Here is a 72,089-nt window from a genome sequence, read left to right as displayed (position 1 = left end):
GTGTGTGTGTGTGTGTGTGTGTGATGGAAAGTCAATATCTCATTAAAATTGATTTCTCAAATGACGTCATATTTCAGCTGTGACTTGATTTGAGGCGATCAGTCGCAAAGAAAAGGCCTCTAGAATTAAAATAAGAGGCCGGGCTTTGATGCCTTCCTGGACTTGTCATTATACTTGCTAGTATACACTAAACGCCTGTGGGCAGGTGCACTACAATGCTGTCATTGATGACTTTGCATCAGGCAAAGTGAAGCAGACAAAGGCAGCCGTGCGGCTGTCTGATGCTGGCTGGTGTTGAATGGCTGCAGGGATGCAGCTGCTGGTGGTTTCGAATATTCCTCATGTGGCAGTCTCCAAAGAAAATGTATTCTTACTGTCGAGAAAATATGTATTTGCATTACCAATAAAATATGAGAATAAATGACACATTCATAGTATTTTCAAATCGATTTGGTGGTTGTAAATCTTTGAAATACTTCTGATTTACGCTGTATGCTGGATAGAGCATGAGACAATAAAGGGCCCAATTCTGTACCACACCATTTTATGCATGTTATGCCCCCTCTCTAACTCCACACCTTAGCTATCAAGCAGCTGGGGTGACGAAATCGTAGATATATGTGGGGTAAAGAGTATGTCTGTGTGGGGTATGCTATTAACAAACACAGTATCACGGCACGCTTTGCCTCTCCTAAGTGTGAAATGGACACACATGCAGAAGTCGCAGGGGGAGAAAACTTTAAAGCCACCAAGTCACAAGTGACCAAAGAAGGTACGAAGTACATTTCAGGCTCCTTCTACGTCAGGTAAAATTAAGCTAGGTGGCTGAGATGTATTTACAGATAAATGTGTTAGTAACGTCTCTTTAAACGTTTGTTTTCTTGTTGGTTTGGAATAAAATATTGCCCGCTGGTGGTGTTAAAACTCACTGCAACTTACCGCAACCTACTACAGCTTCTCCATTTCACGCTAAACAGATATCCACACAGTGGACCAGCGTGTTTATTACACACTTTGCCATGACATCAGGTTGTATTAACACAAAGAAACAAAGAATAAATCCAATTTAAGTAGAAAACATGAAAAACTATGTAGTTTTTCATAAACACAGTGTTCTTACGTTGAATTCAGTTTTCAGTTCACTTCTATAAGCATAACAAAGCTGTGGTCTGCTCAATATTGGCTGTAGTTCTGTCTAATAATTAATTTCTGTGTTTCAGTTCAGTTCAATTCAATTCAATTCAATTCAATTGCAGCTATGGCACTTTTTGAGGTGTATTTCATGGGACATGTTTCCTTTTAAAACAGAGAGCCAATCAAAATGTGCCACAATCGAGGAAAGATGAATAAGGGTTCCAAATGCTGTGCAGTCCCAAGTGAAGTAGAATACCAGGTCACCCTGCAAGTCGTGGGCACCAAAAAAGCTATTACACAAGCCTTACACAAAAACCTATATGCATCAAGTAATCTTGTATTCACATCCTGGTGTGGTCCTATTTCCTGATTTTGTTGAGAGTTTAAGTCATAATATGGAGAAAATGTGGAAGTTACACATATATTGCTGATTTGTATAAAAATGACATCTAAAGCAGAATTTTCTAACTAATGTCAGTCAGTCGTGATATGCAGCATGTAAACTGGCTCCAGTAATCAAAAGTTTTTGGAAATCAGCCAGAGTTTCACTTTCATTCATCATGTTGTTGTTCTGACTCGAGGGGGCGTTCGTATAAATTTTCCCAGTGGGGAACTAATTATTTTGAATTAATCAGACACCACATTGTTGCACTATTATTTTTTAATCAAAAAGAGGTGAAGTGCAAATGCTTGAGCTGACTGACAATAACAAAAGTGGGTCTGTCACTCAATCGCTTTTTAGAAGAAAAAAAGAAAGAACTAATGTTACAAACTGCATTTGTACTCCTCTTACGACCTTAAACATATCACTAGCTTAGAGGTATCTGAGGTATGTAATGTGCTCAGATGTTTTCAACCTTCCACGTCTTTGTTTACAGCAGATTCTGGTGACGTTACTATGAGCTATTTACTGTGGTATGTAGTCCAGCAGCCGGTATGTCATTGTTATTGTTTGTGTTTTGAAATAAACATTTATCATGCAACTTACGTAATGAGCCACACAAGGCATCTACTTAACTGGTTCTTTCCAATGCCGAGGTGTACTGGCTCCACCCTGAGCCTCTTCTGAATGTCAAAGCTTCTCACTCTTGATTATTCTTTCCACCTGTGCAAGTGTGCAAGGGTCTACTTTGGTCTGAGGGAGCATGAGGGTGCTTGTCAGTTTTTGTTTAACCATGCAGACTCATCCAGTGAGAATATAGATTACCAACTACTCACGCGCCCCAGATGGTGAATTTCTAGCGAACTTCAAATAAGTATAACAGGAATGACTATTTGGTTTCTTGGTATCACCAGCTGTCTGTGTTTGTGTCCTCAACAGATTATTATCGAGGCTTAAGAGCGAGCCTATACTCTTTTCAGGAAGCTCATTTCTGCCACATATATGTTATCTAATCTTATTTTTGTAGCTACCCATAGCTCTTGGCCACAGGTGAAGTAAAGAACAAAGTTGGAGCAGTGCTCAGCTAGCTCTTCTCCACTACGGACCAGACTCAGATATGTCTGCAGATGCTATACCACTCTCTGTCTTTCAGTGTCCCACTCCATAATCCCCCTAATCATGAACAAAATCTCGAGATGCTCTAAGTCCCCCACTCTAAGAAGCAACTTATCCCCAAACTGGAGTAGGCTCTTCCCATTTCAGGCTGACAAACATGGCTAATTCACATTCCAGCCACTTCGCATTCTGCTGCATAAAACCCCGGTGCACGCTGGTAGTCACGACTCAATGAAACAAACAGAACCAAATCATCAAAAGCAAAGACAACATCCAAAGACCACAAACCCAGAAACCATATGATAATACAACACTAATAATATAATTAAGATGATAATATGTGAATATATTCCAGTATAAGCACTGTGCTAACTAGCTTTCTGATCACAGCAAAGTATCTTTTGAAACTTTTGTGCACATTTTGGCTCGTGTATTTTCAAACAGGGCTTTCCCTTTTCATCACTAAAAGTATATTTAAGTATATTTTAAATGATCATACTTTTAAAAGGCACAGAGGATCCTTTTAAACCCAGCAGCGCCTGTGTCTGATGTGTGTCGCTCACTTCATATACCAGCAGCGAGGCAGGGATCACACCCACGTGTTTGAACGCACAGTTTCTCCCCTTTGCCACTCTCACGCTCTATATTACACATACTCATATACGTGACTGCAGAGTGGTTTGAACCACAGGTAAAGCAGAGAATATGTTTAGTGGTATGTGATTCACCCTGCAATGAAAAGGAGAATGCGTATGTGTCTCTGATTAAAGCCTCTCCTCCTTCTCTTTGTCCAACTCACACCACCAACTTAACGCTGCTTTTACACCTCTATACGCAAGAAGGAGCTCAAAATAACACCCCACCCTTTATCTTCCACTCCTTAAAGGCCGCCCAACGCCTCGTGGGAGGTTGCAAAGCAGTGGTGGTGATGACTGTGACCTTAAGTGAGCTTCTCCAAGGAGAGGCTGAGATAACAAAATCATCTACCCAGCTGGAGGCAACTACATCTAGGTTTGAGTCATGAAAAGTTCCCGAGGGAGCGGGCTGGTCCCTTGGGATGGCAGGCCAGATAGTCAGTGTTGCCAAAGACAGCACTGAACAGCAATGGCATCAGAATCTGAGGGCGTGCGATATACACACAGTGACTATACATAGAGTCATGGTTATGATGTTCATAGTTCTCACAACATCTGTGGTGTTGTTTTGAATCTCACCCAGCTTTGGTCATCCAGAACTGGAAACAGAAAGCGGTTTCTCTGAAACGTTTATCTGCCATCCTACATCCCTTCATTCAAGTTTGTCCCTGTATGCTTCTCCCAGACACATTAAAGCTCTATGAAAGTATGATGAAAATGAAATCGGTAGCCACTCACCGAGGAAGTAAAAAGATCAAATCAATAAAGATCTAAATTCAATTTAAACTCTGTGGTATAATGTAAAAGTTTTGACACATACGGAAAAAAAAAACTTCACACTTTTTAAAAGAATTTTTTTCATCTATACAAAAGCAAAAGAACACAAAAACATACAAAACATGGCGCACAAAGTATTTAAAAGGGTCACGGGATCTTAATGTGACACAAAGAGAGGTTAGCAAAAAAACACAAACACAGGTGACTCACAGAGAAGCCATGTGTGTACACAACCAACACTGTATGAACAGGTATTTGATGGACACTCCTCTATCTTTGCTTCCGAATGCTGACAAACTTGATTCAGTGCAAGCGGCACGCCATTCCTGTCTTTTCCACTCTATTTGTATTAATGGTGTTTACTCACACCAGTCTGGAAAACAACTCATGACATCAGAGACAAAATATTCAGGTGTGAATATTTTCTATTAATCTACACCTGACATTACATAAAAAAATAACAGTCTTTGGAATGTTTTTATTGCAATAGAGTGTATAATGTAACAAACTTGAAAAAGAAAATGAAAAAGGCATCAGTAAATTGATGACCTACTCATTCTAGTAGGTCATTGGAGGACTCAGGGGAAAGTAAGGTATTTTCTAGAATCACTGTTAATGGCACAAGGCTGTCACGCTGAGTCATGGATCTCAGCCTCGCCTCTACGCAGCACTCCCATAGCTTGTTATTGAAAGTGTCATCGTTTCTGCCTGCTGGGCATGAAAATAAATACCTCGTGTGAAACTGAATTACTTCAGTGTTTATTTAACAGGAGATGTTGGCAGAGTATCTGTCCTCTTTCCAGATGACAGTCTCACAAAGTTTGGAGAGATGAAAAATATGGAATTAAATTTGGGGAAATGCGTATTTGCTTTTGTGCCAGCTGAATGATGAGATTATTACCTTGTGGACCTTTGCATGCTAAATGTAAAGCTGGAGCTCAGAGTCATTTAGAGTAGCACAAAGATTTTGTGTAAAAAGGTCGCTTTAATCTTTGTAAAGGTAACACTCAACCAGAACTTCAAAAGCTCACCTAACAACAAAGAAAAATTTACCTGTGATAAAAGAGGCCACTGTTGAAGTGCCTTAAACATGAATTGTTTCTAACGCTCTGCAGGGGATATACCATTAGGGGGAAAGAGAGGTCAGATTGTACTGAAATCTGTGAGAAAACAACCCTTGGCTCCCTTACTCTATGACCTCTATAAACACCTTCCTGCCCTTTACTGCTCTTTATCTCCAGTTTCAAATATTACTGGACAATATAATGTTATTTTTTTTAAATACTGCTAATAAAATAGAAAATAGAAAACTATTCCTAAGTTTTCCAGGCGAAGATATTTCAAAGTTCTGGATGTCTTTTGTTACATTATCTGTCAAGATAATCCCATACTGCTTCAATAACGTTAATTTCTAGGCTCCGAGGAGGCCAATCCATGACTGATAGTTTTCCATTGTGTGTTTTTCTGTCCAGGTATGGTATCTGCCATCATTGTCATACTGAATGCGAAGCAAACGGGTGTCATTGCATTTTTATTATTACAGAAGAGTTGGCAAAAACCACAAAATAGAGTACACGCAGGCCTAATCTATGCATCATAGACTGGCAGCTAATGGTCGATCTGGGATTACTGGAAACGGACTTGGAGAGTACAATAATATTCGGTGGAGGTAGGCATCAGAGGTTATACTGTTGGCTCAACAGAGTCTTCACCTATAAAAACCTGCTGCCACTGATTTCCAGTCATATTCTTGTGTAATTTGGCATATCGCAGCCAAATTTATGCTGAAATAATAGTAGGTCTGTTTTAAGTGGCATAAAAAACAAACAACCTTTGTCTGGAAATGGTTAGGTATAAGAACTTGAGTGAAAATGAGTGAAAAGCCAAACTTTGTGAAAAGTCTGGCTCTCAAATAAAATATAAGGAAATGCGGGATTGCTTAAGACTTTTGCACAGTAGTACTTTTACCTATGCTAAGCTAACTGAACTGTTAAATGTTGACAAATTAAGATTCTACCATTGTCAGGCATTTGGCTGAGTTGTATCAGAAGTGGTTTTCCTTGCTTTCTGTTGCCACTGACGAGCTCCCCAAAGAGAATTTCCCTTGGCAGGCAGGATGTCGAGAGACGTGACCTAACCAGCACAATCTGCTCTTCCATCAATCTCTTGGCAAGAAAGTAACAAAGCTATTTCCCAAAAAGCAGAACCATTGCTTTAAGGCCATGGTTATGGCTAAGTAAGAAAAATAGAGCTCACAGAAACCTCAATGACAAATGTTCATTTCATGATTTCAACCTGCCAGACTTGAAACTGGAAACTTGCTACATCACACCAAACCCAGAGCACTGTGATTATAATTGGAAGGATGACATTTTCCAGGTGCTTTCCAGTGACTCCTTCACTTTCATGCTGCTATTTCCTTTAGCTTAACCTCTGTATATAGTTCTCCCACTTCCCAGAGAGAGCACATGTTTTATATTTTAAGATATCAGACTTGCAGAAAATTACTTTCTTAATCGCACTTGTTAGCTGCTGCCGCATAACCACATCCTGTGTTATTCTCGGCCAGTATTGTTGTTGGGTACATATTCATTATCCCGCTGCAATCACGAACCCAGCATAAACAGTTCAATTGTCAGGATAAATTACATAAAAAGCTTTTTCCTGTAAAGCTAAAGCCTCACTGGAACACCAGCCAGCACTTCTCCACAGAAGGTAATACATTTGTTGCTGTATACCAGCTTTGTCACCATCATCCTCACTGACACTAGTCCCTGTTAACATCATCCTCGCAGATCGCACTTAGTTAAACAGCCAGGTGGGCTGCATGCGCACACGCCACACCACCCTCCCGCCCGGCAGCTCTGCATGACGCGAGTTGAGCTCTTGGCGCTGGGTTGCGGCCTGCTGGGAGGAAGCAAAAGCCAGAGGAATGGAGGAACAGATTGGGCCAGATTACTCACTGTTGTCTGACTCTGAGGCAGGCCTGTTTGCGCAGGATGTTGGAGGGTAAACAGGGAGATTCAAGGGCTGCGAGTGTTAGGGCAAGATACCCCACACCATGTCTGCTTCCTTCCCACCAGGATCCAGACAATACGACAGGGAGCGTTCACTATGCGATATGTGAATCGAGTCAGCTGCAGAAAGAAATACACAGAAGCAAGGCTAACACCAAAAAACAGTAATACATTTTATGTCACGTCTAAAGAAGCTCCCCTCCAAATGGTAATCGTATTCGTGGCATATCAGGTCAACATTAATTCCCTCAAAATTAAAAATGTAAAGAATATTTTCATCAGAAATGTTTTTTACACTATGAAAAGTCAAAAACCTGTGAATTTTCACACTATGTAATTTTTCATAATGTGTTGAACCTGTTAGCAAAATGTTTCATAGACTTCTTTCACAACATTCCTATGAAAGGTTTGGCTCTTGAGCTCCCTGCTAATTGCAGTGACTCAGTTCAATCCACGCTTCCAATGAAACAACTGCTTCAAATATAATTGTGCAATTAAGCAGTGGCATTATGGCAAATAAATAAATAAATAAATAAATACATAAATAAATAATGATGATAAAGTAAGTTTCCCTAAAAGTCTAGTTTGACTGACAGTTTCAGTGAAACAGTCTGTTTGTTTTACAGATGGAAAACTATCCTGACTGATCCTTACACAAACAAAGACGTGTTTGTCTGTCACTATTTAATACCTACTAATTCTAAAGAAACTCAACGACACAAACATTAGGAGCATAAGGCTACAAGCCGACATATTTCTGACTAATTTACTAATCACACTGGTTTTTTCTACGCCCACAGAAACCTCATGCACACTCGTGTGAGCTCTAATAGAGGTTCTGTTGTAACAGTCACCACAGCTTTAGTCACGTTATAAATGGGGCTTTCATATTTAACAACACCTTTTTATGTTGGGAGGCCCTGAGCTTTACATGATTACATAAATATACCCAGCAACCTCCAACAACCTCGTGGTGCTAGATTAGCCAGAGAGCATTGCAACTGTTGTGACTGATATTTAGATTTGTTTCTGTATCTTGTCAACTGTGCGGCAGTGGAGGTAGGATGCGAAGGACTAGGAGCAAAATAGAAGCGTATAAATGGCCTACAAACAGACTTGCTTTTATTTAACTAAAATTCTTATTTATTTTTATTGCATTTTTATGCATTTTTTCAGCTTATGAAACTAACCAACTATCACATGAAGATCTCAAAAACAAAAGAAAAATCATTTAGTGCTTAATGTGTCTCTCAGTTTTTAATAATGCAATGACTAATAACATTGTATTAATAAATCTCTTGAGTGTGCATATTGAAATTCCTACTCCCTACCTTGGCAACCCAATATTAGTGTTAAAAGAATTATCTGCTTGCATCACAAGAATGGGAAACATTGTTTATGTGTATGAATGTGTAACTTTTTAATATCAAATGTAACAAATTATTGCATCTCAGAATATAAATTCATATACATTTAAATAAATTTAGGTGGAAACAGACTGGGGATCAATTAAATTAAAATACTTTTTAAATGTGGTGATATTATCCATCTAATGTATTTATACTGCTTTTAATTTGGATCAAAGTGAGTCATATCCTGCTACAAACTGCAGTCGTTTAGAGTCAGTAGTTTCTCTTTTCTTTCTCCCCACACACAGGTGCGCAGCTGACAGGAGACAGCTGAAGTGAACATAACAGTTAATCCTGCTGACAACGAAACCTCATTTTACTCTGGATAAATAGCTTGGGTCTGGGAAATGAAGTTCAGGTCTATTTACTTTCAGTGCAAAGAGACATCCCCTGAAATGTCGTGCGGATTTTTAATCTGTCCCCCATAACCAAAGGGAGCATCGAATTGATTTCACCTGAGGTGTCAACACAGCGATGAAATATGGGGTTTCATTAAAATCACAAGCAAATTTTCCCAAACTACAAGCCATCAGCCCAGCGAGGCTTAGCGTATGTTGATATTTGCATTATCAAAGATCCTCCAGCAGCCACCAGGCCCAGGCTCTTCCAGCAGCCACCAGGCCCAGGATCCTGCAGCAGCCACCAGGCCCAGGCTCTTCCAGCAGCCACCAGGCCCAGGCTCTTCCAGCAGCCACCAGGCCCAGGATCCTCCAGCAGCCACAGGCCCAGGCTCTTCCAGCAGCCACCAGGCCCAGGATCCTCCAGCAGCCACAGGCCCAGGCTCTTCCAGCAGCCACCAGGCCCAGGATCCTCCAGCAGCCACCAGGCCCAGGATCCTGCAGCAGCCACCAGGCCCAGGATCCTCCAGCAGCCACCAGGCCCAGGATCCTGCAGCAGCCACCAGGCCCAGGATCTTCCAGCAGCCACCAGGCCCAGGCTCCTCTAGCAAGGCACCAACAAATAAATCAACAGTGACTTCAACGGGCCATCACAAGGAAATACCAATCTCATCATTTTCAAAATGCCACCTAAAAAAGCAAACCCAGGAGTTGAAGAGGAGTTGGAGGAGATTAGGAAATCGCTTAATTTCATGTCTGATGAACTGAGCAAAGTGGCTAAACAACAAGGTATGCTACATGACCTAATGGATGAAATAAAACAACTAAAAAACCTCATAAAGGACAAGGACAAGAAAATAGACGACTTGGAACGGCGAATCGAGGACCTTGAACAATACACAAGAATGGATGATTTAATCATAAGTGGTCTGGAGACGCAACACCGAACCTACACCAGAGTAACAGCTGGCGGAGGTAAAGACGGTGAAGATGCCCCGGTAGAGGAGCAGCAAACGCTTGAACAGCAAGTGATAAAATTCCTTCAAACGAAGAATGTAAGTATTCAGAGCCATCATATTGCAGCATGCCACACGCTCCCCAGAAAAGACAGTAAAACAAAGCCAGCAATCATTCTTCGGTTTGTGAGTCGCAAAACAAAGATTGAGTTACTGAAACAGGGTAAGAAGCTAAAAGGGACTGGTGTGTATTTAAATGAACATTTAACGAAAAAGACTGCTGAAATTGCAAGACAGGCACGCATCCTGAGAAAACAAAATAAGATACAAGCGACATGGACGAGGAACTGCAAAGTAATGATAAGACTAAATGGCAATCCCGAAGAAGCGAAAGTTGTGATGATAAGAGAACTCAAAGACTTAGAGCAATATAAATAATCAGGAATCTGCTATGGAATCTATTGGAAAAGTGACGATTGGATAATGAACAATGGGTATGGAAAGTATTTCTGGCCTTATGGCTCAAAAACAATGGAAACAACAACAACAAAAACACATAAATGACAAGTTTGGACACAGATTATAGGTTTCCATTCGGAGATATTGAAGAGGAAGACTTTGATTATGAAAAGGACTGTCAAGGTGGTTATTTTGCCACACACGCTGAGAAAACGAACTTCAAAACGTTTAACTATGCAGAGCACAACATGAATGACCCTGAAAGTAGCATTGACCCAGATACCCACTTCTACAATAACACCAATAATACTTGTGAGTACTATACAGATGACCAATTCAATGTGAATATTAAAATGGCAAATGCATTGTCGGTCATACATTTCAATAGTAGAAGCCTGTATAAAAAATTTTCTAAAATTACAGAATGTTTAAGTAAGTTAAAAAAGTTTAATATAATTGCAATATCAGAAACATGGCTCGATAATGAGAAAGTTAGTGAAATGGGACTGGAAGGATACGAATTATTTACAATGAACAGGGTGAATAAAAAAGGAGGTGGTGTTGCTTTATATGTAGATAAAGTTTTGAAATGTAGTCTGATTGAATGCATGTCAAGCACCATAGATAACTTATTGGAATGTGTCACTATTGAAATTCATGTTGAAAAAGCTAACAATATAATTATAAGTTGCATCTATAGGACACCAGGTTCATGCCTTGAGATATTCAATGAAAAACTTGCTGCTATGTTTAGCAACCTAAATGATAAAAAAGTGCAAATAATTTGTGGTGATTTTAATATAGATTTGCTAAACCCAAATGGACATCAGAAAACAACAGATTTCATAAATACAATGTATAGTAACTCCCTTTTCCCTGTAATTATAAAACCAAGTAGAATAACAATTGATACAGCTACATTGATAGATAATATATTCACAAATAAAATTGACCATGAAATAGTAGGTGGACTTCTTATAACTGATATAAGCGATCATCTTCCTGTTTTTGCAATTTTTCAAAATTATTTTGGGATTAAAACTAAACAAAAGAATCAAATATTTGATATGATACGACATAGAACAACAAGAGCCATTGCTGCCCTCCAGGTGGACTTAAAGGAACACAATTGGAATGAGGTTTTTGCAAATGAAGATTCAAATAGTGCATATGATGCATTCTTATCAACTGTAATTTCACTATATGAAAAACATTGTCCTTTAATGAAAATCACTAGAAAGCATCACAGATCAAATAAGCCATGGATCACAAAGGGGATAGAAGATGCATGTAAAAAGAAAAATAATCTATATAAGAGATTCATAAAACAGAGGACAAAAGATGCTGAAATAAAGTACAAGTTATATAAAAATAGATTAGTAAATATTATAAGAACAAGTAAGAAAGAATATTACCACAAATTATTGGAGCAAAGTAGAAGTAACACACAAGAAACATGGAGGATATTAAACAGTATAATCAAAAAGGGCTCAAAAAATAAGAATTATCCAGATTATTTTAAAAAAGATAAAGATATTGTGCTTGATAAAACTAAAGACATTGCAAATGAATTTAATGATTTCTTTGTAAATGTTGGCTTTAATTTAGCAAAAGAAATTCCAGAGTCAAGAAATAATAACGACCTAAATAAACATATTACTCAGAATGTGTCCTCCATGTTTATTGGTGCTGTAACTCATAGAGAAATAATTAACATTGTGAAGACATTTAAAAATAAAAAGTCCACTGACTGTTTTGGTATTGACATGATATTAGTTAAAAGTATTATAGAATATATAGTGCAACCTTTCGCATACATTTGTAATCTGTCCTTTCAAACTGGTGTGTTTCCCTCACAAATGAAAATAGCAAAAGTTATTCCAATCCATAAAAACGGAGAGAGATGTCAGTTTACCAATTATAGGCCAATATCACTACTCCCACAGTTCTCAAAAATTTTAGAAAAGTTATTTGTTAATAGACTTGATAAATATATTGAGAAGCATAATCTCCTAAGTGATAACCAATATGGCTTTAGAGTGAAAAGGTCCACTTCAATGGCAGTGATGGAACTTGTTGAAGGGATATCTAATGCAATAGATAATAAGGAATATACTGTTGGTGTTTTTATAGACTTAAAAAAGGCGTTTGATACAATTGATCATTCTATATTAATAAATAAACTAGAGAGATATGGCATAAGAGGGTTAGCATACAAGTGGATGAAAAGTTACCTGGATGAAAGATATCAATATGTCGAATTCAATAATGTAAAATCTAAGCAGTTGAAGGTAACTTGTGGTGTTCCTCAGGGCTCTGTGCTGGGCCCTAAATTATTTATATTATATATAAATGACATATGTAGTGTTTCCAAACTGTTAAAATGTGTATTGTTTGCTGATGATACGACTCTGTACTGCTCAGGTAAAAACTTAGAACAGCTTCTGACTACAGCGGAAAAGGAGTTAAATATATTAAAAAACTGGTTTGATGTAAATAAGTTATCATTAAATATAAAGAAAACAAAATTGATTATTTTTGGCACTAGACAAGTGAAAAATGTATCTAAAATAAGGGTTAATGGAATTGAAATTGAAAGAGTGTACGAAAATAAATTTCTTGGAGTGATAATTGATGATAAGCTGAGTTGGAAGTCTCATATAAACCACGTGAAAACAAAAATGTCAAAAACCATTGCTATTCTCTATAAAACAAAGCATGTCCTGAACAAAAAATCATTATACACACTTTATTGTTCTCTGTTGCTTCCATATATGACTTACTGTCTGGAGATATGGGGTAATGCATATAAAACGAACACTCTTCATATTTTCAAGTTACAAAAAAGAGCTATAAGAATTATAAACCAATCAAACTATATAGAACCAACTAACATTTTGTTTATTAATCTGAATACCCTGAAATTTTATGATTTAGTTGAATATAAAATGGCACAGATAATGTATAAAGCACAAAATAACTTGCTTTGCCCCAGTACTCAGAAGCTGTTCAAAGTCAGAGAGAGTCAATATGACTTAAGGGGAACAGATTTCTTTAAGAAAAACAAGATAAGGACAAATATAAAGCAGAGATGTGTTTCTGTTAGAGGAGTTAACCTGTGGAATAGTTATGACAGTGATTTAAAAAGGTGTAGTTCATTTTCCTTGTTTAAAAACATGTTTAAAAATAGAGTATAAGAAAAATATATATATCAAGAATGAAAAGAACAAAAAGGAGAAAAAAAACAACAACCTCTTGATTCTTTACTTTGATGTAGTTACTTATCTAAGGTGGAAAGTTTTTTTTTCTTTGTTTTGTTTGTTTGTTTGTTTGTTTGTTTGTTTGTTTGTTTGTTTGTTTTGTTTTGTTTTTGCTTTGTTTTATTATTTTCTTCAAGCCCTGTGTACAGGAGCTGCATACAAAAAGATATTTTGTGAAAAGGGTTGGCGTAATAAGCAAATGCTTCAGCCAATACCTTTTGATTAGCCTTGTCTCATGCTTTCTTTCTTTATGGTAGATTTTTGTTCTGTTTTCACTGTTTTTTGTTTTTTTTTTCTCACTGTTTTCACTGAGATTTGAATTTGAATGCTAATCAATAAAATCAAATCAAATCAATCAAATCTTATTACCGCAGGATAATAAAAAAGTTTACCAAGTAAAGGAACCAAGTATTACATGGTTCTTCTAGCTTCTCAGATAAGATCTCAGACCAAACACAATTAGAGCTGAAGTAAGCTAGCAAGAAAGAGAGACAAAGCAATGTCCTCAAATCCTTTCAGTACTGTCAGCTCAATTTGAGACACAGTTTGTAATTCATGTAATAATCTAGCAGATTATTACATGAAGGAACCTTTTAAAAAAACAAAAAACAAGCGCGTCCATGCTCACAGGTGTACACACGGGTGATCACACCCACAAACTACACCCTTTTTGGCTCCTACCTCAAAGCACACTGTGTTCTGTTGATCTTATGTGCTGCACAATAATGTTTAACATTTAGTATTTACTGTCATATTCCCATATATCATTGTGATGTTGTTTATTCTATTACTCTTGTTCTCTTCTGCTTGCTTTCTTTTTTCTTTCTCAGCAGGTGATCCAGGTGATTGATATATGCATTTTTTTTTCTCTGCCCGTTCTGTTGGTTTTTGTCTTTTGCCCTTCTCCCCCGTCCCTCTTCTCAGCTGTTTCTCTTTCCCTCTTTCTTTCTCCCCTTCTTTCCCCCAGTCAAGTCTGTCCCGTATTCAGTAAGTGAAAATAAAATAAACAATAAAAGGTGAATCAAATGGACCATTACGGCAAGGCTGGGATGGTCAGTTTGGTAAAGTAAATCCGTTGGGCATCTTTCTTTGCCTTTAGACAACAATTCTGATGGCAAAAGAGCCAAACGGGACAGGCCAAAAAAAAAAAAAAAAAATTAAGTTGGGTTTTTTAATGGAAACATAAGCTGTTGGTGTAGTGTCATAAAACATGCTGACATTTTGCTCTTAGCTTCCTCCGTGTTATGCTAGCTCTGCAGCAATTGCTGCAGTTCTCCTCTCTTCCAAATAATGGATCAGTGCATTCTCAATGCTTTACTACACTTTTCTACATTTTGGAGGTAAAAATAACGCTTTTTAATTTACTACATTTACATAAGCGCTTCAAATACCGATTACTTTCAACAGGGTGACCAGATACCATCAAACTAGCTGTGGGTAAACTGTGTTTGTGGGACACATCCATAGTGATGAAAGATAATCTAAATGTTTTACTTGAAAATATAATAACCTTTGTATGTTACTGGTCATTTAGCATGCACGGGCTAAATATATTTCCAACTGTCATGCTACATAAAGACAATAAGTATAAAGAAAGCTTAATATTGTTCTTATGGTCTCATGGTGCAGTCATCTTCATATACTTCTACATTCTTTTTTATTTGACTGCTCAGAATATACTAGCACTTCATTTTGTTTAAGGTATTTTCCCTCAAGCAAATTCTGCAAAACCTTGGTGACTTATAAGTTTCCCTGATAAATAGACAGGCTAATCTCATACTGACGATAATAAAAATCTTTCCTTAAAGCGTGCCACACAGAACCAGTCAAAATGTGTGTTAATGTCTTAAAATTTGGGACAGGGGGACAAGGAATAAAAAGGTTAAAAATGCTGTGCACTCCCACACAGGAGGGGTTAACATGTAAGCCTTACATATAAAAGATGCCTGGTTGATATCTGGCAGGAGACACAAACTCAGCCTTAGAAAGGGTATCTGGTGTTTGATTGTTGGTTGCCACTTGGACTGCATGTGCACATATCACTTTCCACCTTCCTACCCACCACATCTTGGTAAATAAAGAGATCTGCACAAACCACTCGATATTTCAATCAGTGTAACTTACTTATACTAATCATCATCAAACAAGTTTAAATAAAAACACATTAAAGAACAAACTCCATTAAAGAAGTCCACACCTGACCCAGTTAACTGCCATGAGACCTTTTCCAAAGCCCAGAGCGTCATTATTAGCCTAACAGCAACATACCAGTCATAGCTGAAGAGCGCGTCCCTCCGGGCGATCTGCTCTACCACCTGCCCTGACAAAGTGGGCCCGGTTTCCTGCTGCAGAGGAAGTTCAGTGTCACTTGCGGTGAGGACAGGAAGAGTACACTGGCTGACAGGAAACAGTCCCTTCAACAGGCTAAACAGTGTCCAAAGCAATGTTTGGACGACCTTTCTAATCTGCTCTTTGTTTGTGCTGAGTCCACAGGTTTGTTTTACAGATGGAAAGTTCTGAACTTGTTAATCCTGTCAATCAATGTTAATGTATAAAAAGATTCACAGTTTTTTTTTCCAAACAGGAACATTGAGCTGTGTTGTTGCTTTAAAGTTCTAAGCTGTCTTTAAAGCTGTGTTCAAGCTATTTAACTGTATTTTAGTTAAATAGCTTGAAGTGAAGCATATTTTCTTGGAGGGGGCAAAAGCAAATAGGTCATTTACAAAATCAGAATCAGAATCAGAATACTTTATTAATCCCGAAGGAAATTAGGGAGAAAAATTCCCAAAAATTGACGACTTAAAAAATATGAAGATTCAGCTGTTTTATCATAATTTATAGAAGTGGTTTCTGTTACCTCATTTTTAGGGAAAATTCAAATTAAATAAATAGCTGGTCTAATAATGGTTGACATACATGGCAGTACTCTATGACTATTAACATGTAATAAATGTGATTTGTTCACTTTGCTTCTTTAATGAGGTTTACGATGTGCTGGTCCTGGTTTTGTTCTATTTGAAAAACTTTACATCAGTTTTCACTTCAGAGCAATTCACCATCAAAAACTTCCACTATTTTAGTACAGAAGAGATAACTATTAATTAAAACTGAACCGTGGAAGCAGTCACATCCGAAGAAGAGCAAGAAAGACAATTAACTTATGCACTGTGATGTCGGGTGGAACTGACAGGCTCAAAAGAGGTGGAGCACACAGCAGGTGAGGACGGAGTGAAACAGGAAAGGTCCCAGGTAATAAGGGAAGGATATTCGAAATATGTGAAACAAAGTTCATTTTGGGAGGATGAATCAAGAGGAAAGGTAATTGCCATAAATGGCATAAATGGGATAAAGTAGGCTTTTAAAACCACAGCTGTCACCGAGCAAGTGTTTAGTTTGGGGGGAAGGATTCAGTCTTCTGACTCATTCACTTTGTTCATGTATAAGGTTTTCATCTGTGCCACTGTAGCACACTGTAGTTTGGGTGTATGGAATTTATTTTTTCTTCTAATCCTCTCTTTCATATATTAGTCAACCTGAAAGTCACATTAGTGTCTTGAGGTGTGTGTGTGGGGGTATTTGTGAACGATATGACTATGCTTCAACGTCATCTCCTGCAGGATACATCCACATTAGCTACTTTGTATTAGTGCTGTTATTCACTGGCAACATTTAGTACCAAAACAGGAAGCACTGTGATGTTTATATACAGTAATGGTGATGACTACTTTCCAACAAGTCCAAGCAAATGATTTGTCATTGCTTTTTAAATGGCCATGTTACCACAAAAAAGCAATATGATTCATAACAATCATAGGTTTAGACACAGAAGTACTTGGTTGGAGATCGAATGGCTGTTTCTAAACTGGTGGAAGGTTGAATGAAACCTGAAATGTTTAATTTATTTTTTTTATTTTTTTTTTTTATTCTAAGGAGCTTGGAAAGAAAAGCGTCTGGACTTCTTTAAGTTGCTTAAAGACATCTCACCTCTCCAAGCTCCTTAGACTACGATGACCTGGATGACTGAGAACGTTCACAGACGTTTTGATGTTATAATGTACTGTATTCTCAATAATTTTAAAGTTTTTTTCTCGTTCTTTATAAGGTAGAATTATTAACATTCTCAAGAAAAAACAAAACAAAAAAGGAAAACAAGGAAAATAAAAATAAAAAAATGGCTTTTAAACATTATTATAAGCAAATGTACATTTTTACAAAGTCTTCCATAAACGTTTGTCAAATGGCTTTAGCTGCTGTATCAGCAGATCAGTTTTAATTCATCATACTGTAAATCATAAAATAAAAATATTCCTTACTAATAGTTCTCAAACAGTTTCCTAGTTTATTGTAAAAAGAAAAAACTAAACAAAACTCAAAGCACATGAACTAACCAGTGTATGCTTTAAGAGGACTTTGTTGTATTACTTTTGATGAGGGTTATGTTTTACTTGCATTTGTGTAAAGCATTTTTGAGTCTGATATGCTAAGGGAGACACAGACTAAAAGGGAGTTTTTCCCTCCCACTGTCGCCAAAGTCTCATTGGAGGTCATATGATTGTTGGATTTTTATCAGTATGTATTATTGTAGGGTCTACCTTACAATATAAAGCACCTCGAAGTGGCTATTGTTGTGATTTGATGCTGTATAAATAAAATTGAATTTAATTGAATATCTATAAAAAATACCTGTATGTGGCAAACTGTGAAACTTGATGGCTGTTCGAATAGTGGCAGGTTGGTTGTGTTTGAATGCAAAGTTTCTAAAACTACAATAGCCTGCATTCAATAGGTATTCATGCTGATTTTTGATCTATATATCACTTTATAGCTGATTCAGGATTTTACTTAGAGTCTACTTCCGCTTTACTTACGTTAAAACTATAAACATAAATTGGGATACCACTGACCAGCCCCTTGCTCTTCTCTGTGAATTCCAATCTCAGGGTAAATTACCTTGCTAGCGTCTCACCACACCCGTCTCCTCTCAGCTGAGAGATGTCTGCCTCCCTCGTCCCCTTTCATCAGTGCCAGAGGTCTTTGTGATAACAGGCTTTAGCTCCGTCGCTGATTGAATTCAGGTGCACTGGCTCATTTCCAGGGCATTGATCGCTTCCTTAATGAACAGACACCAAGGAGCCTTTTGTATAAAGACTCTGAGCTTTACATTTATAGTGGTAAAACTCAGACAAACAAAGAACAACAATAACCTAGAGTAAATAGAGTAAATCTTCCTTAATTCACATTAAGAGCGGAAGAACAACAAAATGCTCTGAAGCAAAGGTAGATTATATGCCCATTATCGGGCAACTGGGGCTTGACTTTCAGGGGAAAGAAAATGACTTTCTGATCTTTCTTTTTGATTTTGTTACTATTTCTATTGATCTTTACAGCAAGAAAATGAACAGCTAATCATTAGTTTGCTGTGGTTAAGGAAGCTACTCTGAAAAAAAAGCTCAATTTTCTTTAGATTACAGTGCATAACAAATTTATTAGCATACCATTTAATGTAAGGTTTATGCTTCATTGTCCTAATTTAATTGTATTTGTAATTACCAAAATAATTCTGTAATGGTTAATCCACCAGTATGTGCAAGCTCTTTATTCAAAGTTATTCAAAGTATTTTTATCCATTAATTTTAAAAATATACTGTTTTAAAAAAAGAAGAGAAAAAATAGTAAAGCAGATTACTATGTTTTGATTAAAGTGCCAAATTACAGTTATTTATGGTTTTAATAGTTAAATCCTATGCTTAATTAATTTCTGATGTCTCAGAGAAGTTCAGTGTGACAGCTCAAATTTGGGAACAAAACATGAATTCAGTTTATTATTTGCTTATTCAATAACAATATTTTTTAGTTTTAAACTTATTTTTGACAGACATAAGTTTTTTCTCAAAAATGTGTTTTCTTGTTTTTAGATCAGGTGATTTAATAAATTTGTTAAGTACTATAAACAAACAAATGAGAAAGTTCAAAAATGTCAGCTTTAAAGGTACAGCAAATAACTTTATGAGGTTATTTAATCAGAATCAGAATCAGAATCAGAATCGTGTTTATTGGCCAAGTATATGTGCAGACACATACAGGGAATTTGGTTCCGGTAGATGGTGGCTCTCAAGCACAGCAATGTAAATCTCACACACACAAGTGTCTATATATACACATTACACATACATACACAAAGCTATGTAAACCAACTATAAATAACGAATCTAAACTTATATACATAAAATACAGAAATGAATGAGGTGGAATGAATACTACAAAATGTACATAAGGTGCAGTTGCACCTAATGGTTAATAATAAGATCGTGGATAGTGGCTCTGTATTCAAGATAGTGGGACATCCACCTAATCTTGTTTTATGCATGTGGGTTAAGACCAGCATGCTTATGTATCTCGGATATTATTGCAATTTCTTATTGCCAGCACATTAACTATGCTAGCCTCCTGTCTCTGGACAGCAGACAAGGAGGTGGCTAAACAACAACATCAGCCGGTTATAAGCTAACATTAGACAAGCTAATTTTATGTTTTTATGTATCCTAAAAATCATACTTTCCCTCTGATAAACAGTCTGATTACATTCACGCATCATATGAGATTTTATTTGTGTTTAGGTGTCCAAGTCCAACAATATTAGTTCCACTTCAAGGAAAGTTCCATGCTATCACAAGCTAACAGCAGCTAACGCTGGCAAAAGGATTAGGATATCCTCAACAACTTTCCTCAGCACTGCTGTCATTGGACAGAAATGGGGACCACTATCTCTGCAACTTGTACCAGACTCCTTACAACCAAGAGTATATAGACATGGACATGAGGTAAACTAACTGATTGCATACACTCACTACAGATAGACAGATTGGACAAATCTACTGACGTCTAGCAGTGTGATTTTACAGACTTTACCTTTAATGTTGAACCTGAATTGTATAAATTTAGAATGAAACACTAGAAACTAATGTCAGATATATTTTCTTCTTTTATGGCTCAAACTGCTTCAGTAGTGCTACATAAAAAAAAATGTAGCTTGAGGCCGAACTGCTAGCTTAATTTTACTTCACTTCATTCCATTAGTGCAGGTAAAGCGGAAATACAAAGTATCCCCAGAGACATGATCACACCTGACTAGTCACTACTGTGATGACACTAGAGCTGCATCTAGATGCTATTCTCTCATCCTGCTGCAAATAAATGACTCAGAATCATAATCATCACTGCATTTCTCATTTAAAACTTTATGTCATTGTATGTCAGAGGAAATGGGATAAGGGAAGTAAAATACATGAATTTAAAGGAGGTGAACTAAGATTACGGGATATTTCTTTGGTACAGGAAGCCATGTTCCCTGTAATAATCAAGGGATGCTCCCACACCATTAGTCACCATCATCCACACTCTACAGCTTATTTTGTAAGAAAATGTTGTAAATTAGTTTTTTATGAGTGTCTTCTTTGTGTAAACTTATCTCATTGTTTTCTTCTTCTGTCAGTGATTTTCAATCTTCTCCAGGAGGTGAATCAGACTTTTTTAGGGAACACGCCCAAACAGTTTTTGGTAGAGAGGTGAGTAAGAGATCAAAATTTAAATTAAGTCTATGTTGCAACAGATACTCTGAGAGCAAAAGTTTCTGGTGTTACCACAAAAACCTATTAGAAAAAAACTTTTGATTTCTACTGGACTGACTCAAACCCTTTCTTCGTTAACCCCAAAGCTAGGTGAGCAATCCAGAGGTGCATTGCCCAGAGTTTTTATAATGCACTTTTGCTTCTGTTTCTGAAATCTTTTAGCTACTGGTCTCTTCTAACTTCTCTCATATTAGAGGGAGTCTGTCTTCTTTGCTACTGTGAAAAATGAAATGACTGTGAGGGTATTCCCTAAAGACCATTCTTCCTCAGTCTCCACTGGTTTGTGGGGGTTGGTGAGCTTATTTTTCAACCAGCTGAGTCATCCATGTCATTTTGATCTCAGTTAACCTGTTATGAACCTGCTTAAAGAAAAGGCTGGCCTGTTTGTCACGGTCAAGGGTCATTTTAACAGCTTCCCATTAAAAGTATGTGTCTCACTTTGGAGAAAAAAATTAAAAAACAATATGCCCTGACAGAGACTATCATGACTTTTTGTCTTTTATTATATGTTTTCTGTTTTATCGCCAAACGATTAATTTGCAGCATAAAAGACACTTTATGTACAGAATATAGCAGCTTGCTTGAATTTATTACAAGACATGTCCTAATCTATTTGTTAGAGTGACTGATAACCCAAAGAGCTAACTTCACCATTTATGTAGCAGAAAAATACATAAATGGTTTGGAAAGAATTATAGTGGTGGTTACTAAAAAAAACCACCCTTGTTCTTCTAAAAATGGTTTAATAGAACTTTCCTGAAAATAAGACTACTAAAGAACAAATGGAAGCTTATACTCCTTGTTGTTTAATGTCCACTGGAACACACCTTGTTTCATTTTCTGTTGGAAAAACAGGGGTTCATTCAGAAACTATAATTTATCAACAGTTAAGTGATTTGTGTACATACACTTTTCATTAGGTTCGCCTTGCTAGTACTGGCTTAGTCCCACGTTTACCTTCAAAACAGCCTTAATCTTCAAGGCACAGAGTCTGGTCCATGTTGACATGATACGATCACACAACTGCAGATTTGTCAGCTGCACATCCGTAATACAAATCTCCTGTTCCACAGTATCCCAGAGGTTTTCTGCTGGATTGAGAAATTCTGTCTATGGAGGCTATTTGAGTACAGTGAACTCAAGAAACCACTTTGAGATGATCTGAGCTTTGTGAGCTTAGATAATCTCAAATCATTTGGTAAATTATACTGTTGGAAGCAGCAATCAGAAGATGGGCACGCTGAGGTCATAATGGGATGAACGAGGTCAGCAACAATATTCAGACAGGCTGGGGAGTTTAAACAATGCTATGCTGATATAGCTAATCCACTTTAATGTTTTGTATAAAGAAGAACATGTTTTATAGAAATGTTCTTATAACGACTAAGTTACTCTTCCCTTGGCAAGGAATCTTAACCCATCAAAAACCTACAGAAATTCTCTTAGAAACAAAACGTTAAATGGTGCATAGTAATGATGGGTGGGGCAATAAGGCCTGGGTGGGATAATAAAGGAAATGAGGGAACTACAGCAAGACTGGCATGAATGTAGGGTAATAATGAGCAACATTTTCTCTTATCATGTTATAATGAGCTCACTCTCTGCCAGCAAGGATGTAACACGATGCTTCTAGTCAGCTGGTAGCTAAGCAGCTAATGAATGAGACAGTTATTGTGGAGCATGAATTTTTGGTGCTGTTTTGTTTTACTATTATGAGCACATGACCATGAATGGAATTTAATTCCCCTGCAGCATCTGTCTTACAACAATGGATCAGCAAGGAGTAACCCTCACTGGACAGCATGAACAGATGATTTCTTTTATTATTTACCTTGGAGAACTTTTAGAGAAACATGTGCTGCCATAATCTAGCACAGATGTCAAGATGACCTCCATCTTTACGGTTTGTTTGTTAATAAAATCATGTGAAACCTTTTGTGTTTCAGCATAACTGAGAATCTTAGGTGTGATGTGGCCACTTGGCAGCTGTGATGCTTACGTTGTTTCTTCTTCTTCCTCTTGTAAATTACTACCGCTACCATTCCTGATACTTCTCTGACCCACTACCCCACCCACAGTGTTATCAAGAAGCAGCAGTTCCTCATAATCAAGGAGACGAGTTTACAAGCTAAAATTAGCCCCTCATTCTATCTGATGGCTCAGCGGGAATGATGGATGCCATGGGTGGGGGAGGACCACAGTGATATAGGATGCTATAACTTTCATGTCGTCTCCAAAAAAAATACAATTAAAAATTAAAAAAGAGGTTTTCCTTGAGTAATTTGGTCAAGGTGGCTCCCTTGGGTGTTCCAGCCAATATGAAAAGTGGAAAAAAAGAAAAATTGAGAGTCAAACATCCCACATTGCTTCCTCCCGCCGTCCTGATTGGGGGTAGTTAGATGGAGACAGACAACGTATGAGTCACCAGCCCAGCCCCCACCTCATCTCCTCTGTGAGACTGTAAAAGAATGATATAGAAAGAGGAAATATCACAACCCAGCTGCCTGTCAGCAACCCTGATAATTCCACCAACTTCAGTGTAATGCATCGCGTCAGCTTAACCACAAATGTCACACTTCTATAAAAATTAAGCAGAATGGCCACATAATAAGCATACATTATATTTTTGTGTATGCATTTGTGTGCAGAGGTATGGTCCACCTTAAGAGATTACATTGTACAGTTCTCACCCACGCACTGATAATCTGTCACTGCACATTATACAAGATGAAATATGAACCTGGACGGTGTTTTAGGCAGTAAGTTGCTGATATTTTGGGTCAGCTTCTTGTCGCACACGTAGTGATCTTTGCACCTCTGAAAATACTAAATAGCTATGGCAAGGCAAGGCAAGGCAAGGCAAGGCAAGGCAAGGCAAGGCAAGGCAAGGCAAGGCAAGGCAAGGCAAGGCAAGGCAAGGCAAGTTTATTTGTATAGCACAATTCAACAACAAGGTGATTCAAAGTGCTTTACAGAGACATTAGAAACAAGAACAAATAAAAAGCATGATTTAAAATTGATTAAAACAAGCAAATAAACTAACTAACTAATTAACAAACAAACAAACAAACAAACAACAGTATATAAAATCAAAACAGATAAAATCAGAACAGTAGATAAAATCAGTAGTTAAATGTAAGTTTTGAAATTTAAGCTTAAAGTGTGGATTTGGTGCTTTATTCAAATGCAGCTGAGAACAGGTGAGTCTTCAACCTGGATTTAAATAAACTGAGTGTTTCAGCTGATCTGAGGCTTTCTGGGAGTTTGTTCCAGATATAAGGAGCATAAAAGCTGAATGCAGCTTCTCCGTGTCTGGTTCTGACTCTGGGAACTGATAAACGACCGGATCCAGATGACCTGAGGGATCTGGATGGTTCATACTGGGTCAGGAGGTCATTGATGTATTTTGGTCCTAAACCATTCAGAGCTTTATAGGCCAGCATCAGAACTTTAAAGTCTATCCTCTGACGGACAGGCAGCCAGTGTAAGGACCTCAGAGCTGGACTGATGTGGTCCACTTTTTTGGTCTTAGTGAGGACTCGAGCAGCAGAGTTCTGAATGAGCTGTAGTTGTCTGACTGATTTTTTAGGTAGACCTGTAAAGATGCTGTTACAGTAATCAAGCCTACTAAAGATGAATGCATGGACTAGTTTTTCCAGGTCCTGTTGAGACATCAGATCTTTTATCCTTGATATATTCTTGAGGTGATAGTAAGCTGACTTTGTTATTGTCTTAATGTGTTTTTCTAAGTTTAGGTCTGCATCCATCACTACACCCAAATTTCTCGCCTGGTTTGTGGTTTTTAGATGTATAGATTGAAGTTCTCTGGTGACCTGTAATCGTTTTTCTTTGGCGCCAAAGACTATTACCTCAGTTTTGTTTTTGTTTAGCTGGAGAAAATTGTGGCACAACCAGTCATTGATTTCCTCAATGCATTTACCAAGAGCCTGTACAGGGCCTCGGTCTCCTGGTGACATTGTGATATATATTTGTGTGTCATCTGCATAGCTGTGATAGTTTATTTTGTTGTTGTTTATAATCTGTGCCAGTGGGAGCATGTAGATGTTAAACAGAAGGGGTCCCAAGATGGAACCTTGGGGAACTCCACATGTGATACTTGTCTGCTCAGATGTGAAGTTACCTATTGATACAAAGTATTTCCTGTTTTCTACGTATGTTTTGAACCAGTTTAGTACAGTTCCTGAAAGACCTGTCCAGTTCTCCAGTCGTTTGAGTAATATGTTGTGGTCAACTGTATCAAATGCTGCACTGAGATCCAGTAAAACTAGGACTGACATTTTTCCACTGTCTGTATTCAGACATATGTCATTAAACACTTTGGTCAGAGCGGTTTCAGTGCTGTGGTTCTGTCTAAAACCTGACTGGAAGGCATCGTAGCAATTATTCTGTTTTAAGAAGTAACTGAGCTGTTGAGAAACTGCTTTTTCAATGATCTTACTTAAAAACGGGAGATTTGAGATCGGCCTGTAGTTGTTCATTTGTGTCTTGTCAAGATTGTCCTTTTTCAGTATAGGTTTGATTACAGCAGTTTTTAGTGATTCTGGAAACACACCTGATAATAAAGAAAAGTTGACGATCTGTAACAGGTCTGACTCTAAAGTCTTTGAGACCTTTTTGAAAAAACTTGTTGGCAGGACATCTAAACAGCAGGAGGAGGAGTTCAGTTGACCTAAGATGTCCTCCAGGTCTTTGCTGTTAATAGGTTGAAACTGTTTCATGGTGTTTAAACAGTTTTTTGGTGGACACAGTACATATCCTGGATCTGCTGTTGATGTACCAATTGCTTGTCTAATTTTTTGGATTTTTTCAGTGAAGAATTTGGCAAAGTCATTGCAGGCCATGGTCGAATGAAGTTCAGCTGCCACTGACACAGCTGCCACTGACACAGGAGGGTTTGTTAGCCTGTCAACTGGCAACCTTAATCTTCTTAAAACATCTACCTTTAAGGAAAACAAATATTTTGGTAATAAACATATTTGCATTCTTTACAGTTTTATTTTTCTTTACTGGAAAGAAGCTAACAACCAGTCAGCGATGAGAAACCAAAATGAAGTGTGACAGAAAACATGCTTGGGGTTTGTTTGTTTTTGCATTAATGTATCAACAGCTATGTAAGCAGCCCTTTTTCTTAGAAATGCTTAATGAAGTTTGTTGTTATGCCACCATGATTAGTCCTTTTCCTCTGCCATTATCAAACTTATAATGCACAGTTCTTTTGTTATGTAGAAACTGATGCAGCAGAAATAGTGATACTGGCTTCATATTTTTTTTATTTTACTTCTCCTTTCTTATCAAAAACTGGCTTACATTTTACCCAAAATGCAACAGTATTGTGCTAGTAGTGACTCATATACCCTAGAGCCACTTAAGCCTCAAGCAGAGCGTAGGAATCCGTCTAGAAAACAGACTGTAATTTGAGGCACAGTCTAGGTGTAATAGTGTAATTTTCCTTTAAACACTGGAGGTGCAGAGCCACAGCTGTAACCAACTGGGCGCCGATGATGTGGATGTTACCGAGCTATCATCTCACCGTATTCAGAATAAAGAGAACCCTCCCTGCAAATTTTATTTTATGTTATCTTTTTTTGTATTTCTGCGATGCAATGACAGCTGCTCCCAGTGATAACAGCCTGTGTTTGTACTGATGCTTTATATACTGCACTATGTGTGTGCGCATGCATGCATGGGAGTGTGTGTGTCTGTGACGGTAATGTCCATACCTACTTCCTGTGACGTGGGCGCTCCCCAGCCATCACCCACTCCCAGCGCTCCTATCTACATCTTTCCATCCCTGCCTAGGTTTTTCCATCCGCTGAGCATGCAGGTGCGTGTATATGAGTCCATGTGTGTATTTAAAGTGCAGAAGTGCTATGTGGTCCCAGTGAGTTTAATTCCAGCTGAGTGGATTTGGCTTTGTGCCTCCCACACAGGTGATGAGAGAATAGGATGGGGAGGCAGAGCAGAGTGAGGAAGCAGGCTGGACAACAGGGGATGAGGAAAGATATTGGAAGTAAAAGACAAAAGGGGGGAGACAGATGGAGGGGAGAGTTTGGGAATGACGCCTAAGTAAATGAGAAAAAAACCCCCGTATCTCTGCACCTGTGGATGGGAAGACTTCAGATATCGTTTCCTATGAAGGTCAGGTCCTGTTTGCTTCGATGATGAGCCACAGTTCTTATGCTAACACTATTGAAAAGTAAAAAACAACATTGCAAGGTTAAAAGGTTGCTTTGTGTTCGCTAACTTGTATTTTTCCAGTGGAAAAACATTTGTATCTCTGAATACTTTCTATTTATGGTCATTGTGTGTTTATCAGTGTTGCAATTCCATTTAAAATCAACCAAAATATTGTATTAGATGTGTGCAGAACTAGTTTTGTCTTGGTGCTTTTTTGTTTGTTTTTTAGCTCAGCCTACATTTCAAGAGAACTGAACATTGTGTCGTTCTATATGACATGTTGGAAAAGGTGAACTGAAGCAGTCCTCATGGACATCTCTTTATTAAGGCTTTTCAAACCTGTCCAATACAAGAAGACCCAGGGCCAGATCCAAGCCTTATTGGATAAATTGTCTCTGAGCTGCTTGGGAATCCAGCATGTGGTGATGTACTGCTACTGAGATTCATCTAATTGTGGTCAAAACTTAATTTCTGTGCATGACTACTCAGATGCTGACCTGAATTAATGTCTGAAATATAAACAAATATTGTTATACTGTAAACGGAGTCTGTTTCATGCAAAGAGAATGCCACAACATTACTAGTAATTTCATTTTTCCACTTTCGTAATTACTGAAGTTTTACACCGATTCTACAGCTCAGTGAAAAATATTTCTTCATCTTTGGTTGTCAGTGACCCGAGGCCTCACTGCTTGCACATCTACAGCTACGTATGAAACACACAATGAGCTGCAGGTGCAGACATTTGATTTCTGGCAGGAATATGCTTACACTTGTCTGCTTGATAAGTATCCAGCAGCAGAAGGCTGTTTTGCCAACAAATCTGTTTAATTTACAGGCAAAACAGCCTTTGTTAGCTGTAACTGTACAGAAGACATGGAAGAAGGCACTGGCATGCCTAAACAACAACTTTCACTTCCTCTGCACTTCAAAGCTTCTTGAAATGAGTAAATTTAAATGAAACTTCAATAGAAAACTTTATTATCTGAAAGTGTTTGTAGCAATTATTTGTCTTCCATGTATTATATCTCTTATCAGAGTGCGAGTGAAGGGGAACTCTGACAAAAGCACAGCCTCCTGGGAAACACTCTTAAAAAACCCCTATGATATTAAAAGCTTTCTTCTGCTTTTCACACAACGCAGGTTCTTTTTCTGTATTCGCCCATTGATCCAGCTGGCTGACATAGTGCCACAGGCTTACAGTGATATTTACTGCCTCCTCAAAATAACATTAATACTGTCAGGCTAACCAGCTACTTCTCAGTACTCTGTGTGTTTATTTTTCTTCTGGCTTCCTTCCTCTTTCTCTTCTGTGACCCACTATACTGACGGGAAGGGAAGACAGATAACAATATAGTGAAATATACAGTTATTTATAGATGCTCAAATGAACTTGAACACAAAGCTGAAAAGGAAGGCTTTGCAGAGGTATTGTTTTATATGCAAGGAGGATGTGTTCAAATGATGGTGAACAGCCAAGCAGATATCTGCAGTGTACTTTGTACTATTTTCACTGATTACAGGCAGTGAGGCTGGGTTACTGTCATATTTCTGCCCAAATGTTCTACAGCACATTCACAGAAAGAGGGCATAATAACAAATTTAGAAAGAAATACATGTTTTTGGCACAACAACAGAGATCAGTTTCCTTTTGCTCTAAGAAAAGAAAGAGCCGATACAAACATAGTCCAAGATTATTTACTATTTCTGTTTAATGTGAACTGTAACCAATAATACACCGTGCAGCTCTGACTTCATTAACTTTGAACTTTTTCTATCTAAAGAAGTAATAACACTCACGTTCAAACTTTTGACATTATACATTGATAATGAAACTGCAGAGCAGCTACACCTCCACTTGCAAAAGCAAAGAACAAACATGCAGTGATTTACACAGTAGCTAAAAACAGAATGTGCTAGATATGAAAGGTGCTAAATATAAAATGTGTATGCAAGGTATGCTAATAAGGTATTGAGGTAGCATGCAGTAATTCTAGTCAGAGGAGTATTATTGAGGGTACAGATATTGCGGATATTAGCGCAAACTAAAAACAGGACCACCTTGCCTGGTGGAACAGTCTGGGAATTATTAATCTAAGAATTTTTGGTCAACAGTTACAGTTTAGGGTACTTAATACTCAACAAGCTTTGGCACAAACAACAACAGCCAACAAGAGTCCTACAACATGACAGGTTAGACGTTAGAAACGGCAGAGATCATGCTTATTTTGGCAACAATACCCAAGACCAAATTGACTTTCTATGGAGCAAAGGCAGGTCAAGTCTGCAGTCTGTTTACAGCCCCGTGAAAAAAGACTCTAGGGTCATCACTAAATAAGATAGATTTACAATTGTCCTGTTTTTATTTGTTGACAAGACAAACATAGATAATAATAATCACTTTGTGTTTTAACTCCTCTGGCTATTTACTTTAAACTTACTGAAAGAGTTTAAAGTAATTTCAGAAGTGAAATAACCTGAACTTATTGAACTGACTTGGAAAAAAGGTCAAAGAAAGTCACCCCTGCTCTTCACTGCACAAGAGAGCAGAATGCATTGATTCTGCAACCCATTTTAGGTACGAGAAGCTGGCTAGTTCACAAGCCAAAACAGGAAATGACTACACCTTTTTGTTTGGGGACATATTACTTTTTGATCACGTGTTCCTATTTCATCTTTGCTTCGAGTAACTTACTCATTTCAGTCTAGGAAGTGCAGATAAAGGTTATGGGTTTCAGCGCAGTAGTGTGCTGGGTTTCATGTGAGTCTGTGTAAGTGTGAATGTAAAGCAGGTGAAGAGCAGCTTTCTTTGATTACCATCTGTTGTGGTAGCTTTCACAGGTCTGCTGGTGGGTATTTTAAGAGATGCGAGAAGTGTGGGCTCTGCTGTAAACCTCCTCTTCAATAACCAGGTCATGCTGTGATTCACAGTACAGTACAGAATGTAATTTTGCTCTACTTGGACATCAAGTTACAGCATACTGATAATTGGACGTTTTGTCTGGACACAATGAGTAAAAAAAATAAAAATTATCAGCTGGGTTTGTTTTTCTTTATATCTCCAGCGTCACAGAGTCGCACAAGAAAACCCCAGGCACCACAATAAATTCACTAAGTTCCCTTACCTCTGAAGTATAAAAAGGGCAAGCCAAATTAGTCACCGCATGAAGCGTCAATTCAGTGGAAATTTCACAGAAGATCAGAAGCGATTGTTTTTTTCTTTTGAACAATCATAAAAGGTAAATTCGTTTCTGCTCATCATGCACAACAATCTGTCTCTCTCTCTCTCCTTCTTTTCCTCAGTATCTCTCCCTCTCCTTCCATGTCTTGCCTAAGAGTTTGGCTTGCCTCAAAAAGTCACGGCATGACGATCGGTGGTGGGTGGAAACAGTGGGTGAGTCAAGACTTTGAAGTGTTTGTGTGTGTGTGTGTGTTCAGCATGTGTCATCTGGGCCATCATATCATGACTTGAACCCATGAATACCAAACATTCCTGTTTCATACTGAATTTGGCAGACGCTGCTTTACTGGAGAACTGGATGTGATGCGATTTGACTGCATAGTTACTCACAACACTGAAATGTGTTGTTGCTGCTGACTCTGAGTATTCTCTGCATTAACAAGAGCCAGCATGTAACAACATGTCATCAGCAACCCCAGAAATATTACCAGTACCACTATTGAGAAATCCTTCATTGTCAATGCTTCTTGTAAATAAGTCTCTTAACACTTTTGAAGATTGCAGCCTAATATGGTAACACTTTGTCTGTCTTGGAAGAGGGACCCTCCTCTCGTAACTAAAATAAAGAATTTAATTGTAGAGATTGTGTAGCTTTCTGGAGCTAATATGCCACTTTGAGTAATAGAAATGGGTTATCAAACTATTATTGGACATTGGTATTCCCAGTAAAAAGAAATACAAAAAAGATAAAATATTATAAATCTAAAAGATTGAATAGGACATTAAACTGAAAGCGATTCAGGCAAATTATGAAGCCGAATAATGCATTTATAACTAATTTATAAAGCCAAATGCTATAATCAGTTACCAAGAGAACCATAAAAGTTCCAGCAAGCATAAAAAAAAAACAATATCAAAACACAGTAGTATAGAAGCTAATTCATTGTTTAAAGTTTACCCAAACCTATAGATCAAAACGTTGGTCAAATCAATTCAGAAGCCAAATAATGTTCTTTTTCTTTTTCTTCTTTGGAGGTCACCACAGGAGATCATCTGTCTCCTTCTCATCCTAGCCTCCTCTATCTCCTCTATCCTCCTCTATCTCCTCTATCCTCCTCTATCTCCTCTAGCCTCCTCTATCTCCTCTATCCTCCTCTATCTCCTCTGTCCTCCTCTATCTCCTCTAGCCTCCTCTATCTCCTCTGTCCTCCTCTATCTCCTCTAGCCTCCTCTATCTCCTCTAGCCTCCTCTATCTCCTCTGTCCTCCTCTATCTCTCCCACCCTCTTCATTTCCTCCTTCACTACATCCATTAACCTCCTCTGAGGTCTTCCTTTTTCCCTCCTCCCTGGCAGCTGCATCATCAATTTAAAAAAAAAAACCTAAATAACCTAAACTTTTAATTCAAAAAGAAAACCATAAGATCAAAGCAAAAAAATGTAATGTTAAGTATCATTCAGCAGTCAGAAATCCTCAGCAAGAAGTTCCCGCATTTTGCACCATGTTTACATTCATGAGAGACCAAGGTGAAAAATATGAAGTTAACTTAAGATGAGTAAATGTGATTTTTGGGGGGGTACAAGAAAAAAAGAGTTTGCTGATGCTAATGATGATAAACCTTTAAACTTAGTACTTTTTAATGTTAATGATTAAATGCAACAGGGGGGCATACGCTTTTTTTGGCTTCTGAATTGGAGCATACCAGAAGAAGTCTGAGAAACACTAGTTGATTAGTTCATTGTGAAGGCATTTTTTAAATATAATTCTGTGGGTGGCATTACCAGAAGTTACTCTATTAAATTTCTGATTTTAGTTTTAGACAAAAGGCCAATCTTTTAGTTATTTTGATAGAAGAGTTGAATTCCAACCTGCTTCACTCCATGGTCAGCTGAGTGGTAGGTGAGTAATGTGGGACTTATTGGGAAACTGCATCACAATCTGGAGCCTCTGTCAGCAAACCAGGAAGCACCTGTGGAGCCGAGAAAGGAGGAAGGGTGAGTGGGGGTGAGAGGGTACACGTTCCTGCGAAGGCAACCTATTGTGTAGGAGTTCTTTTTAGAAGTCACGTGTAAAAAGGGACATTCTGAACAGGAAGTGGCTTTCCATACATATGCTGTGTGGCCAACACTTATTGTCCAGGGTATATATAAAAAAAAATGAATTCTTGTTCAAGCACAAAAACACACACGGCGTAGTTCTGTCAACAAATGATGTAAAGAAGCATTTCTAGATCCCCAATTTTGGATTAGGCCTCACTAATAAAACAGTAAGAAATCATACTCAGTCACTCTTAAGGTAGAACAACTGTTTTCCCAGAGTCAGTAAATCACAAAATAGTGCGGTCAGATTACAGTAAACACATAAGGAAGTGGACAAACCTTAAGTTCAAAGTTTAGAAAAGCACTAAACACCATAGATTGCTGACATTTTAAAATGGTGGACAGAAAAGATTATCACTGTGAAGATAGACACAAAGCCTTATGCCTTAAATGTTTTGTATTTTACAACCAACAATCCAACATTCAGACAAACTAAAAAGCTAATCTCTTTAGCAAAATTCAAACTTGTGTCTTTTTAAAGTTATAGTACTTCATCCAGACGGTGAGTTAGATGAAATAATAAGTAATTTGTGAGGAGGAGATTTCTTTCTGTTTCTGTTCCCACAGTTCTTCTTAACTTTATTTCTGTATTTATATTAATTAGTTTGTGTGTGTAATCTATTTTGAATCCGATTTTGTTGACTGTAACAGAAGCACAGTAGTTGTGCATGCTTTAACAATTCAATTAAATCTTGAGCATCAAAATTAATTCCGGTTACAGGTCGCTGTGCAAGCAACACTGTGGTTTAAAAGCTGCCTGCCTGCTTCCTTAATGTATTATCTATAACACATAGCCAATTATATACTGAAGCAATCCTATTAGAGTGATATGTATGGACATAGACCATCCATGTGAGAGAGCAAGAGCAGAGAGATGGAAGGAAAGAGATGAGGAGAAAGGCCTGAGAACATGTTTCTTGTTTACCTGGCTCGCATGGGTCCACTGTTGTTATTTACAGCTACTCTAACAAAACCCATAATAAAATGAGGGCTCGGAAACGGATGGCGGGCCTCCCCACTCATCAGCAGTGATGTCACAAGCCAAGATTAGACCAGACCATATGGCACGCTGCCTGCTGTCACCTCTAATCCTCTGCTGCCATTCCAGCATCTATCTATCTATCTATCTATCTATCTATCTATCTATCTATCTATCTATCTATCTATCTATCTATCTATCTATCTATCTATCTATCTATCTATCTATCTATCTATCTATCTATCTAGGCTAGGTCCTTTTCTCTCTGTCATGGGGCGCATAGAGATAGTTTTGTTTTTGTTCTTTCACAGTGTCAGTCCATCTGTGTCTGCCACTGCGTCTGTTTCACTGTCTGCGCGTTTGTCATATTTCTGTTGTTGACTGCTGCTCTGTTTTGCTCTGTTAGTTCCCACTCATTCATGCAGCAGACACAACATGATGTAACACCTATTTGTTAGGTTCATTTACCCAAAGAGGCTGTCCGTGTCCCATCTTTACATTATGTACGGCTGGTTTGTTTCTGGATTTAAAAAGTGGTATACATAACACTTGACTAATTTCTATGCTTTTCTCATCTTTAGCAGATTCAGAAAAAACAACAAAGTCACCAATGAACGTATTCTACTTCAGGGTGTTGGTTCTTCTTTTGCATGTACTCATACACCAAGTATGACATACATTCAATCCAAAAAGGTTTCGGTTGGATTAAGGGCTGCAGACAGTCACAGCTACATATTGAAATCCAAATGTGCAAATGTAAACAAAACTCATACACAGTCCTGAGCAGTGTGTCAGGATTGTTTGCATGTCATGTGAGTGTAGGCAGTGTGACGTTTAAACTTGTTAATTCATTTGTGGGATTAGGATTTTAAGACCAGGGATGTTGGGAGGATATAACGCTGGTTCACTGGGTTTTACATGGTAAGCGGAAGTTAGAGGTTGTGTTTGTCAGCTACTTTGTCTGAGCTCTCTATGACATTCCCTACATTGCTGAATACTACATGGAAGATTATTCTCACGTAGCCTTTAGAAAAAAAGAAAAGAAAACAAAACTCTTCTTTAGGTATTTACAGTAGAGTAGGTGTGTTACTCACAAACATGCACCGTATGAACCGTTTTCTTTTGCTCTTGGTGTAAATGTTGTTACTTGTAAGCCTTGTGATGAGTTATGTGAATTTGTTTTGCATTTATTTCTTAATTGTTTGGCATATTTTTAAAACTGCATTTGAAGCTCTCAGCTCTAAAGATGTAGTTTAGACCTACTTTAGAGCTGAAGTTTACTACAGTATGACATTATTGGAATGTCTTTAGTATGTCCACAGATCTGCAAAGACCCCTGCATAATGTCGAAATTAATCAATACTTGAAAAATTACTTTGGGTACAATCAGTGTATCATTTGATTTTAAATATCTTAAAGGTACTTGTTTCTTAGAAATAGTAAATAGCAGCATAATTTTTAAATCATTTTCTTTACAACTTGTGAAAATGAAGAAATCATGCAGATATAGCGTTGTAAATAAACATAAAGTAGTAGTGTAAAAAAAAACATAGAGTAATATATAACTTAAAGATTTTATAGTAACTTGTTATCTATCTGCCTGTAAGTTACTGAGAAATTTACTGCAGTTTTACTGAATGTTGCTTCCCCATTGAACTTTACTTACTGATAATTATGTTAGGTAAAAAACTACACTCAAAATCGAGAACAATAACATGGGAAATTTCGCCACATTACGCAAAAACTTGTGGGGAGTGTTATGAAGTGCTACCTCTGTGTGATAGCATTTTGCTTTGACAACATTTGAGATATCAGTTAAAGCAACTGAGAAGAATTCTTTCTGGATATTTGATGTGATGGGTTTGGTGCGGACTTTTGTCATTCTGCTTCCACTTAATTGATACCAACATTCATTGAAATCATTTCATATTCATAAAGCACTTTTGTAGTCTTACTGACCGCTCAAAGTACTTCAGACTACATGTCACATTTAACCATGCATTCATAGAGTGGGCTACTTTGTTCACTCTGGTGAAAACATTCAAACTCCTCAAAGAAAGGCCCCAGCAAGGGTATGAACCAGGAACCTTCTAATCCAGAGCAGCAGATATAATCAGATTTCACAGCTGACTCACAATTGCGTCTCTTGTTTTTCTCGGTTTAAGGTCGCTTAATTGTGTCCTGTAGAGGAAAATCATGTTGGATAAACTGCTGCAGGCAATAAAAAAACATTAAAAACACATGAAAAGGGCATACTTTTACGGGAAAGCACAGCTCTAAATTGCAAAAACAACTACATGATGTTTTTGTTAACAAGTTTAGCTGAAAAAGAGGAAAATGAATACTTATAATGCTCATACTTAACTAAGCTTTAATTAGTCAGACAAAAGAAAGCAGTAAAAGGTTAATGAAATGATAGTTGCACCTCTATTTCAGACATTTTGTATGGTTGTCGTTTAATAGGCTGGCTTTAGTAAGGTGCACATTTGTGTTGCACTCGTATTTCTGGATGTTATGGTTGATATCCTTCCTCCAAAACACTTCATCTTTTTTTGGCCGTGTGGGACCCTTTCGTTTTATTTTGTGCAGTGAGCTGTAGGGTCATCCCTTTAAAGCGTCTGCCTCTGTGTCCTTTCAATGGTCACTGAACACGAAGTGGAACCTGAAAATAATGAAAGGACAGGTGTAGGTGCAGGCAGAGGACACTCTGTGAGTAATGGCTGAATCAAATTCACCGCAGTTGTAATCGGGGTGTCGTGTTTACAAGGGCCGCGGGAGGAGTCACACAGTCGAGTCAGAGCTGTGGGCGTGTTTTCTTGCCATCGCGCCGCGCCGGTGTCCATATATGGTTCGTGACGTCTTGCTCCGGAGGTTCCATTCACATAAAACTGATCGGCAGGAATCCCCTTGGAGGAAATGTAGGCACTGGCGCGGGCACTTCTCTCGCCCGTATTCAGGAGTAATCAGTTGAATTTTTTAGGCAATAAAAACAAGTCCAACAAATCAAAATGAAGGTCTCTAGCATAGACTGCCGGCGTCTGAGGAAAATCATCAGGAAGGAGTATGGAAGCTGCCTTATTGTGGACTGTCGACCTTATTTTTCATTCACGAACTCTAATATCAAAGGCTCAGTCAATGTTAATCTTAACTCAGTGGTAGTCCGGAGATCCCGAGGAGGACCGGTGCCCCTGCAGTTTGTCATCCCGGATGAGAGAGCTCTGTTTAGGCTTCGGGAAGGGAGCATTTCGGCTATAGTAGCGCTGGATGACCGGACGTCCCACTGGCAAAAACTGAAAAAGGACAGCGTAGCTCAAATAGTAATAAACACCCTGTCACATCTTGCGAGCGGGGCCAACATCTGTTTCTTGAAAGGTGAGAGATTTGGCGAGATGAATTATTTTAATATAGACAAAAAGAAAAGTCGGAAAGTTGTTTTTTTTTACTAAATAGACCTTTTAAAAAGCCATTAAGGAAACTCAGTTTTATATTTGTTTGTTTTTATCATTTAATCTATTTTATTTTATTTCATAAGAGTTTTGAATTCGTCCATATTTTTATTTGTGGGGATATAAATTCAGAGTCAGTTTTATATCTTTTATGGCTTTGTATGTTGTTGTGGCACAGACTTAAAGATGAAATCTTTTTTATTATTATGACAAATTGTAAATATTGTTTGTTATAATCTAAAATGTATCCTTATAATTGACTAAATGAAATATTAAGAAGTTATCGTGATTTTATTTCAAAAGGAGACGAAAGGGCAGAAAGAAACCTTTAATATTTAATCTTAGTCTATTTTTTCCCTGATAACACTGGTACTGTTCGGGGCAGTTCTTCGCCCCTTTTGCCTGTGTTAAGAGTAGCCGACATTTTCTTTTACTTCTTGGACATACTGTAGATGTCCTGCGTGCGTCAGTGGAGCGGATGAGTCAGTGCGAGAGAAACGCCAGCAAATTGGTGGTGCAATTGCTTTCGTTGATAAAACGAAGAATTTCACCCCTCCCTATCCGCACTACCTCTTTAGGCTAAACAAATCCCCCGGGGTTTGTGTTTAAACACATCCATCTCCGTCTGTCACTTGTGCGTCCTCAGAATGTTGGCCTAAATCGATTACCGGTCCTTCGCTGCGGGCTCCTGTAATTAATTACGCGTCTGTAATCAGGTTATAGAGGTTATAATCCGGTGCTAAGTCTGTTTCATAAACGCTGCCATTTCACAAGATTTGTGGTGTTGGTCGGAGGAGGCAGAATTATTGTAAGCTCATTTATTAAAAGTGTGTTTGTTTGTTTTTGGGGGTTTTTTTTGACTGCTTCTCTCAGGAGGATTCGAGAATTTCCACTCTCAATACCCTGAACTTTGCACTGAGGTGAAAACCATTGACCAGAGCGGAAGTGAAACCGAGAAAAGAGTCAGCAACCACAGCGAGAAGCTTTCACACCACAAACCAGATTATGATCAGGTATGGAAACACCCTTTTTTTTTTTTTTTTTTTTTTTTTTTTTTTTTTTTTTTTTTTGAAAGATTCTAACAGGAAGTCTTCTTGTTGTTGCGGTTGGAGAAAGCAAAGCTAGCAGTTACAACTTCTCCGGTGTTTGTTTCTCTCAGAAGACCATAACTTGTGTACTTTAGCGAACGATAGTGGCAACGGTGTCTAAACATGATCATCCCTGTACGGTGCTTCACGTGTGGCAAGATTGTTGGTAACAAATGGGAAGCATACCTTGGTCTTCTTCAAGCCGAGTACACAGAGGGTGACGCCCTGGATGCCCTGGGACTGAAGAGGTACTGCTGCAGGAGGATGCTTCTTTCTCACGTGGATCTTATTGAGAAATTGCTGAATTATGCGCCATTGGAGAAATGAAAACTAGAAGAACTGTTTGGACTTTGTGCAGGCTGAAGTTTTGAGCGTTTGTGTTATTAATGTGATGCATTTTTCTAAATAAAAGCTGTTGATGGCATTGCTACATGTGAAAAAAAAAAAAAAGAAACACCCTTTAGCGTACAATGCAGTACTTCCCACCATCTCTCCTACAGGACCACGGGGCACAAAGCCACTGCCAGTTTTTTTTTTTTAAACTTAATCTAAAAAGATACATACACACAGGCACGCTCAACGCATGCTGACATCAGAGAATTTTATTTTTGGCACATCAAAACATTTTCTCAACTTACATATGATATTATATGACCTTCGCTGCTCCCCGGTCTTTTTATAAAGACAGCATGATGCCCAGCTGATATCAGGACACCCCATAGAAAAGACAGCCTTTCATCCCTGACCTTTCTGCTATTATTTCCACTGACCAAATAGAAAACATGTGGCTAGTTTAGATTTCAAAGAACACTGTTGTGCCTGGTTGATGCATTATGGGCTCTTTCAATACTGGGGAATTCCTCTAGCATCCTGCGTCCATTTTGTCTGCAAATGACTGTAATGATCGGCTGCCAGGTGTTTGGATGTTCCTGCTTGGACAATGGTTGTGTCATAGCAGATGGATAAATCTGGCGATCGAAGCTGTGTGTCGTGAGCTTGACTCATGTCTCCGCTTTCTCCCTCTTTTCCTTCCTCAGGGTAAACCAGTAGAGATCCTGCCTTTCCTCTACCTCGGTAGTGCCTACCATGCCTCCAGACAGGATTATCTCAACGACCTTCACATCACAGCCTTGCTCAACGTGTCACGCAGGGACCTGCAGCCGGCCAAGGGCCACTATGACTACAAGTGGATCCCTGTGGAGGACAGCCACATGGCCGACATCAGCTCCCACTTCCAGGAGGCAATAGACTTTATAGGTGAGTTGAGGAGAGTAAATGCATTTAACTGTTGATTTCTGCTTCACAGGGTTTGCCTTGAGATGTTTTGCTATCTTAGAATACGGCTGACTCACTAATGCTCAAACCAGCTAGGAAAGGGAATAAATAGACCAACATTAGATGGCTGCTTTTCCGGCCACAAGATCAGCCTCGGTCTATATGTACTTATAATCCAGCTTCACCCCAAGGAGTCTCAAAAATACCCACGCTGAGTGAGCGAGATATCTATACATGGATGCATTTATTTTTGAAATGCGTCTTTGTCTTCAAATAGCCTCCCTTTATCGGTGCTGCTCACCTGCTGCCATTCACAAATAGAGGGCTATAAGAAACCCGGCTGTAATCAGTTTAAGTTAATCGCCAGCCTTCAATCCCCCACCAACATATACTGCCTGTCTGCTTTCATTCAGGATTTGCTCACTTCCCCCGTTCCCTTCCGACCTCCCCCCCTTCTTTCCTTGAAAAAGACAATCCCATGCTGGCCAAATCACATGGTGCCGGGTGTGGCCAGTCAGTGTGACAACTGGGTGAGCTGTACGTGTTTAGTAATGACCGGGTGTAGGAGGCTGGGGGCTGGCTGGCACACACACATACGTGCATGCATGCACAACAGCATTGTTTATGATGGTTGGGTGGAGGATTAATGACAGCTACACAATGAGGGAGGACATCAGTTTTTTTGTTAGCAAGAGGGACTCATTGGTGGACCTGTGGCCAGCAGGGCAGCAAATGTGTTACAGAGGAAAAGAGAGTGCGTGGGAGGGAGAGAGGTGTCGGATAATAGCAGCAACAGCAAAAGATGTACAAAATGTGCTGGCGGCTATTTATATCCAGGCATAACCAAGGACAAAGCTTACCCACAAGCAGCTTGGCTGACCTGTATTAGCTGGATAGTATTGTGCACTGTTTGGGGATGCAGCCTACATTTAGGGTGTGTTTAAATATCTTGTCCATTACATAAGGCAGTTTTAGCCTACATTCAAAGAGGGCCTCAACATTTCATCAGGCACGCTAACTGATTAGACACGGGCTGCTGGTCTCATAAAATCAATCAATAAATCGGAAACCCTTCCGACCAAGCGGGTGATGTAAACCGGAGAGGAGAAAATAAATATTATTGACCTCGTGGATGAAAACAGCGGTTGAAGCATGCCAAAGGACGGTAATTAAAACACCCACTGCTGCTGCTGCCCCGCTCTCATAGCACCCTCCTCTCCAGATGAAGGTTCATTATTCATTCATGTGGTTTTATCGGGAATCAGAGCAGTCAGAAATCAGTCATTCTCCTTCATAAACGCACAGAAGTGGCCCTTAATGTTTCTGCTTAGTGGACGAGGTGATGTGTAGGTGTCGTTACCGGCTCGTGGAACTAAGTGTCAATATGTAGATCAGACTTAGATGCGAGACAGAAAAGAAGACATGTGGGTGTTTGCTTCTAAGAATTCTTGAAACGTGTTGCGAAGGACATTTAGACAGATGTGTGAAAGTGAACTCGTGTGTAGGCCTTAAAACATACTGACGAGTATGTAGGAGCGAGGCGGCTCCAAATTAGAATACACTTCTCTCTGCCACAGCGAACACCACAGCAGCACCCAGCACCCCCACAGTGGTGCAGCAGAAAACAAATCACATGTACAGCTGCACTCTGTGACTAAGTCAAGCCTCCCACGTGCCTCTGTGTGTGCCACTTACAGTAGCAAATGACGTGTGCTCATTTCTTTCTACAAAATAAATGTGGCAAACTAGATGTTCATGAGAAAGAAAGAGAGATAAAATATTTGGGGAAAAGTGTTCCTATAATATAGTGAGAGTGATCGACTAGACAATAATAGCCCAGTTAAATTTCTTTCCTGTTCCAAACTCCTGATTTGAAATCAGTTTGATGTGTGGTTTTCTTATGCTGATGATTAAAGAAAGAGAAATATGTCACTGTCTCACCAGATTCCTCCCTTTTTCTTCCAGATCATGTGAAGCAATCAGGGGGGAAGGTCCTGGTACACTGCGAAGCAGGCATCTCTCGCTCACCTACCATCTGCATGGCCTACATCATGAGGACCCAGGAGCTGCGGCTTGATGCAGCCTTCGACATCATCAAGCAGCGCCGGGCAGTCATCTCACCAAACTTCAGTTTCATGGGTCAGCTGCTTCAGTTTGAGTCCGAGGTGCTGTCCAATGCACCGGTTCATGCTGCCACACCTGAACCGGCCACGCCCTGTGTCTCGGAGTCCGCTTCCTTTTTTGCCAATGACTTTGCCACTACCTTCAACACCAAAAACTTTGAGCCGTCTGTGTTCACCCTCCCTACCTCTTGCCTGCAGTCCCCAGTCCACCACCAGTTCAAACTGAGCCCAATAACTGCACTGCCTTAAAATAAACTGTGACTGCTTGTAGTCTTACTTGAAAATATAAAAATCAACGCTCTCTCTGTGTGCCTCCGGCAGAGCAGATAGACTGGAGATCAGCCACAGACACAAAGAAGAGTCAAAGACAACTGTATTCATAATAGGACTTGAAGCCTATGAAATCCATGGGCTACAGACACTGATGCTTTTTTCCTGTCTTCTGAACTGCAGCGATGAAACAACACAGCACAGTGATAAACTGCAATATACATGCCTTAGGTTGATATTGTGATTCATTTGCCTACTCACAAACATGGTCAGGCATTTAAACCTAATTTATTTGAAAATGATGGTCCGTTTTTTCAATAATGTGGATACAAATATGTGTTTAATAAATGTTTTCACTGCAAAAAACATTGTTGCCGTGTAATCTTTTATTGTGCATGTGGCAAATGCCCTTTTTCATTCAAGCCAACATAAACATGTTCATAAAAACAAGACAAAGGAATGACCAATATTTATGGGTTTAGATAATAAATCCTGTCTAGACAGGCATAAATGCAGCAGTAGAGGCAATAGTGACACCTACAGTGGCTTAGAGCTGGCCCTTGTGACTAGAGGTATATTTAGATCAGAAGCCTTGCATGTATTTCGTACCTATAGTCGCCTTCCACACAGCCGTATTTTTTATGCATAATCTATGAAAGCGATGAAACTTGTCGCTTTCATAGAAAACTTAAACCAATTTTAATCAGAATTTTGAGACATCAACTACTAGAAAATAATTACAGTCAAAATTCCTGGTAGAAAACTGTCTGCACTGTTATTTAAAGACACTATAAATAATTTTGATAATCATTAATACAACAATGTTGATCATTATTACCACAGTCATTATGATGATTTTTTATTTATTTATTTTTTTACCGCTTTTAGTCTTATATTTCCCAATGCTGCTCATCAAAACAATTTTGGCGCCCAGAGCGCAGACTGCTAGACTGTACCAACTAAACAAAAAGAAAGGCGAATAAACAGCAATAATAAAAGACCTAATGTTATGTCACAAACGTAACCCAACCGTAGATACACATTATATTATTGTTATATTTGAATTTTTACCTTTCATATGAATTATTTAGCTTCCCCACATGTAGGAATATAGTGCAAGTATATCCCTACAACCCAGTTTCACAAAATGGTATCATCCATTCTATCCCGCCCCCGCCGCCATTTTCCATGTTATTCTTTCCTGCCTTACAGTATTTTATGATTTTTAATGCAACAGTTTGATTGTTAAGTTTGGATTATTATAGTTGTGGTTTCTCCAGCTTGGCGCAGGGAGTGTTTCATCTCCAAATTTGCAGAGGGGACGCCCTGGATAAGCAGCCATGTATATTAAACAGGTAAGCTAACGAGACCAGACTGATGCGTGTTGCCGACTGTTACTGGTCTAATAACAAGATTTAGGCCAGCTTAACGTTTTTCCACTGAATGATAAATATATAGCTATCGAGGCTTCACTCAAAGTATAACGTTGATTGGATTGCAAAACTGTGCACAGGCACTCCATAAACGGCAAACGTTGTGTAGCTATCTAGCTAACGTTAGCTAGCGCTATTTGAATTAGTGTAGAAGTGAATTGCCTGTCCCCTCTCGAGATGCTAAGCTAACGCAACTAGGCCAGGCTCTGGTTTTCCGATTTATATGCTTCTTTTCATTGTTGTTATAACGTTTAATGTTGCATATGATGCAGAATACGAGAGTTTATTGTATAGTTGTCGGCTAACTCGGCATTGTTGATTTCAAACCTTCAAAAATGTCCTGAATGAAAGTAGCGGTAGACCATCAGAGTGACCATCAGCCAAGGCCCTGTTGCCTCGTTTTATCTGTGATGGTGCTATTCAGCATAAACAGTTTACACACCTTATGTTTACAAATATTCATAGACCCAGGAGCTCTTTGACCATGTTTAACTGTAGCATGTGGTTAAAATATTGCACTGAAACAGCTGATGTTGTTGTCGGTGTGTTCACGGTGGTCTCTGATTCCCTGTGCAGGTGATCATTCAGGGGTTCCGAAGTTACAGGGACCAAACTGTGGTAGACCCTTTTAGCCCAAAGCACAATGTCATCGGTATGTGTTCATCCACATCTTTCCATAATTATTTTGTATTGCACCTGAGTTGCTAATCAGGTTTTTCGGATACTTTATGTACTGTATGTCACCATATCCTCATTTTGTGTTTATTTTTCCCTTCGTCTTACAGTTGGGAGGAATGGATCAGGAAAAAGTAACTTTTTCTATGGTATGAAGCCTCAAAACTTGCTGCAATATAGAATTCAAACATTTAGACTTCTAAGACTTTAACTCCCGTTCTCTTTTTTTTAGCCATCCAGTTTGTGCTCAGTGATGAATTCAGCCACCTGCGACCTGAACAACGCTTGGCCCTGCTCCATGTAAGTACAGGAAAATGTACTGGGAACATGAGCCTTTAGTGGGAAGCTATGAATGCAAGAATGCTTGCTAAATAACAGATTACTCTCAATCAAAATCTTTGCATTTTTCTACCTGTGCCAATTGGCAAAAATGTTTTTTGTTTTGTTTTTTTAATTAACTTTTATCACAGTGTGAGTGATTTTGCTTTAGCTTTGACTAAAACCTCTTTGGTAGATGCCAAAACCTCGTTGTGTAAAAATCTCTCTCTCCCTGTCACTGTAGGAGGGAACTGGTCCACGTGTCATTTCGGCTTTTGTGGAGATTATATTTGACAACTCTGACAACCGACTGCCGGTAGGAATGGCAAACATTTCAAATTTATTCTATTACTGTATTTTCAGCTTGATTCCATTGTGATATTATTTAAAAAATTCCATAGGCCTCTCAAGGAATGTGTGTGTATGTGTTAAATAAATGGTCACTGAGCAGCTTGTGGCTAAACGTGTATGATCATATAGTCTCTTTTCAGTGCTGATATTTGTTTCACAATTAAATTTGCATTATTGTTTACATTGGTTTGTATCAAAGTAAACCTCAAAATAAAAAAAAGGAAAACACAATAAACTAAAATCCAAAAAATCAGCAACATCAACCCTTTTATGCTTTCTTTTGTAACAAGACTCTTAATCTTGGGTATTAAAATGGTGAACATCCTTATTCCAATTTAAGTTGTTCATTTCATATTGAATATTGAAGTCTCTCCTGGTGATGACTGTTATGAAGACCACTGATTGCACTGCGTTGCCTTCAGTACACACAGTCCTTCTTATTCTGATGATGAAGGCCGGATGTCTGTGAAATGTTGCAGCCTGGTGATACTGTGGCATAACCTGCCAATTATCGTCCTCTGTGTGACCCTCAGCTTGCCCAGTGATAAATGCATCTCTTTCTAGATTGACAAAGAGGAAGTCTCCCTTCGTCGTGTCATTGGAGCAAAGAAGGACCAGTACTTTTTAGACAAGAAGATGGTGACGTAAGTATTGCGAGGGATCAGCTGTCCATGTTAAATTTGCCAAAGGCCAATACTACATGTGCGATTCCATCTATTCTATGCACTCTTCTTGTTGCAGTAAGAATGATGTCATGAACCTTTTGGAGAGTGCTGGCTTCTCTCGGAGTAACCCCTACTACATTGTCAAGCAGGGAAAGGTGAGAGACAAGTGCAGTGCCAAGCCTAATTTAATGCACAGTAGTTTTTGGTGATGTGAAATGAATTTCATTCTTCAAGCAGTGGTCATTGGGTGGGTAGTTCTAGTCGAACAGACAGTAAAACAGTGTTGTCCTCACTATTTATTTACCTTAGTCTGTTTTCCAAAAACTAAGAGTATTAGTAGACTAAATAATTGATGTTAATTAAAAAAAAAAAATCATTAATTAATTATAATTATTATCATTTGTTTTCTGATAGGAATATCTCAGAGGTACACCAGATATTTGGAAAATTTACCTTATGTTACTGTTTTATGTAGATCAACCAAATGGCCACAGCCCCTGACTCACAGCGTCTAAAGCTGCTGAGAGAGGTGGCAGGGACACGAGTGTATGATGAACGCAAAGAGGAGAGTATTTCCCTCATGAAGGAGACAGGTAAACGCTTTTGAATACCTTTCATTTTGTACAACCGTTGATTGGTAGATTTTAATTCATTAATGTTTTTAATTGTCTGTGAACAGTTTTGTTATTACATGACATCAGCTAGATTGTTTTGAAAAGGCTTTATAATGTATATCTATATGTACCATGTTTCATTAGCCTTAGGCAGGATTTGTAATTTGTGTCACATGTACTGTCGCCTCACAGCAAGAATGTTCCTGGTTCAGATCCATTCCAGGGCTTTCCTTCCTGCAGCATTTTAGTTTCATTGTTTGTGTGGTCGTCAAAGCACTTAAATGTATAGAAAAACGTACTCCATTTCCACTGTCTTATAGCAGTACTGTCGGATTTCCATCACAGTCACCGTTGTGCATGACTGTAACCCGTGGCATTAAATTGTTTCTATAACAGAAGTACTGCTTAATTTTGTATACCTTTGGTGAAGGAGTTACAAAGAGAAAAACCTGAAAACAATCCACTGTGTGTTTTCCTCAGAGGGGAAGCGAGAGAAGATCAATGAACTGCTGAAATACATCGAGGAGCGTCTGCACACCTTGGAAGATGAAAAGGAAGAACTGGCTCAGTACCAGAAGTGGGACAAAATGAGAAGAGCTTTGGAGTACACAATCTACAACCAGGAGCTGAATGAAACCCGTGCCAAGCTGGATGAGGTAATAAAGTTGTGAAAAACGTTGAAGTACACATGCAGAAAAAAAAAAAACATAGACTTCTCTGTATTTTGATGCAGGCGTAAGAATGTAACGCAACCCATGTTGCAACCCAGTTGCATTATTTATGCAGTAAAACACGAATTCTATTGTCCTAGACATCATTATAAACTTAATTAAATGTGAACAAATGCCAGTATCAAGTAGACTTTACTGCCTCAGTAACAAGACTTTTGTACTTTGTTTGGCTCTTTTAATAGTTGTCCACCAAGAGAGAAACCTGTGGAGACAAGTCCAGACAACTGCGTGATGCTCAGCAAGATGCCAGAGACAAAGTGGAGGTAAAGAAACAAAAAACCCCAACAACCATTGCTTGGCTTCAGTGAAATCTCATCACAGAATGATATTTAAGATGGTGTTACAGTATTTTGTAAATGACCGTGAATGATGTGTTTGTGCTCTGGTAATTGATCTACTTTGACATTTTTGTGTTTTAGTAACAAAGTCATTTGTTAATATTGTTTGATTTTGTTCAGTGCAACATTTCAGGTACCATAACCACAAAAAAATGCAATTAAATTTTACTTTTGTGTGTTATTTTCACATCTAATGTTTGTTGACCTCTTTTTTTTTTTTTTCTCTAATATATCATTGCTTATCTAAATATATCACGCATTTCTAGATGGTTAATGTCATCAGCTCATCTTTGTGACCTTGTTAAATAAATGACGCATCATTTAGTCGCTGTAAAGGAAGTAGGTTGTTGTGGTTTTTTTTGTTTTGTTTTGTTTTGTTTTCCCCTCATACAATGATTCTTTATTTTGGCTCTCTTTGTGTAGGAAACGGAGCGTGTTGTGCGAGAGCTGAAGTCTAAGATCTCTGCCATGAAGGAGGAGAGAGAGCAGCTGTCGGCAGAGCGCCAGGAGCAGATCAAGCAGAGGACCAAACTCGAGTTGAAGGCCAAGGACCTGCAGGACGAGCTGGCAGGCAACAGTGAACAGAGGGTACGGAAGCCTCCCATCTGCGTCACTCTAAACACGTGATGATGCACCAACCACACTCCCCCTGCCTCTTTCCCTTTACCATCTCTGTATAAAGAAAAGGCTGGCAGTTTTTTCTCTTTTAATCCACTCCACTCACCCCTGTTATAGCCGGAAATGTGGGTACTTTCCAGCCCCTCTGGTGTTGGCCAGAGGGGCCGATGGTGCGATATGGCAGCCTCGCTTCTGTCAGTCTGTTCCAGGGCAGCTGTGGCTACAACTGTAGCTTACCTCCACCAGTGTGTGAATGTGAGAGTGAATGAATAGTGGAATTGTAAAGCGCTTTGAGGGTCTCGAAAAGCGCTATATAAATCCAATCCGTTGTTGTTGTTATTATTGTTATTATTATTATTATTATTATTATTATTATTATTATTATTATTATTATTATTACTTGTCCAAGGTTGCTTTACTTTTCAAGAATTTTGGCAAGGGTGTCTGTCAATTTTTCAGTCTGTTTATAAAACCAGAAATCCCCAAATCATGACTTATTTTATTTAGTATGGTGGGATATTATTCCGAGAATGTCCAAAAGAAAACAGCATAAAACTTAATCAGTAAACCAAAAGGCACTGATCCAAATATTCAAGTGCTTCATTCTTACAAAACTAATAATATGTGGTTTTGGTTAAGGTGTTTTAAAGGTATTTATTTCATTTAATGGATGCAGCTGTTACTTGTCAGTTTAATATAACTATATTTTAATGTATGTGATCATGCATCCAGTATCTGTATAATATCTAATATCATGAGTAATATTAAAACAGGTCAACCAGTGCAAAAAAATGTGCAGTTGGCTTGTGGGATGGGATGAGAAGCAAAACGGAGTAAGCACCAGGTTGCGTATCAGACTCTGCTTACAGCTCCACTATACATCATCCCTGGCATGAGGTTTCGTGTACAGAATTGGCATGCATCACTCTCCATATGGCTTGGTGTTTGTGTGCACATGTGAGTATGAAGACGATAATTATACATAACAGCTCTATTGGCTCAGTTTTTATGGTTCATGGTGGGTCCCAGGCAGCATGCTGGCTAGTGGTTGGATTAAGCCCACCTGGCTGCGGCTGGCACAACACCAGCCAAAAGTTATTGGAGCAAAATGAAAAGCCTCTCTAGCTACAGGGGATCCTGGTTTGATCAGCTTTGAGGTGGCTGATCAAACCACGGGGGGAAAAAAGTGAGCACAGCCATCTCACAAAGGAATTTGTCCAAATCAGTTGTCAGTTACATTTTCTATTAATACTAGCACATTTTGGTTTACTGAATATTAATGCTCTTTTTATAGGATTCTCTTCCAGTAGATACCTTTTATATAAATCTGTTGTAAATGTGTTAGGGCTGTCGGTCTATTAAAATATTTAATTGCGATCAATCGCGTGATTGTCCATAGTTAACTCTGTTAATTGCAGATTTTTAAAAATGTATATATTTTATTACATTATCAGTGGTGTTTTTGGCCAGGAAGCAGTATTTAAGACTTCACGTACTACGGTGTTAACTCGATTCACATCGATTGTACAAATAATTTTGTTCTTCTCAAGGGAACCGTCTGGCAGAGCATTAAAGCTAAACTTGTTATTCAAACGACCCTTTTCTTCATCCATTTCTGCTTATCATTCACAATGTTCTGATGCTTCACTTCCAGACACCCCAATCTAAGGATGGTGGGCCACAGGTCACAGCCCAAGCACGCATGTGTTAATCGAAAGAAAATAGAGGTGTTAAAAGGAATAAGCATTAATGCGTTATTATCCTGTTAACTTTGACAGCCCTAAAAATATAAGTATACATTTTTCATAATTGTCATGAGGATTGTTTATTCTTCAACACTTTTCCTCACATGTAACTCTTCTTTTCTTAACCTTTCATTTGTCAGATTTGTTGGATTAATAATCTGCTCTTGATCTTCCAGAAACGCTTGTTGAAGGAGCGTCAGAAGCTCCTGGAGAAAATTGAGGAGAAACAAAAAGAGCTGCAGGAGACTGAACCCAAGTTCAACATGGTCAAGGAAAAGGAGGAGCGGGGCATCTCCAGGTAGGGATGACTCATTCTCAGTTATCATTCCCCGAGCAGGCGGTGACCGGGCGTGATTCAATGAGTCAGTCAACCTGAGTTAAATATAATTTGATAGTGAGAGATTAAAGGTGTCTTCACATGAGATATTTGCGAATTCCGTTGTAAAATTATTTTATTGCATGTGTTATACAAACATTTGAATACAGGAAGGAAGGAGAGCCAAAGAAAATTATCGGTTCAGTTTATAAATCTATCATCCCCCTTTGTTGTCTTGCAGATTAGCTCAAGCTACACAAGAGAGGACAGACTTGTATGCTAAGCAGGGTCGTGGCAGTCAGTTCACCTCTAAGGAAGAAAGGGACAAGTGGATCAAAAAGGAGTTGAAGTCTCTGGACCAGGCTATCAATGACAAAAAGAGGCAGATTGCTGCCATCCACAAAGACCTGGAGGACACAGAAGCAAACAAGGAGAAGAACCTCGAGCAGTATAACGTAAGATAATTCAAAATGTTTCAGACCTCCTTTTCCATGAAAAAGAATTGCACACTGAGTTTTGCTTTCCTGTCTTTTGTTGCTCTAGTTGAAATAACTAGCTATTCTTTTTTTCTGACACTGTTTTTACTGGAACATTTTAACCTATACTTATTTTTCCCTTTTATTTTGGTATTTTGCAGTCTTGTGCATACAGCTTGAAGAAGTGGTAAAAAAAATGTTTCTAGGGGATGGACTGGTGGGAAATTTTGAAAGGGGGAAACAAATCTTTATTATGAAGTTAACAGTTTGAGACTAAGCTTTTCATTACATGACTTGTGAACATTTGGTGCAAAATCCACAACAAAAAAGTGAAAAAAAAAAAAAAAAACAGTCAACAAGGCATAGACTTTCATTTGGCTCCTTAACTTTACACAGATTTAAAATAAATAATTTTGCATTTATTTATTTCGGATTAGTGGTGTGATATATGTCGTTTAGAAAAACATTTCTGCTGTTTTGATCTGACATCCTGGCAGGTTAATGTGTCTCACTTCAAACTTGTATCTTTAGAAACTCGATCAAGATCTGAATGAGGTCAAGACCCGTGTGGAGGAGCTGGACAAAAAGTATTATGAAGTGAAGAACAAGAAAGATGAACTGCAGAGCGAAAGAAAGTAAGGACCTCGTCTTTGTTTTTAATCTTCTCTCTGACCTCACATCTTTAAGATGTAAATGTATAAAATTCAGTCATATTTTAAACTTTTTTTTTAGTGTGCAGTTTTGATTAGTTTGACATCTCATGATAAAATGAAGCTTTACATAAGTCAGACCTGCATGTTGAATTGAGTTGAAAGGTTGTTGTTTAGCCTTTCTTTTAGCCAGTATGCTGTTTCCGCTTGGCAACCTTTAGATAGATGCCAGTGTATTGTCTCCTGTGAATGTCACCAGGCCTTCTCAGTCCACTTAAACAATGAGGTGTGTTTATGTAACACAGAGGATGATACCTCAGGCTTCTGCTGCCACAGTTTCCTTGCCTTTAAAAGGTCCTTCAGGGTGGTTGAATTGTGTCATGAGGCTTTTTAGTGAAAACGCGCAATATTGTTCCATGTTTCTTGAAGCACGACAAAGGCAGCATTCACATTCAGGCCTCTCCAGCTATTATTAGGAATGACACTCAAAACGCATAATTTGCCTTAAGCATAAAAAGAGGTTGTGATCTTTCTTTTTTTTTTTAAACTGAATTCTATTAAATTCAGCAAGACCCTTATTACTGTCAGCATGTAAAACAGATTCCACGAATAGTTTGTGTATGTCAGATTTTTAATTATGCACCCATCACTGTGATCCGCTGCGCAGTCTGTCGGGTGAGAAGGCAAAATGACAGCTGCAAGCTATTAGTAGCATATCTAAAAATGAGAACAAATGATGAATTTACTCAAACCGAAACAATGAGATGGTTTGGCAGGGAATCGAGATGATATATTTTTACTTGAGGATGATAGTTACAGTTTGCAATTAAAAACAGCTTGACTTGAAATTATGTGAAAGTGAATGAATATTTATGTTTAAATACATTCAAACTATGAATCAGCAGCTGTGTTGGTTTCATAATCTATTTCCAAGATGAAGGAATACAGAGATAAAAGATGTAACCCTTTATAAAAGAGAGTTTTAGTTTGAAGGGTTTTTTTGTTTTTGTTTTAGTGTCATGACTGCACTTGCGTTTTAGTGCTTCTGGTGACATAAGTGTAACAGTGTGTGACTCTCTGTATCTGCCCAGCTACCTGTGGCGTGAGGAGAACGCAGAGCAGCAGGCTCTGGCAGCCAAGCGAGAGGACCTGGAGAAAAAACAGCAGCTCCTCAGAGCAGCCACCGGCAAGGTCTGTGTCACTGTACATGACTGCGAAATTATTGACGTGCATAATGCAACTATAGGATCCCCAATGCTTCCACCTGGATACAAGTGAAAGTGTGACTATGCATGTATGGGCACAGAAGTGGATGGGTTTTTTTTCAGAGGATTGAATCCTTTTACTTGAACACACACACACAGTACATGGATTTATCTTCCTCTTTCCCAGGATGTCACTTGTAAGCCACAGGTAGACCTGCCATTATAGTTCACACACGCACTTACATACAGAAGAGCTGTTAGCGAAGAAATGGGCAAGAGAAGATAAATCAAATCCCAAGTTTAAAAAAGAAAAAGAGGCCTCGCTCTCTAAACGAGCCCACCTTAATACAGCGACCGACTCACTTTGTGACTCAGCCGGTTGTCAGAATAGATATATCAAATGGAATCATTCATCTGCGTCGCTACTGGCACCTTATGATAGCTAGCTAAATTTACATATGACTCACTCCTTTCTGCCTCATCCAGTCATTTCTTCGGGGCATATACATCAATCAAATATCACTTCTGAATAATGTCTGCCCAGATGAAAGGAGGCTGTGTGTAGCTTCATGGACAAATGTCCTACATTTATTTTTCTTACATTACTCCCGGCTGACTCATCCGTCTCCAGCCTTTGATGGGCTATATCTATCTCACATTTTTATATTCGCAGTGTATATTTCAGTGTAGGATTGCGCCATAGAGTTAATACAGACCTGGGGTTTTTTTCATGGCTCATACAATATGAGTTTATTTTTCTGTGCTTTTTTGTGTGTTATTTTGCATACTGAGAATGTAGATCTTTCCTCCAGGCCATCTTGAACGGTATTGACAGCATCAACAAAGTCCTTGAGCATTTCCGTCGAAAGGGCATCAACCAGCATGTCATCAATGGTTATCATGGCATCGTCATGAATAACTTTGAATGTGAGCCTGCTTTTTACACCTGCGTGGAGGTTACAGCTGGGACCAGGTGTGGTTTGCTTTTGTATTTTCATTCAAATGTCTGTGTAGGCTGAAATGAAAACAACACGTTCTGGCTCCAAGTCCTTTTATTATGCAAGATTATACAAATGTGCCCGGTGGGTAAAAGGAGCAGGTTGCTGCGTGGGAAGCCATCAGCCCAGTCAGTTTAAAACATTTAGTCTGAAGTTACTCCCCCGTTTGTAGTATCAGTATACCATCTGCCTTGGGCTTTTTTTATTATTGCTTTATTCTTCCTCTTTAGAACCTGTTAAAATTTTTAAATATCAAATGGGAGTTTTCATGTTTACTCACAGAGCAGGTGTTGTAGATTTTATAAACAATTTATGATTTATAGTAAAAAATTACTTTTGTTTGTTTTGTTTTTTCGTCTTTGTTTGTTTCTTTGTTTTTTTTAAGGCTGTTTTACCACATTGTGGAGACTGATGAAGTGAGCACTAAAATACTCATGGAGTTCAACAAAATGAACTTGCCTGGAGAAGTCACATTCCTACCTCTGAGCAAGCTGGACGTCAGAGACACCGCCTACCCAGAAACCAACGTAAGTACCTGACATGAATGGGCGCTTTGCATGTATTAAATTTTGAATCTACTAGCAAATAGTGGTATACAGTAATTGACAGTGGCAGTTAACATAAAAACTGCATTCAACTTTCCCTTTGTTCAGTCCTCTTCATTCCATTTTTCTCATCAAGATTTCTACTGACAAATTAGTTTCATTATTACCAATGATTTTTTTTGTTTGTTTGTTTCATTTTTCTCCATCAGGATGCCATCCCAATGATCAGCAAGCTCCGCTACAGTTCCAACTTTGACAAAGCCTTCAAGCACGTGTTTGGGAAGACCCTCATTTGTCGTAGCATGGAGGTTTCCACCCAGTTGGCAAGAGCTTTCACCATGGACTGTATTACTCTGGAGGGTAAGCTTTGCTGTGAAATGCAATACAGCTTCAACAATTCTCAGTGCAAAATACTCCAGTTGAGAACATTCATATCATTGTTTTGTTACTTACTAGGTGACCAAGTCAGCCACCGTGGAGCTCTGACAGGAGGATACTATGATACCAGAAAGTCTCGCCTGGAGCTTCAGAAAGACATGAGGAAGGCTGAGGAGGAGCTGGGTGAGCTGGAGGCCAAACTCAATGAAAACCTGCGCAGGAACATTGAACATATCCTTTCTATTAAAACGTGTGGCGAGTTTGTTTATCATGTTGATGTTAGAGCGCTGTGTGTTGCTGTCCGTTGAGAGTATGAGCAAACTTGAAAGCTTCACTGAAGAATCGCGTTATTAGTGAGGCAGAGTTTTGGCCCCCTGCTTAGACTTACTGACAATAGAAAAATGGCCTGGGTTTGACTGGAATACCGAGGGAAAAGGGAGTATGTGATTCAAGACTGAATTTGAAAATGACTAAACAGACATCTCCCACTTTGAAATGTTATGAAATTCATAAACACTGGAGACAGACAGTTAATAATCGGTATCTGTTAGATCCAAGTAGATTTTCTTTCCTTTTCAGGATAGAGATTGTGTTTGCCTGAAAGGTTTAAATCATGATGTACAGTTAAAACTAGCCTTTCTAAAATCGTTTTCATATTGACTTTTAAAGTAAACATTGCTTTGTGTTGACAACAGAAAACTTTGCACCCTCTTAGGACTAAAATTTTAATTTAAATTGGAGCTGTTTTCTGTATAAAACTATGTTATTGAAAGTTACACCACCCTCATTCAATTATGCAGTGATGTCACATGGCTGAACCTTTGTTTTAATTGTGTATTAAATCAGTCTGGGTTGTGTAGCTACCTTAAGGCCAGTTGGAGCCTAGCTGGGACGCTGTGGCAGAGTTTAATCGGGTCAAGAAGGATTAGTGTGTGTTGGGTCATATCGGCCAGAGCCATGACTCACTGCTGGACAGCTCATGAAGGCCAAACAAGTGGATCAAAGAGGATTTGTGTTTGCATGTGCGATGTATTTATGAATATGGTCACTTCCGGCCCAGTATGATTAAATGTCTGTTTGCACACCTGTGTTATGGTGTGTAGCTTCTCACTCACTCACAGCCAGTAAAGCGTATGCTGCTTGGTGTGTGCGCACCTGGTGATTACGTATATGTACGAGTCAGTAGGCGAAATGGGCATCTGTGCCGATGACATGGTGCTTCACTTCACTCCCCAGAGGAGTGAGTCAGAGAATGAATTAATTATTTAAGACACCTTGTTTTTCACTCTCCACCTCTGCCCTGTCAATAAGCATGAGCTCCCAGCCATTCCTTCCTTCCTTCCTTCTTTTAGTTGCCGTCTTCACTGTTCCATTACATTGCAGTGAAACTTCATACAGTTTTTATGTGAAACAGAAATTTTAAATGTACCTGATTTTATGTGGTTGTGCTAATTTATCTTGTTTTTCTATGGAAAAAAAACTGTTTGCAGCCTGATATTATCTGTTCACATTTGTCAGATTATCTTTGAACATCTGTTTTCTCAGTCTTCTCTGGTCAGCAGGCAGGAAAATCCACTTTCCTTCAGTCCTTTTTATTTCACTACATTGATTGGTCTTGGTGTTCATTGAGTCCTGGTAGACCTCAGAGGCCCACAGGAGTTTTGCAGTCCTTTGAAGATCAATAAGCCTGTCTGTTAAATTAACTTAATGATGAGCATGTGCAGCCCTTCTTAATCCTCTGCTTTGATTTTAGAGACACCTCCTTCCCTAAAAGCCCAATCACATTATTGGAGCACTAAATAGCCTACAACATGCCCCATGACTTTACTCATTATCTGATCAGTGTCTTTTGTGTGTCTGTCAGTACGATTACAGAAAATTTAACCAAGCTGAATTTCTTGAAACTTTGGGAAGAGGTGGTGTATGTGCAAAAGAAGAACCCTTTACATGCTTTAATTTTAGATCCAAGTCACTTAAAATAGCTGAATGTGACTTTGGCCTTGGCAGAAGATCAACTCTCTGAGTGCCCTTCCAGTTTGCTGCTTCAGCTTCAACAAAACTGTCTCTGTTGTTTAGGGATTCTGTGCCAAAGTGCTTAATTAAAGCTGAATCATTTCTTATCCTTTTTATTTAACCGTTTCAAGTAGTTTGGTTGACTAACAAAAACAAATAAATTAACAAAACCAAAAACTGACTTCTAAACGTGGAACCTTCTTCCTGTGGCATTAGAAGCACAACTGGTGATTTTAATCTCTAGTTCAAGACCTATTAGAAGAAAAGTATGACACTTAAACTAACAGGGTAATCAGGTGTTTATGTGCTATGTATTGTATCATTGTTCTGTGACATTCATTAATCTTGCACCAACTCATTTCTTTTTTCTTCTTTTGCTATAAGGGAAAATTTGTTTCTTTCTCAGCTTGGGGACTAGCAAAAGCACTGAAAACATTAATATCATTTTGGAAAGTGTATGTCACAAGTGTATTTTTAAGTGTATGTTACACTTTTTTACCTGGGGGTAATTTAATTGTTGCATTGCGACAGGTCACATCAAACTAGTTATATCAGATTGTTTGTGAGGTTTGAAATGTAGTGTTTACTCTTGTAAATATTGCAGTTTGCAGGTGTTTTCATTGTCTGGCATGTTTTATGTTGGTTTGTAATGTTTGCTCAGCTGAGTTGACATACAGTTGTATTTATTGTGTAAGTCACTAGTGTTTCAATGCTTGAATGGGTTTCATGGGCTGCATATCCAGGTTTCTTGCAGTCCCAGCACTTAACTTGCTTGGGGAAATGGTAATAACGATTTAACAATGCATCGCATCAGGGACCTTATAATAGGCACTGCAATATGACGTAACTGTGATTAGCTCAAGAGTGGCTATTAAGAAAAACTGAAAATGCTCGTCTGTAGTAAAAATTGGCATATACTTCCTTAACTGCCACCTCCACGTATCAACAATGAGATTGACCAACTGATGAATCAGATGCAGCAGATCGAGACACAGCAGAGGAAGTTTAAGGCATCCAGAGACAGTATTCTGTCAGAAATGAAGATGCTGAAGGAGAAGAGGCAGCAGTCAGAGAAGACTTTCATGCCCAAGGTAATATTACCTCATTGTTGTAGTGTATTGTAACCTGTATAAAAACCCTGTGTTCAAGATCACTATGACCAGATTTTGTTATTGATGTTTAACTTGGTCTGTGCCTCAGGTTCAGCCTGTCCCCATTATTGTCTTAATGTTGCCCACTGCTGTCTAACGTTCCTTCGTTTTTTCTCTCTCTCTGTCCAGCAACGCAGCCTTCAGAGTTTGGAGGCCAGCCTCCATGCCATGGAGTCCACCAGAGAGTCGCTAAAGGCGGAGCTCGGTACAGATTTGCTGTCTCAGCTCAGCCTGGAAGATCAGAGGCGTGTCGACGACCTCAACGATGAGATTCGTCAGTTGCAGCAGGTCAGTGGACACAGACTGTGTCTGTTGCAGCATTTGTGACAGTGTTTCTGCACTGTAAAATAACTGACACACACACATGAATTTTCATTTGTGTAATTGTGCTATATCAGTTTACAGCAGTTTATTGCTCAAAACTTTATTGTGCAATTTATTCAGGTTTTTCAGGGGGGGAAATCACACTGATGTGAAAAAACAAAAAACTTATGTATCAACTGTGAGACATTTAAGAAAAATGTTCCAGTGAAATAATTACTGTCTTTTAGAAATGTGTTGAATCTGAAATTGTGGCAGCATCTGTGCGTGCTTACATGGAGTTCAGAGAACATGCCGGTTACCTACATTTGTTTCTCGGTGTCCTTTCGCTTTCTGCCTCCTCCTAGTGTATTCACATGCTCTGACTGAGGTGAGAGAAGCAGGCAGCAGCTGTGTGTGGGATGTTCCTGTGATACAGCATTGCCCTGTCTTTCTCTTTCACGGCCAGCTGCTCTCGGCTTTCCCCTCATTGAACTTTCAGCCATTCCTGCCATCGTTGTGCAACAACTCCGCCCCCACAACATGAAGCCTTTCATATATGGTTCTGTTATGTTTGCTGTTGTCAGATTATATTACCTGCAACAGAACTCCTGGTTTAGTTTTCATGGGTTTTGGTTAATATGATATTTGCTTCGACATAAGTGGGCAAAGACTTGTTCCTTTACATAACATTCACTGATAACTGTCGCTGAGGCAGATAAGTGTATACACAATTTTTATTTATTTATTTTTAGCAGATTGTATTCTGTGTAGACTGAACAGTTAAAGTTGCTCTCATCTTAGGATTGTCAGGATGTTTATAAAGGCAGAAACTGCAAAATTGGCTTTTAGATAAATGACTATCACTCCTCACACATCCGTCACTCTGACAGCACCATTTCATGCAAGAGATTTCTTTTATGTGATAAACAAAGCAAGAAAAACCCATTCAAATATCAAATCACTGGTATTTCAACACATAGTGAAAATATCACATAAGTAACTTTTGTGCTTCGATGTCTTTATTCATTTGCAGGACAACAGACAGTTGCTGAATGAGAGAATCAAGCTTGAGGGCATCATGACCAGAGTGGAAACATATCTCAATGAGAACTTAAGGAAACGTCTTGACCAAGTGGAGCAGGTACATCATCCCTTTAAGCACTTTGCTTGTAGAATATGTTTGTCACATGATCTATATGTGTATGTTTGTTGAATTATTTCCCTTTTCATATTAACAAAGTCAGATTATTTTAAGTTCTGATTCTTTGTTTTCTGCTGTTAAATTGTGGTCTGTTACAAATTAATTCTTGGATATAGCCGATTTAATTATAAATAATGTTTTCATTTTCTAGGTAGAGGGGTGTTTGAATGACCCTCCCTTTTTATTTATTCTACTATTTTGATGTTCCCTCACTTTGTATTTCACAGGAGCTAAACGAGCTGCGTGAGACGGAGGGAGGCACGGTGCTCACGGCCACAACCTCTGAGCTGGACGGCATCAACAAACGTGTTAAAGAGACTTTAGCTCGATCAGAAGGTATGTGGTTTTTAATTTATTGATATGTTTGTCAGTACTACTGTTCATATGTTGGGATAAAATAGTCACTGCTGTGGTTGTGGCTACATTTATGACACATATATAGAAGCTCACGTATTATTTTACTAACAGGACAGTTTATACCTACTTAAAAGTGGTTTAAGTTAGATTAGGTTTCACTTTAGACATAATCACTTACAGGGGATCCTGTTGGTGTATTTTTAATGGTTGCTCCTCTATTGTAATTGTTTGCTTTCATTAAATGTAAGTCTGTCTTACAGTTGTCCAGAAGTTAAATTTGAATTTATAAAGAAAATGCCTGAAAGCATGTGTTTTGGAATAAGTTTTAATTTTATTATGATCACAAAGAAAAGTATTTTTAAAGAGTTTTTAGTATTTAAAGTAAATTACTGATTTTTGTCATTAAAGACCAGGAAAAATAATGAAAATGTTATTTTTCAGGGCAGTAAGGGTTTTTGAAAATGAAATAAACCCAAAAAGCCATGGACACTTGCTTTAAAAATACACATGAAATAATGTGACTCAGTTAAAACCTTTTTTACAGTAATTATATAGGACACAATATTCAGTTATTTTTTTTTATTAAACATCATTGAGCTAATATAAAGGGTGGATCAAGTATCTGGGTCTTCTGCTGTCACAAAGGCTTTGCCCTTAAAGCATAGCTGACAGCTGTAAATAATACTTTAACAACTAGGTTCACTGCCTGCTCTAGTGTTCGAGAGGAGAGGCTGCAGCTGGACTTTAAATTATACCTTAACTTTTGACGTTGACTTTTAAGTCTTATTTTTTCATCTATAGATAGGCTATAGGTAAATATCTGTATCTCTGTGTAATCTGTAGCTATGTAGTGCTCATTACTGCACATTTCCGGGTAAAATGAAAGCAGAGAAAAAAAAATCAAATCGTTCCAGTCTTCTATCTCTTATGCTTAGTTAATTTATTACCTGTCTGGCTCAATTTATTGTTGTCATTTGAGTGTAAATTGAAAAACTGTAGGATACCTTCATTGAGTTGGTACTGCCAGCAGATGGTGAGAATGGCTGTGATGCCTTCGAATCACAATTTGAATAATATGTTTTTGCACAGACTGCCTGGTCGCACATTTGTATAAATGTTCTATAAATGTGGTGCAGTGACTCAGAGGTGATAAAATGCAGTTGTCAAAAAGCACTTGTTTCTGAATACCCTTAATTTGCATGGATTCATATTTCATCATTGGCACTAACTAATTAAAGGCATTCACAGCATCATCCTTTTCTTATGTAGGCGCTATATTCAGTCATCCACTCTTGACTATTGTCAGTTTTACCTTTGTTCCAAAAAAGAAAGAAGAAAAATCTTAATTTCTTCTTTATTTAAATGAAAGTAAGAGACATTGTCTCCCTTTTTGTAGGTTGTTGAGAAAAGGCTCTAAAGACAAATGATGTAATCGCTTCTGCTGAACAAAGATGACACAAAGTCTTACGAGCCATCTTGAAACTAAGGATATACGAGAGTGGTCGACAAAATAATTAAAAGTTGCAGGCCTTCGCTAGATGGCGCTTAAAATAGTCAGTTTAAGTAATTATTCGTATTTTAGTGAGTTACAACATCTCAAAGATCTTTCCAGCCGTGATCTTTGCAGCACCTTTCTCTCTCTGGTCTGTGACAAGTTGGAAATCAAAGGAGGTGGCAGTGCTACAAACTTGGTGCGTTCTCCTTTGATCAAGGAAAGAAAAGTCGAGGCTTTCAGTGTGTAACCACATTCAGCAAAGGTGTGTGGATGTGGATGGGTTTTACACTGCCAGTACACTGGCTAGCATTGGCTACTGTTGGCAAACTCATCTGAAAGTGCATGCATGTTGTGCCGCACATGTCAGCAGCATTTAAAATGTTACATCATCAAAGAAAGTAACCACTCAAATCTAATTCAATAAAAGGCTCAAACAGTCCACCCAAAATAAGTTGGTAAAAAACTTCCCCTTACCATCTTTGTTGTTTTTTTTGTTTGTTTGTTTGTTTGTTTTTCCCAGACGAAGCAAATTGCAGTAACTATTAAAGAAAGTCATCTTTTTTTAAAGTCAGGAATTCGGCAGTATACTATGTGTAGATAAAAATCTAACCCATATCACCTCCTCAAATGTCTTTCCCAGATCTGGATTCTCTGATTGACAAGACTGAGGCGGAGATCAAGGAGCACATAAAGAGCATGGAGCGATGGAAGAACATAGAGAAGGAGCAGAATGACGCCATCAACCATGACACAAAGGAGCTGGAGAAAATGACCAACAGACAGGGCATGCTGCTCAAGAAGAAAGAGGAGTGCATGAAGAAAATCAGAGAGCTCGGCTCGCTGCCTCAGGAGGCGTTTGAGAAATACCAGACCCTCACACTCAAACAGGTACGCCTTGCCACCCACACACACACTCACACACAGTGCTTAATGATGTTATATGCTCGCCGCTGGCTTTAAAATTTCTTTTCTTTTTTATCAGCCAGCCCTAGCACTTTTCAGACATGTAGTGTACAGTGTTATTTTTCAGTGGGAGTTTATTAAAATACGACATTTATTATTTTCAGTGGGGAAATTGTTCTGCCTTTTACATGCTCAATGGAAACAAAGCACTGGGGGCTTTTATTTTCACTGGGAGCTGGGAGTCATGCTCAGTCACTTTAAACTAACAAGTTTCAGTGGGAAAGTGTCAAAAACAGAATAAAATGCATTTTAAACATAGAATAAGGCACAGTTTATTGGAAAAACAAGATACACAAAAAAGAAAAGCAGTTTTAGTATGAGTAGAAATACACATATGTACAGCATCTCGCATGTGAGTTGAAGTGCAAATAGGCAGAAACTGACACAGTGATAATGATGTCTATGCTATGAGCAGATGAGGTAAGTGATAATAGAGAGAGAAAAATCAGAGATTATAATAATCCATCTATCCTGGAAAGAACAGATGGAGTGATTTAAAAGAGCACTGTTGTGCGTGTGTTAAAGTGTTTGTAAGAGTCCCACCTCCCATACACAATGGAGAGGAGTTATAGAGTCACAGTGAGACAAATATCTTCTGTAGCACTCAGACCTGCATCTCAGGGCAATGAGGCTTTTACTGTATTTGCTCTGGTGACCAGTCAGGGAAGCATGCACAGGGTAGAATGGATTTTCCATGATGCTGAAGACTTTCTTCAGCATCCTGCTCTCAGACACAGAGTCTTAAGTTCTACTCCTAGAATTGGCCCAGCTTTCCTGATCAGCTTGTTGGACCTTCTTAAAGACAACTTCAGCGTTCCTGGACCAGTCACAATTCACTGTCTATGCGTATCTGTTGTCCTCAGCCACCTCTTAATCTAACTCCTTGGTGCTGCCAGGAGAATAGGAGGAACCTGTTTCCTATTGGCTAAAATCAGTGGCTTAGTATTAGTGATGGCAAGCTGTAGATTAGCTCACACCATCTATAAAACTGTCCACCACTCTGCTGTACTTCTGTACATCAGTTATGCAATGAAACCCTCTCAATTCTTGGAGAGGGGCTCATACCAGCCGGGTTATGCCCAAAGTAACATCCTATTGATCCCGTCCCAAAACACCATCCACCCACATCCACACAAAGACAGCAAAGAGCATAATTCTCACAGTGTTTGCAGTTATTTCAAAGAGGGAGTGTGCTGGGTGCAGGAGCCAGTTGATGGCATCCTCCATGTGTTGTTTAGAGTGACTTTATATGAATAGATAGACTGGTAAAGATAATAATTATTCATTTTAATTTAATTGGTTTCACTTAAGAAGGAAATATGTACAATATTAACTGTTAGCTTAGTTAACTTTAGTTAGCATAGCAGTAGCTATAAACCTATGTGCAGTACATCAGTCTCATGCACTTGAACTATGTTTAACTGCACTGTCCCTTTAAATAAATAAATTCAAAATTCAAATTCATAAAGCTAATATGAATCGGCAGTCCCTTGGCAAGTTACATGCATAGGATCAGAAAGAGTAAATCACAAAACATCCACACACCCACTGTGGATCACTCGAGTCATTGAACACACTGACATATTATTCATTACTTTATGAAGTTGAATTGGTGATTGTACAAAATACATTCAAATCATTACTTTAGCACACATTTAACAGACACAGAACAACACTAGCTTGGAATCACATTACTGTCTGCCTGATTATTTTAGGTCCAAAATGTATTCCCACCAATGTTCATTAGCTTATAACCTTTGTTCTGGGGTTCAGCTGAGTAGAGAGCCTTGCTCCTGAAAAGCTGTTGGCATCAGTGAGAGTAAATTGGTGACCTGAAAGACAGTATCCTGCAAAGCAGCGCAATCTTACAGGAACAGTTTTATTTCACATGTTAGCCATTACAGCAGCAACACAAACAATAATGAAATAGCTGGGTTGAGGTCAGTCTTTATGTGCATTTTGTCCCCCAAATCCATTTAGAAATATCTGCACATACACATGCAGCCAGAGCCAGGTCTCTTTAGGAATAAAGCCCAAGGCCATCACATCCCACCCACTCACTAGTGACTCACTAGACACTGGGGGTAAAGACTGTGTGTTGAGTGGACTTGGCTGCTTCTTTCATAAGTGTCTGAGTGCGCACACTATGTGTGTGTCTATGCGTGTGTGCTTGTGTAAGCCCCCCTCCTCAACAATGCCGAAAATAGGCTCGCTTGCTCATAAACACTCCATATAGTTAATCTTTCTCCACAGGACACTGCTTGGGGGCATGATGGTGCCATTGATTGCAGAAGTGTTTGAGAGAGCCATGTAATAATGGCACTTGGTCATTAGTGATTCAAAGAGATGAATTTATAGTTTGAGAGTTTGGAGAGACAGTGAGACACTTTCAGGCTAGACTAAACTAGATCTTAATTGATCAGGCCGTGTCCTCTTTCAGATATGAATAAAAGGTGCAAAACGCGTCCATGAAATGCATAATGAATGTATGTTTAGTTAAACATGTGAAACTCATTTTCTAGCATTATGAAACCTGTCCTTGAGTGGAAAAATAATCTGAAAATATAAAGTACTGAGCAATATTTCCTGAAAGTGTAGTTGTAACATCAAAGCAAAATTGCCAAATTAGTGAGTTCAGGTTTTAAAAACATAAAAATTAAAACACGCATGTATGCATTTTTTATTATTATTATTTTTTACATTGGTGGCTTTCTGTGTGCATCACTTAATATACTGTTATTTCACAAAAAGTATTCAAAGGAGCTTGCAAAAGAAAAGCATCTGGACTTCTTTAAGTTGCTTGAAGACGTTTCACCTCTCATCCGAGAAGCTTCTTGATGAGAGGTGAAACGTCTTCAAGCAACTTAAAGAAGTCCAGACGCTTTTCTTTTGTGAGCTCCTTTGACTACGATGACCTGGATGACTGAGAACCTTCACAGACACAAAAAGTATTGTTTTCTGAAAGATGGATGGATGAATGCACAAGCAATCTAAATTATAATTTTGAAAGAGAGCATGTTTTGAGGCGTAATTTAAAATGATACTGATTTAAAGCAGATCTGATCTTGCCTGGAACTAATGATGTATTGTATTCCACTTTTTTTCCTCTCCTCCAACAGTTGTTCAGAAAACTGGAGCAGTGCAACACTGAGCTGAAGAAGTACAGCCATGTCAACAAAAAGGCTCTAGACCAGTTTGTCAACTTCTCCGAGCAGAAGGAAAAGCTAATCAAGCGTCAGGATGAGCTGGACCGTGGCTACAAATCCATCATGGAGCTCATGAATGTCTTGGAGCTGCGCAAGTACGAGGCCATTCAGCTCACCTTCAAACAGGTACATTGCAGCTCAGACTCTGATTAAAATCTTCAGTGATACAAGTCCATGGTTTTTACCTTAGACCTGTATGTAAATCACCCACATTTTTTGGGGAAAGCAGAAGTGATCTTATTTGGATAAGCAGTGCTAACTTACCAGCCAAAGCTAGCACACTTCATACGTAAATCGTAGGATTGTAAATTCCTGGTAAGACACTAATAACACACTATAATTTCACACACCCAAAACTGGAGCAAATCTTTCTTGGGCAGACTGTTAGTACACCCAGTTACACAAAAGCTACATTAAAAATGCTTCAGAAGCTACAAACATGGTTGAGTGGTCCAGTGTGGTGACCTCACTTCGACTGAGGTGAAACCTAGAAGATGGCAAGAGGTTTATCCCTGAAGAAGTTCAACACTAATTTAAAGCATTTTCTCAGAATGTGAAAAATTCATCAAAATGTGACTAAAATTCACTTTCTATCTCTTCTTACCTTCTGCTCCTCTCAGGTGTCGAAGAACTTCAGTGAGGTTTTCCAGAAACTGGTGCCGGGTGGCAAAGCTACGCTGGTGATGAAGAAAGGTGATGCTGAAGGAAGCCAGTCTCAGGATGAAGGAGAGGGGGGTGCTGACAGCGAGAGGGGCTCCGGTTCACAGAGTAGCGTTCCCTCCGTGGACCAGTTCACTGGAGTCGGCATCAGGGTGGGAGTCTTTTTCAGTTCAGTTGTTTTATCTGCTGTTAGTTGACGGGCTTTACTGATTACCATTTATAAATCAGCTTTTTTTTAAAAAATGAATGGAAGATAATCAAATAAGAAGAAGATGCTATAAGTAAGCAAAATGCTTCAGCTCTTTAGTTTTTCCCATTATATAAAGTTTTATCATTTCTGAGGTAGAATTGTGCTTCTTGAGTACCCTCAGTATATTGAGTTTCCTTGAGTCTTTGTTTGGAAACATGTGAATGTGTATTTCTGGACTGTTATGATTTCTGGTCCTCCCACACAGAGAAAGAACCAAGGTGAGATTGGTCATGCAATGAGTAATGCGCAGTCCTCTTAGGGCTAAATTTATCTTTATCATTATCAGAGCTGTTGTAACATTGCAGAGGATTTGTTTAACTTCATGAATCAGAGACTCTTATAATAAAGTTCTTACAGTAAAGAAATTGATTTCTCTGTTTTTGTTTCAAGTAAAGTTTGATGGTCTAATTTGATGCACGTCCTGCATAGGTGTCCTTCACCGGGAAGCAGGGCGAGATGAGAGAGATGCAGCAGCTGTCTGGAGGTCAGAAGTCTCTGGTGGCTTTGGCTCTGATATTTGCCATCCAGAAGTGTGACCCTGCTCCTTTCTACCTGTTTGATGAGATCGACCAGGCCCTGGACGCACAGCACAGAAAGGCTGTCTCAGGTAACGATGAGTTATGTGTCTACACAGATTAAATGATGGCAATTTAATCCCTATGGCTTAGTAGGGTTGATTAATAAAAATACCTCTCATCATTGATCGCAGTCTCCTCTGTAGTAAGAGTAGGTAGAAGGTGGACGATAGCCTGGAGAGAAAACAAATGAAAGCTAGTAGAAGTAGGAGATGAGCATCAGGGGTGAAAGGGAAGGCTTATGAAACTGTAGTGAGACCTGGTGCGATGCATGGTTTGGAGAAAATATTTACTGACCAAAAGAAAGTTAAAATGACAGTTGCTGAAATATTGGAAACTTTATTCAAAGCAAACCAACCTTCTTATTACAGATATGATTGTTGAGCTGGCTGGCCACGCCCAGTTCATCACCACCACCTTCAGACCTGAGCTGCTCGAATCTGCCGACAAGTTCTATGGTGTCAAATTCAGAAACAAGGTGAGGCCTCTTCCTTCGAGTCTCTGTATATCTACTGAGAGTCAGACTATGCTCCGGGATTAACAAGTTTTAAACGTACCTGAGCAAGTTTTCTCACAATCATCGGTGATCGTTTACAGCGTGATGATGTTTCTGAGAATTCAAATGCATTTGACTTTTTTTTTCTCCCAATAGTAGGTGGTGATTTTATTTTATTTATTTTTTTACAACAATAGCAAGAAAAATAAGTCTTAAGAGAGGCTGCTCATTTGTTCTCACACAGCCCAGCCTACTAAAGTCAGTGGGGGGAAAAACAACTATTTTCTTCACTTTAGCTTTAGGATTCAAGTAGAGCTGGGCGATACGAGATTTTTTCATATCACGATATGTTTTTTTCATTTCAGGCGATAACGATATCTATCACGATATAAGCCAAATAACTATATTTGTAAGATTTAAATGTGCCGTTGCTCACAAGTAAAATGTGAAATAATCAGCAGCTTGTTTTTATTTAAATATTTATTTCCCATAATAAGTTCAACAGGGTAGATGTACTTAAGGAACATGAGACTTTTTCAGATAAATAAAGGCAAATATTGCAAACTACACAAAAGGCAGCCGCTAAAGCGTTTAAGTTTCAAAATAGAACAAACGAAACAGACTAAATTGTCAATTCCACTTAGAAACAAAATATTAATTCTAAAAATAAATCTTAGTTTGTTTTACAGAAGAACAGACAAAACTGACTAACTTTTGTCAATATCAAATAAACTGAGAACTAAAAGGAAATTCTCAATCTCTCCTTGTTGTATAGCTTAGCTTTTCAAACAGTTTTAACAGTTACTTTAGTCTGACAAAAGCCGAATGACGAATTAGCGCTTCCAGTCAGAGACTGAGGCTACGTCCACACGTACACGGGTATTTTTGAAAACGGAGATTTTCCGTTTTCGTTTTAAAAAATAATCCCGTCCACACATAAAGGCAGAAATGAAGGAAAACGCTGCTATGAACATGCCAAAGCAGCAGGTGGCGCTAGATTCCTAACCGTGCAGAAATGTTGGCCAATCAGAAGTCTAGAAGCCTCGGTGGGAAAAAGTAAACAAAGCTGGGGCACAGAAGCAGAACCGAGTCGTATGTGTGGAGGGACAGTAACTGTGTGTGTATGTAAGCATTTAAACACTGCAGAGAGTAGAATTAACAGTAACAGTATTGTAGAAGTTAATTTCACCGAAACAATAACGTGGCGCACAGTGTGACGCATGCACCAGTTTATTGTATTTCCAGACTTGCTTTCGGCACAATTTACAGTGCACGCTACTCTGTTTTTTGTCAGACTTGAAATAGCCGAAATACCTTCACACTACGGAACTTCTTTGGCTCTTCCGTTCGACAATTTCTCCGGCGTTGGAACCATCATCTGTTTTCTCTTCGGTCACGCTCGGTTGATTTTTCTAGTCGGCACACTCATTTCCTCCATTACGCGCTGGCTCCATTACCCGCTGGCTGCTTCCCAAAACAAACACACGTGCGGCTTGGCACTTGTGCTGTACGTAACAAGTCACGCGACGTGACGCTGCGGCTGTGATTGGTTCGGCTCTGCGCTACTTAATTTGGATTGGCTGACCTTTTTTTTTTTTTTTTTTTTTTAAGAGGACAAGAGCGGCGAGGTCTATCGCGATAGCTTAATTTCTCTATCGAGTAAAAGTTATATCGCGATACATATCGTTATCGTTCTATCGCCCAGCTCTAGATTCAAGGGAGAAAATGCAGTGGTGGTGACAGTGTTGTAAACATAATTTTGCATTCTGTTCAAACTCCATTTGTCTTAAATCAATAGCATTCAAAGTTCATTTGTGTCTTTGTTCTCCGTCAGAAAAGTGATAGTAATTTCTTTTGTGTCTGTCTCTTAAGAAAAACGATTACTGCTCAGTCGGTGCAGCATTGATTAGTCATTAACCGTCTCTGTGTTTTTTAGGTGAGTCACATCGACGTGATCACAGCGGAGCAGGCCAAAGACTTTGTGGAGGATGACACCACCCATGGTTAAGAGTCTCCTGCTCTTTATCGTCCTCTCGGCCCCCACCTCCAGCCCCTCTTCCTCCATCTCTACAGCGCACTGCAAACCTCAAAGGCCTCCAAAACAGGGCCCAAACACAGACATATCCCACTCAGTCCAAAAACCTTTTTATAGTCGTGTTAAACATAAACAACACAGGAAGTCTCAGCTTCTTGTGACGTCCTTGTGATTAAGATGTAATTTAATTCATGCCCAGAAACCCCAACTGACCATTACTCATATTTAGAGTTAAATCTTCAAAGGCTGATACGAAAAATCTGGAGGACAAAATGCGGCTATGTTGATAATCTTTAAGCTGACGGACTTGATGTGAATCAGCCTCATTATAGATGACAGTTAAGAGAGGTGTAGTTATTTTACACTGAAAAAAAAAAGGTTCTGAAGGGAGCACTTCATGTTTGTGTTACTGCGATGATTTATTTTAGCCGAATTTTGGTAATCTGTCATCCAATGATAAAAGCACCAGAGATGTAACCCTTCAGGATCTTTCCTCTTGTGTACAGTTGAGTGTTTTGATATGACTTGGATGAATCTTTGGGGGCCTTAGGCTCATCTGGATGTGTTCATTCTTACTCTGGTTTCTGTAATGTATACTCTTTGTACTCATGAAATATTACTTCTGTCACAAAAGCCACTTGGCTTAAAATGTTCAAAGCTTGTGGTTCCCTTTTTATGCTTGTATTCTGTCAATTCTGGTCTTGAGGTCATTTCAATATATGAAGTTTAATTCCAAAACAACAGATACCCATTTGGGAACCAACACATCCTCCTAACAAGAATGTTTGTGAAACCTGACCATGTCCACTTGGGTTCAGTACTCGGTCAGTTGCTGTTTTCTAGGAAGCCAAGATGTTATTAATCTTAAATTTCCTTCATGGAGTCTTTGTTTGGGATTGAACTCCTCATATGTTGTACCTTGTTTCAAAGCTTTCTTTTTTTAAATGTTTGTGTTCCTTTTTATGTAATAAGAAAATAGAAAATAATAAAAGGTGAAAAAAAATAAAATAAAATAAATAAACACGTCATCTCCGCTTCATGAGACTGCCACCACTAGGTGGTGCTCTTTAATTGATTTTTTTTTTTTTTTACAGCAAAGTCCATTGGTGGTAAAGTAACATATTTATGATATATGTTACTTTTACATTTAGTTTCTTCACATTTTCATCAGAACACAAGTGTGTGTGTACAGCCAAACTAATCAAATTATCTCAACAAAAATATTTTAGAGCAATTATGTTTGGTTTTACCGTGCTCAATATATTTATTAGTCCACCTGTGATTAAAACAAAGCAAAAATGTTTAAAAATATATTGAAAAATATACATGGATAATAATTAATGCAAATAATAATTTCATGTTTTATACCGAACTTTAGACTTGATTAATTTGTGTGCAGGTTCAATGTTCAACCATTAAAAACTGTTTCTGAAATCCAAGTAAATGACTATTTGGCCACTTAATAAAAATAAATGTGTTTTAGTAGTATTAAAAATGTGATTTTGTACCTGATGGATACCTTGAAGCTACAGCTGTGTCATAAACCTTAGATTAGATCTTGGTCTAATAAATGTGATAAGCACTGTATACTGGCAATGTAAACTGATAGATTTGATCTTAAAACATCTTTGAAAAGCTACATTCATGAAAGAAGAGAGATGTATTTACAAAAAGAAAAGCCCGTGTATATTCTCACACCCGATTGTGTTCCGTCACAACACTTGTCTGTGTCTAATCCTTAATTTCAACACCAAATTAATCTAATTTGAGAAGGAAACCTAATCCACGGCCGCTGTAGATTCAGACACAGGGCACAGTAGACATGTGGTCAGCAACTGTAGCAACAAGGTCGGTGTCTGGCACACATTACACAGCCCTTACACCTGTGTTATATTTTCTTTTTGATAGCAATGATCCTGAATTACTTTGTGCCAGGGGAGCTCCCGCATGTCACCCATGCATGGCTGCCATTCCAGTGTAACATCACCTTGCTCTGGCAGCGCATTTAAAAGGTTGTGACCTCTTGAGATCAAGTCTTAGATCCCTCTTGTAATACTGCAGACCTCCAGAGCATCTCGGTCCACGGCGTTCGCCAGCACTCGCGTGGTATCTTACGTCAGAGTGCTTTCCCCTTTGAAAGCAGAGCACCAGGAGCTTTGTCCTCCACTTCATGACTCCACTTCTGTTGTTAGTCGTGATCTAAAACAGAAATCTATTTCTGGCCTGAAGTTGGTGTGTGGGGGTGACTGCTAAGAGAAATCAAACAGGAATAAATTTTGACTTTCTCCAGCCATGACAGGTTTTCTGTATTTAAGAGCCAGTGCCTCTAAATCTAATTCACACTCTTGGCATAAACAATTGGAAAATAACAACCATTTATCCCACCTCATCCAGAACAGTTATTCCCTCTTAAATGTCCACAGCTGTAATAAAAACACCTGCTTATACCTCACCTCATTGTCAGCACAGCTCATCCGCCTGTCCCCCCTCACCCCGTGGATGCAGATGTGTCACATATTAACAACTCTGCATGCTCTCTGTCACCACGTCAGCTGACATACGTCAAAAAGCGTCACACGTACCTACCCACACTGACGTTCTCATTCCACCAATAGAAAAGCATGATCTGCTCTCCTCTCACACAGGTGTAAACAGCAAAGACAGCAAGTAAAATTCAAATCCATCCCATCCTCATTAAGCTTTACTTGGTTTATTTGCAGGATTCTCTCACGCCACTCTGGGTCAGGGACGAGAGCCTGCCCCAAGTGGAGGAGTTTAAGTATCTCGGGGAGTGGTTCATGAGTGATGGGAGAAGGGAGCGGGAGATCGACAGACGGATTGGTGCAGCGGCTGCAGTGATGCGGAGCCTGGTGAAGAGAGAGCTGAATGTAAAAGTAAAGCTCTCAATTTACCGGTCAGTCTACGCCCCCATCCTCACCTATGGTCACGAGCTGTGGGTAGTGACCAAAAGAACGAGATCGCAAATACAAGCGATGGAAATGGGTTTCCTCCAAAGGGCGGCCTCTCCCTTAGTGATAGGGTGAGAAGTTCGGCCATCCGGGAGGGGCTCAGAGTAGAGCAGCTGCTCCTCCACATTGAAAGGAGCCAATTGAGGTGGTTCGATCGGGCATCTGACAAGGATGCCTCCTGGGCGCCTCCTGGGCGAGGTTTTCCAGGCATGTCCAACCGGGAGGAGGCCCCGGGGCAGACCCAGGACACGCTGGAGAGATTATATCTCTTGGCTGGCCTGGGAACGCCTTGGTGTTCCCCCGGATAAGCTGGCGGAGGTGGCTGGGGAGAGGGAGGTCTGGGCTTCTCTGCTTGGGCTGCTGCCCAAGAAAATGCTGCGGAAGAAAATGGATGGTTGGATTAATAAATGAGCCAGCATGAATAGCCAGATGCATGAATCTGCTGATGTCAACTTTATTCATATAAAATACTGACATGTTTATAAGCCAAAAACTTTGTGCAGCTTTGAATTTCATTTTTAATTAACAGATTAATCATCAGACCAGCACCACCTCTCGCCCGGCATCAAGCTTCTTCTCATAGTCAAACA

At 38.8% G+C, this 72,089-nt stretch overlaps 3 protein-coding genes across 3 annotated transcripts; all 3 read left to right on the top strand.

Moving 5' to 3' along the window:
- Positions 1–36,453: 36,453 nt before the first annotated feature.
- Positions 36,454–42,125, top strand: dusp5 (dual specificity phosphatase 5). The gene is made up of 4 exons (XM_085410361.1): positions 36,454–36,939; positions 37,887–38,026; positions 39,139–39,358; positions 41,342–42,125. The coding sequence occupies exons 1-4, from the start codon at positions 36,576–36,578 to the stop codon at positions 41,746–41,748; spliced, it is 1,131 nt and encodes a 376-aa protein (XP_085266487.1). The 5' UTR covers positions 36,454–36,575; the 3' UTR covers positions 41,749–42,125.
- On the top strand, positions 38,100–38,531 carry LOC146668454 (DNA-directed RNA polymerases I, II, and III subunit RPABC5). The gene has a single exon (XM_085410362.1). It carries the CDS (start codon positions 38,225–38,227, stop codon positions 38,426–38,428), a length of 204 nt encoding a protein of 67 aa, XP_085266488.1. The 5' UTR covers positions 38,100–38,224; the 3' UTR covers positions 38,429–38,531.
- Positions 42,126–42,934: 809 nt separating the features above from the next.
- Positions 42,935–69,551, top strand: smc3 (structural maintenance of chromosomes 3). The gene is made up of 29 exons (XM_085410360.1): positions 42,935–43,124; positions 43,779–43,854; positions 43,988–44,026; positions 44,110–44,177; positions 44,440–44,511; positions 45,111–45,190; positions 45,288–45,366; positions 45,687–45,804; positions 46,306–46,481; positions 46,739–46,819; positions 47,318–47,482; positions 49,434–49,555; positions 49,815–50,028; positions 50,581–50,684; positions 51,791–51,890; positions 52,717–52,877; positions 53,288–53,429; positions 53,657–53,807; positions 53,904–54,056; positions 56,778–56,929; positions 57,119–57,277; positions 58,326–58,433; positions 58,721–58,829; positions 60,986–61,233; positions 64,428–64,640; positions 65,135–65,326; positions 65,854–66,031; positions 66,371–66,477; positions 68,432–69,551. Exons 1-29 carry the CDS (start codon positions 43,110–43,112, stop codon positions 68,501–68,503), a joined length of 3,654 nt encoding a protein of 1,217 aa, XP_085266486.1. The 5' UTR covers positions 42,935–43,109; the 3' UTR covers positions 68,504–69,551.
- Positions 69,552–72,089: the final 2,538 nt, after the last annotated feature.

This window comes from Rhamphochromis longiceps, linkage group LG6 (assembly GCF_057381845.1).
Source record: "Rhamphochromis longiceps isolate RC_006_pf linkage group LG6, R_longiceps_female_GT1.1, whole genome shotgun sequence".
Classification (NCBI taxonomy): Eukaryota; Metazoa; Chordata; class Actinopteri; order Cichliformes; family Cichlidae; genus Rhamphochromis; species Rhamphochromis longiceps.
Note: the sequence above shows the minus strand (reverse complement) of the source record. Positions and strands in the feature narration are given on the sequence as shown.

Bases quoted from the DNA above. Each gene is read 5' to 3' on its own strand.
- dusp5 (XM_085410361.1), top strand. From the start codon at position 36,576: ATGAAGGTCTCTAGCATAGACTGCCGGCGTCTGAGGAAAATCATCAGG. The intron at 36,940-37,886 runs GTGAGAGATTTG...TGCTTCTCTCAG, and splicing joins CAACATCTGTTTCTTGAAAG to GAGGATTCGAGAATTTCCAC. The intron at 39,359-41,341 runs GTGAGTTGAGGA...TTTTTCTTCCAG, and splicing joins GGAGGCAATAGACTTTATAG to ATCATGTGAAGCAATCAGGG.
- LOC146668454 (XM_085410362.1), top strand. From the start codon at position 38,225: ATGATCATCCCTGTACGGTGCTTCACGTGTGGCAAGATTGTTGGTAAC.
- smc3 (XM_085410360.1), top strand. The intron at 46,482-46,738 runs GTAATAAAGTTG...CTCTTTTAATAG, and splicing joins CCCGTGCCAAGCTGGATGAG to TTGTCCACCAAGAGAGAAAC. The intron at 53,430-53,656 runs GTAAGTACCTGA...TTTCTCCATCAG, and splicing joins CCGCCTACCCAGAAACCAAC to GATGCCATCCCAATGATCAG.